The sequence below is a fragment of the Sparus aurata genome, unplaced genomic scaffold (assembly GCF_900880675.1).
Source record: "Sparus aurata unplaced genomic scaffold, fSpaAur1.1, whole genome shotgun sequence".
In the NCBI taxonomy this organism is placed as follows: Eukaryota; Metazoa; Chordata; class Actinopteri; order Spariformes; family Sparidae; genus Sparus; species Sparus aurata.
The window spans coordinates 55,541-127,629 of NW_022045116.1; the positions used below are offsets into that span (position 1 = coordinate 55,541).

The 72,089-nt window shown below is 40.7% G+C and overlaps 4 gene segments (V, D, J or C); all 4 read left to right on the forward strand.

Moving 5' to 3' along the window:
• Window positions 1-12,172: 12,172 nt before the first annotated feature.
• LOC115577785 (T cell receptor alpha variable 38-2/delta variable 8-like) lies at window positions 12,173-12,724 on the forward strand (the record flags this gene model as incomplete). The annotated part of the segment is given in 2 exon segments: window positions 12,173-12,329; window positions 12,420-12,724. Coding segments are annotated over 2 exon segments (426 nt in total), but the record flags the coding sequence as incomplete, so codon positions are not given.
• A 2,094-nt stretch (window positions 12,725-14,818) lies between these two features.
• On the forward strand, window positions 14,819-16,280 carry LOC115577783 (T cell receptor alpha variable 12-3-like). The segment is given in 3 exon segments: window positions 14,819-14,915; window positions 15,120-15,400; window positions 16,272-16,280. Coding segments are annotated over 3 exon segments (387 nt in total).
• A 142-nt stretch (window positions 16,281-16,422) lies between these two features.
• Window positions 16,423-16,870, forward strand: LOC115577789 (T cell receptor alpha variable 38-2/delta variable 8-like; the record flags this gene model as incomplete). The annotated part of the segment is given in 2 exon segments: window positions 16,423-16,468; window positions 16,557-16,870. Coding segments are annotated over 2 exon segments (360 nt in total), but the record flags the coding sequence as incomplete, so codon positions are not given.
• Window positions 16,871-33,261: 16,391 nt separating this feature from the next.
• Window positions 33,262-33,732, forward strand: LOC115577792 (T cell receptor alpha variable 3-like; the record flags this gene model as incomplete). The annotated part of the segment is given in 2 exon segments: window positions 33,262-33,316; window positions 33,434-33,732. Coding segments are annotated over 2 exon segments (354 nt in total), but the record flags the coding sequence as incomplete, so codon positions are not given.
• Between the last annotated feature and the right edge of the window lie 38,357 nt (window positions 33,733-72,089).

Sequence of the window (72,089 nt, forward strand, 5' to 3'; positions counted from 1 at the left end):
AAAGAGTGCATCAATTGAAACAATGAGGTAGGGCCATCAAAAATGAGAAATTAAATACAGTAGGACAATGCTGCAAAAGGTGTACATGGACCCCTGACCCCCTCATACCAGTTTGGCCTTAAGCTTTGTCTCCTGTCCCCCATCAAATTGGTTGGAATATGTTCAACTTGGGCTGTGCTGCTACATCATTCTTGGACTTGCTGATATCTGTGATAAGATGCACAGTAAACACAGGGCACAACTGTAAACAACATGTATTTACTGTTGTATGCATTCATTTTAAAATGTTGGCCAAGTATTTGTTCTTTTTTAAATCACATATTAATGACGCAAAAAAGAATTTATGGCAGCAAGCACCATTTTCATGGACATACTATGAATTGTAATAATAATAATAATAATAATAATAATAATAATAATAATAATAGAATAGAATAGCCTTTATTGTCATTGTACTGTGGGGGTACAACGAAATTTGGGGTGCTCTCATAGAGCCACCATGCATCACAAAAAGAGGACAAAAAACAGTGCATAATAATAATAATAATAATAATAATAATAATAATAATAACTTCATTTGTATAGCACTTTTAAAAACAGGGTTCACAAAGTGCTTTGACAGAATAAAGCAAGAATAAAATTTACAATTACAAAGGACAAAAATAGATAGTTAAAAACGCAGAGGTAATGATACAAGATTGTCTACTTTACCAAAGAAAAAGAACTGAAATAAATAAAATAAGCAGAACAGAACTCAAGACAGATGGAATACAAATAACCATAAAAGGACCACATCACATAAAGGCAAGTCTATAAAAATGGGTTTTAAGAAGTGACTTAAAAGAATTTACTGATCCTGCGAGCCTCATCTCCTCAGGCAGGGCGTTCCAAAGTCGAGGGGCTCTGATGGCGAAGGCACGGTCCCCTTGAGTTTTTGGTCTCAACTTTGGAGCGGTTAGGAGGGCCCGCCTAAGGATCTAAGGCTGCGAGCTGGCTCATAGGGAATTAAAATATCTGTAATATAGCTTGGAGCCAGATCTGAGCACACTTTGAAAGTGATCAGTAAAATCTAAAAATCAATTCTAAAACAGACAGGGAGCCAGTGGAGGGAAGCTAAAATTGGAGTGATGTGTTGACGTCTGTTAAAACCTGTTAGAAGCCGAGCTGCTGAATTCTGAACCAGTTGGAGGCGAGAAAGTGATTTTCTGATTTATGCTGGAGAGAAGGGAGTTGCAGTAATCTAATCTGGAAAAGATGAATGCGTGAAGGACTTTTTCCTGATTGGGGGGTGTGAGCATGTATTTTATTCTACTGACAGAGCATAGTTGAAAGAAGCAGGACTGGACCAGTTTATTGACATGAGGGATGAAAGTCAGCTCTGAATCAAAAAGTACACCTAGGTTTCGTGCAGTGATGACACTGCTTTGCAAATGGCATGCATAAGAACACCTTTTCTGCTTCACAAACCTGACGGTGCAGTACTTGATCCACATGGATCCACTTGGTGTTCCTCTCTCTCTGTCCCTGTAGGTCTTCTTCCTCCTCACCCTCTGGAATGTCCCTCTCTGTGTCAGCGCCCTCACTTTCATCACCTGCCTTCTCTCCAACCTCCACCAATTCCTCTGGTTCTCCCTCTTCCTGCTCTTCAGCTCTCTCACTACCTTGATATGTTTCTCTCACTTTTTTATTTACTGGGGCAAAAAAGGCTGCAATGTCCCTTCCTCATTTCATGATAACTACTAGAAGTAGAAACACAACTTAGAGGAATACATCAAATTTCACAAATAACCATCCCTACCTGCGTAACACGGGCAGATACTGTTGATTACTTTACTCAATAAACATAATATTTATCGAAATGCAACAGCCAAGACTGATAAAGTTATGTGGTTAGCGTCACACCACTGTGTAGAACTAACTAGGATACTGACATTCAGATATTTGCTGCTGCTTCAGTGAGTTTGCCTCGATATTTAAACACAGCGAGACCAGACATTTACAAACTTGATTTTCTTACCGGAGTGAGGAACAACAGTAACACGGTTACATACAACAAGACACTTGACGAGATGAAATCGTTTCGCTTACCTCCGCCTCTTGCACCAAGAGATCAGCAGGTGCCTCTCTTCAAAACTTGTTGCTGCTGTCTCATTCTCGTCTCGCACCTGGCAACACAGTGTTTGGGTGCGTCACTCTAATTACTCCATGCAGAACGCTGAGTCCCATTAGTTCCGCTGGCACGTAAAATCGGAATAACTTGATCTATTTATTTAGTTTTAATTTTATTATTCAGTCAGCTCAGGAGGGCTACAGTGGGGGCCGGGACATTTTTACAGGGGCCCTGGCCCTTGTAGGCCCCTGTAGTCTTCAAAAGTAAACTCGATGAAAGAAAGAGAGGATATATAATCCGGCAAATTAACACAACACAGGCACAAAGAGCCTTTTGATTAAACCATCAAAATGTTGATGAAAGAATTTAGTTTCTTTGTGAAGCTGTGTGTAAAAAAGGGCATCAGCGTCTGTTCTGTTTGAGAAAACTGATATCGATTAATCCATCATGACCCTCTTTTACCGTGCTTTTATTGAGTCGGTTTTATTATTCACACTAGCAGCCTGGTTTGGGAACCTCTCTTTGAAAAACAAAAACTCACATAACCAGATAGTAAAGTGGTCCAGCAGGCTGATTGGTGAGCCACAGCTCAACGTGGAGGCCCTGTACACAAAACAACTACAACGCATATGTGATTCAATTTTAAAGGACAGTTCCCACCCATTGCACAATGACTTTCAGTTTCTCCCCTCTGGGCGCAGGTTTTTTAAATCTTACACATTATGTCTGTTTTTATAACCTAAATAATTGTGTTTCTTTTTGTTTCATCTTGTGTATATATATATATTTATTAATTTCTTTTCCTTCTTATATATTTACTATCGCCACTGAATGACGGAGGACCTGTAAGAACTCTCTAAAAACTTTAAGATTCTTCTTTTCTTTTTTCTTTTCTTTTTTCTAGCTTTCACTGTCCTGAGTTTGGATAATGTGTGTGTCTCTCTGTTTTCCCATATGTGTGGGACATGACTCTGCCGCTGCAAACAAAATCTACCTCTGGGTACTAATAAAGGAACTTGAACTTGAACTTGAACTATTCCTGTTTTCTGTCTGCAACAATCATCATGTAGAACATTTGAGCTGAACAGATGAAATGTAAATGAGATGTAAATGTAGAGAGTTCCTCAACAGATGATAAAGATGAAGGACCAATGATGTGAAGGCCCAGATCCATCAGAGTATCAATGTTCTTCCTCTCTCTCCTCCCCTCTCACTGCAGACATGAAACACTGGCTGAGAAACATCCTGATTCTGACTCTCTGGCTAGGTAACTCTTTAAACCTACTGACTGTTCTCCTTTAATCAATCATCTTTATTGATTCATCTCTTCCTCTGCATGTTCTCTTCTTCCTCAGAGTGTAAAGGAGCAGACAGAGTGATCCAGCCAACGGGAGATGTCATTGCTGCTGAAGGAGACACAGTTACACTCGGCTGCACATTTGAGACAATCAGACCAAGTCCAGCTTTGTTCTGGTACAAACAGGAAGTAAACAACTTCCCAAAGTACATTCTGAAATGTTTCTCAAAAACAGTAGAACATGCTGACGACTTTGAGAAAGACAGATTTAATGCTGCAATCATCAACAAGTCTGTTCCTCTGAAGATCCAGAAGCTTCAGCTGTCTGACTCTGCTGTGTACTACTGTGCTCTGCAGCCCACAGTGACAGGAAACACCAAAACTCTGTACAAAAACCTTTGGAGCAAAGACAACACAATACTCCACAACATCCACTAGAAGGAGTCACACACCATGAACCCATTACAGTCTGAGTCAGTGTCACTGGACTGATGACAAATACAACAAAACATCAACCAATAAAGATTCCACACAGAGCTGCTGTGACAACAGACAGAAATGGATTGGTTGAGTTGAAGTGAAAAAAATAATGTGAAGAGCTGATTGGCCACGCCCATTTAGCCTCAACTCAACCAATGACATCATTCCTTCCTCATTGTGCTGCAGTGGAAGAACACTGCTCATCTGCTGTCTGTCTGGCTTTAATAAATCCAAAGACATGTTGCTTTACTTCTTTTTACTCTTCTGTCACTTTACAGGTGAGTTTTGGAACACAACAGGAATTTAAGTGTTGTTGAACCTGCTGCATTAACCACATATACACAACCTGGATTTCATCACTTTTCTCATGTCTTTGCTCTGACAGAGTCAATGCTCCTCATGTTTTCATCAGATTGACAAAAAGGATGTTCATTGAATGATATTGTTTGTATGTGACTGTGAAGGAGCACAGAGTAACACTGTACACTTGATATTTTCCACTGTCTTCTCCTCTCAGCCTCATGAACAATGTTAGTCTAATGGCTTCATTTTCTACACTTTTTCCAGGACTAATAGCTGGAGACAGCATCTCTCCTGAAAAAGATGAAGTCAGTAGAAGAGAAGGACAATCTGTCAACCTCAAATGTCAATATCAGACAAGTGATGACAGAGTTGCCCTTTACTGGTACAGACATCATTCTGACCTTCAGGCTCCTCAGTTTATACTCTGGAAAGGAGCCAAAGGGAGAACAGCTGACTATATTCCTGATAAGCGATATCAGTCTAAAACAACACCAACATCAACCTCACTGACCATCAGAGAGCTAACCCTGGCAGACACAGCTCTCTACTACTGTGCTCTAGAAACACAGTGATACAAAGTGTAGAAGAGGCTGTACAAAAACCTGAACACAGATATCTGACTACTCTTCAAAGAGGAGGGAAGTGGTATTCAAACCACAGCTTCATATCAGATGGATTCTGCGAATTCCTGTTTTATCACAGTCACTGTGGTTACAGCTGCTAACACAGTGACTCCAAACCAACGATGAATTGTTTTACCTCTCTGGATGATGAGGACACACCTGCTGTCATTGACTTATACTGCTAGTCATTTATCACATTAAATAACATTAATTATACATTTTCATTGCTTTCAGTAGAGTTCATGTCATGTGACTCACTGATGCAAAATCAAATCCAAATTATATTATCACTATGACAAATCAAATTTTTTTGTCATGTGACCTGGAAACAAATGATAAAACATGCTGAGTTTTCTAAAGACAATATGAATATCATAAATAATCAATTTCAATAGAAAATATGACATGAACATTTGTATCCATAATCTTCACTAATAAGGTCAAGCCAGCAGGAAGGTACTGAAAATAACATGATCTTTGTTCCAGTCAGACAGTAATTTATTGACGGACCCTGAGTGAAACCTCTGTGTTTCAGAGGTCAGCTAACGTCCTCTGACTGCCAACACCGGGACAAACTGACGCCGCTGGATCCAGAGACAATGTCTGTCCAACATCCAACCTAAAACTAACTTCACTGTGGGTGGAATATATAAGATCCAGTCTATGAACTAAAGTATTTGTAACACATACATGGCATCCAGCCTTTTTTCAATAAATTGGTCATGCTTTGCTATCTCATCTAGAATGGCCAAAAAGTTCCCCTTATTCTGAGTCTGAGGACTCTCGATGGCCCCTCTGTACTATAATTTGGGTTGCAGTCAAAAGAAGCACATTTGCTATTGTTTTCACATAATGTTGATCTTCTTCCACTTTTTTTCGTCAGTTCATGTTCAAAGAGTTGAACATACTTGTGTTCATCTCAGTAGCTTTTTTACACTGATTCCATGCATACATTGCATTGACATGCATCTCTGATTTTGAGTGGAGTTTAAACCCAGCCTCCTTTGACAAACGCCTTTTTCCAATTGGAGAAGCCTGACTCTGATGCAAAGGCAGAGTCTGGTGCATTAGGCAGGGGAAAATGTCTACATGCAAAGCAGTAGGAGGAGTCTTTAAGGAGTGAGTATTGAATCCAAGAATTGAATGCTCTCTTCCTTGCTCCATGCTGAGTTCTAGGGAATTATATCAGACACGGCTAAATTGGACCCTCCTCTTAGCATCTTGAAATATCTGGAATACAAATCAAATGTTCATGGAAACACAGTTAAGAGATCCAGAAGATTATGAGATGATAACTGCAGCTAACTAGTAACTTTCAGGTAAGTAGACCTACTTCTGTTTACTGTGTCTACAGATATGAAGAATACATTCATACGAACTTCATGTGACTTGTATAACCTTAGCAATGACTCGACTTGACTTGCTTGATTTTCATCAATAGTAACTTTGGGCTTGCTTGAGACCTGAAAGTTAAGACTTGTGACTTGCTTATGACTTGCATGTATGTGACTTACTCCCACCTCTGGTTAATGTGGAGCGGCTGTTGGAAGCTGACACTGGTCATCTGTTGACACCATGAGATGTAACTTAATGTTAACGTTAGCTTTATACCCGTGGCTTCTAGCAAAGCGATCTCCTATCTGAACACAAAAGTGATTTTAAACACTTGCTCATTAGGACACCACTGTAAAACTTACTTAAGAATGAGGATTTCACTGTCCATGAAAGCTATTTATCCTTCTTTCTCTTCTTCTTTTCCGTCTTGTTGTGTTGGTCTCCTGTCCTGTTCTCCTGGCTCAAGGCAATCCAGCAACGATAAGCGGTCCTCTAGTTCAAACTAACTCTTCTTCTGTGGCGATTCTTCTTCTTCTCCTAATAAATGTGGATTTCCACTCTTTGTGGTACATAGCGCCAACTTCTGTACAGGAGGGACTTAGCAGTCAATAAGCATCACTGATTTGAAAATGCAACTGGCTCCTTTCAACAAGATGTGCGGTGCCGTGACATGTCAATCATCTTGGGGGGCACCTGGGGGGTCCAATCAGATTTCAGAGGGGTCCAGTGCTACCCCGGCCTCGCCTCTAGCTCCGCCTCTGCTGCCCGTTGATGCTTTTTTACATTTTGCACCCAGTGAGACAAACTGTCACACTCACACACTGTCCTGTAGAGGATCTGTGGGTCTATCACACGTGTTGCTGTGAAACTGGGCTGAATAGTAGTAATGAATAATGTTGTCTCTACTTCAGGACTATAAATCAGTCGATTGTTTTTGTTTATAGACCCTGATAACATGATCCACCCTTACAATCCTCACAGCTACAGGTCTGTAACTCCTATTAGAAAGAAATCACCAAGAAATAAAACCATCAGCTCAAAGCTGTTACAAACTGCTGCCTTCAGTCTGTTAACCAGGAGGAAGAAGAAGAGGTGAAAATACAGATCTAAGAGGAGACGGAGAGACTCAGGGAGGAGCTGAGCTGTTACTGAACTATAGAAGAGAGAGGAACTTCCATATTCAGTTCAATACACAAACCAGAAACATTACCTTTATTCAACAGGCTGTCACTGGACTATTATGGGCTGTCTCTGATGTTTCTCTCCATTATAACAGGTATGTTACATCATGCTTTAATTCTGTCAAGTTAAATTCTAATGTTTTCTGCAGGCAGTTCATTTCTTTTGTTTTTTTAAGCACAACATAAAACATAGTTCCTCTCCTTTAGGTGTCAGCTGTGAAGAACTCAGTCCAGTCAAGAATGAAGAGTCCAGTTCTGAAGACAGCACTGTTACTCTGTCCTACACATACTCCAAACAAGCAACTGTTAGTGATCGTTTCTTCTGGTATCGACAATATCCAGGAAAACCACCAGAGTTCCTCATTTCTCACTATGGAACAGGATCATCCATATCTGAACCAGTCTCTAGACTGTCCTTCAATGTGAGTGAGGATAAAACCAAAATGCATCTGCAGATCTCCTCTGCTGCAGTGACAGACTCTGCTGTCTACTACTGTGCTCTGCAGCCCACGGTGACAGGAAACACCAAAACTCTGTACAAAAACCTTTGGAGCAAAGACAACACAATACTCCACAACATCCACTAGAGGGAGTCACACACTGTTGAACTGCAGCAGGATGTGATGATACAGTCTGGGATCATGATGCAGTGCTCCTCCTATATGCTTTCTGTGGCGATACGCTGCTTCTGCTGGATTTTCAGTGCCACCACGTCAAAAAAAACAAACAAAAGACATGATTTTTGTAGGTTTAATATCACAGGCGAATGGCAAATTTAAGTTGCACACAGTGAAAGCACTACACCCTAAGTTATCTTGCAATCGATAACTATTGTCATTACTGTAATTTGTATAATTTCTACTAGTCATCCTTTAAGTTGAGTGACTGAAAACCTCGTCAACCTATTCAAAAGCTGCAACAGGCGACTCATCGAAGCCATACGCGATGCAGACAACAACATTTATATAGTTGGGCAGCCTAACTTAGGCTATAATAAAAACAAGTACCAAATAAATATCCTTTAGATCCTTTATGAACCGTCTCTGATTTTACTGTTTACCCCATGTCGGGAGCGAATTATTGCACTTGTTGGATTAATGTTACATTCATTAGACCCCAGTTGCTAGTTTGCATTAAAAGTTGCTAGCAGCTAGCTATGTAAACTTGACAGAGCCATCTGAAGCCCCTCAGACCTGCTGTCCACACTCTGAGGCTAAACACTACTCTATGTAGGTTGGATATTTGACAGATATTCACTCGGGTCTCAGACGCGACTTTACTGAGGTTCTCCCAGTGTTAGCAGCAGGAGGAATGTTAGCTCACCTCCCAGAGCCTCGCGCTGAACCACTGAGACTGATTTAGGGACCATCATTAAATTACTTAACATAAATATACTGATACAAAATAACTGTAGTTTTTTCACTACCTTCCATGTCATGTGACTCCAAACCAGCAGCAGGTTGTACTAGTGAACTAAACAAATGAGACACATCGTTTTTTATTGTATCTTACTGCTTTCTCTAATTAATATGAATATTAATATGCAGAATTATGATTTTTTTCTCAATAGCTTCCATTTCATGTGACCCAGCAGCAGATTGTATAACTAAACTGGAGAAATAACTTCACAGGGATGTGATTTTACAATCTGGGATCACTTCACTCTTAGACAGGATTGAGATGTAAAGCTTTAGAATCTAAACAGACACCATTAAATCTCATTTCACCAGGGTTAACATGGCAGCACTGACAATATTAATGATGTTAAATTCACATCTCAACGATTCTGAAAATAATCTATGAGATCTCTAAAGCATTATAGGTTCATATGTTTTGTTGGTTGTCCAGATTTCTCTCGATGTCAATATTTCGTCAGAAATCCCTGGTTTGATGTTGAATATTTGTTTTCACAGAAAAATATCTTTAATGTGATGTTTTATCAAAAATCTTTTGTGTAAGATTCTCACACATATATGAGATATTATTAAGCAGTGGTTAGAGGGGGCACCACCTCCATTGATTGATTAATGTGGTGATGGACGGGCTGATGATGACACACTTCCTGGAAAGCGTCAATCATGGTGAGCAGACTCTGTGATCCCCCTCTGCCGCCAGGACACAGTCAGATGATGACCTCTGTACAGTCGGTTCAGTGAAGCAGCTGGTCTCACTTCTTCAGGATGATGAGTCCAGGCTCAGACAAGGTCTATCTGAGTCCACAGAGGAGACACACAGCATGTGTTCACTGGTCTTGTTGTGTTCAGTGACAGGCTGCAGATTTGGAATGCATGGAGCCAAAAAGTCTTCAAAAGTTAACTTGATAAAAAAAAAGAGAGGATATATAATCCGGTAAATTAACACAACACAGGCACAAAGAGCCTTTTGATTAAACCGTCAAAATGTCTATAAAAGAATGTAGTGTCTTCGTATACTCCCGTGTTCAGTCCGCTACAGTCATCATGAAGAACATTTGAGCTTAACAGATGAAATGTAAATGAGATGTAAATGTAGAGAGTTCCTCAACAGATGATGAAGATGAAGGACCAATGATGTGAAGGCCCAGATCCATCAGAGTATCAATGTTCTTCCTCTCTCTCCTCCCCTCTCACTGCAGACATGAAACACTGGCTGAGAAACATCCTGATTCTGACTCTCTGGCTAGGTAACTCTTTAAACCTACTGATTGTTCTCCTTTAATCAATCATCTTTATTGATACATCTCTTCCTCTGCATGTTCTCTTCTTCCTCAGAGTGTAAAGGAGCAGACAGAGTGATCCAGCCAACAGGAGATGCCATTGCTGCTGAAGGAGACACAGTTACACTGGACTGCTATTTTGAGACCAGTGACACAAATTATTATCTCTTCTGGTACAAACAGGATGGAAACAACAGCCCCAAATTCATACTGAGCCGCTCTAAGTATAGTACAGGGAACAGAGAGAAGGAACAAGAGGAGAAATTTTCATCAAAAGTGAATTCTACCTCAAACTCAGTTCCTCTGAAGATCCAGAAGCTTCAGCTGTCTGACTCTGCTGTGTACTACTGTGCTGTGAAGCCCACAGTGACAGGAAACACCAAAATTCTGTACAAAAACCTTTGGAGCAAAGACAACACAATACTCCACAACATCCACTAGAGGGAGTCACACACCATGAACCCATTACAGTCTGAGCCAGTGTCACTGGACTGATGACAAATACAACAAAACATTAACCAATAAAGATTCCACACAGAGCTGCTGTGACAACAGACAGAAATGGATTGGTTGAGTTGAAGTGAATAAATAATGTGAAGAGCTGATTGGCCCCGCCCATTTAGCCTCAACTCAACCAATGACATCATTCCTTCCTCATTGTGCTGCAGTGGAAGAACACTGCTCATCTGCTGTCTGTCTGGCTTAAATAAATCCAAAGACATGTTGCTTTACTTCTTTTTACTCTTCTGTCACTTTACAGGTGAGTTTTGGAACACAACAGGAATTTAAGTGTTGTTGAACCTGCTGCATTAACCACATATACTCAACCTGGATTTCATCACTTTTCTCATGTCTTTGCTCTGACAGAGTCAATGCTCCGAATTGTTTTCATCAGATTGACAAAATGGATGTTCATTGAATGATATTGTTTGTACGTGACTGTGAAGGAGCACAGAGTAACACTGTACACTTGATATTTTCCACTGTCTTCTCCTCTCAGCCTCATGAACAATGTTAGTCTAATGGCTTCATTTTCTACACTTTTTCCAGGACTAATAGCTGGAGACAGCATCTCTCCTGTAAAAGATGAAGTCAGTGGAACAGAAGGACAATCTGTCAACCTCACATGTCGATATCAGACAACTGATGACAGGGTTGCCCTTTTCTGGTACAGACATCATTCTGACCTTCAAGCTCCTCAGTTTATACTCAGGAAAGGAGAGGGATCATATAGTCATCTGGACTATATTCCTGATAATCGATATCAGTCTCAAACATCAGATAGATCAACCTCACTGACCATCAGAGAGCTAACCCTGGCAGACACAGCTCTCTACTACTGTGCTCTAGAAACACAGTGATACAAAGTGTAGAAGAGGCTGTACAAAAACCTGAACACAGATATCTGACTACTCTCTACAAAGAGGAGGGAAGTGGTATTCAAACCACAGCTTCATATCAGATGGATTCTGCTAATTCCTGTTTTATCACAGTCACTGTGGTTACAGCTGCTCATGAAACACTGTGGGAGGATTCACATGAGCAGCAAATCCACATCAATGACAAACCAACTGGATGAAGCTTCAAACTCAACACACCATGAAAACAAAGACAATGACACTGAATCACTCAATAAATCCTCTTTGTGGCCTGTGGTTCATCAGGACACAATCAGCTGCTTCCATTGTTCAAAGTGTTGAGATACAGTCCGAACAAACTAATTAAACTCTGAATTGTTTGTTAATTAACATTTTAATCGAATCAACAGTAAATATTCACCTTTTGATATTTGACCTCTCATGGCTGCAGAGCACCAAAATATATGAACCTATCAATTTATGTTGAAGGAAAAACCTTCTGAAAAGGACATAAAAAGTCAAATGTTGTTCAAATATTCATACTCAGTCTGCTTGTAATCTGTCTGATGATAAATATTAAAGGGCCGTAGCAGCTTCACAACAGTTATCTTTTATTTATCAGGGAACAAAGTGAATCTGCAGTCTGCAGTTGTTGAACAGAACATATGTCCTCTGATGAGGACACAGAAGACCAGTTGTACTCTGACAGCAGAGTGGCAGTAACATGTGTAGAGTGTAAAGTTGTCAGTAGGGAGTAACACAGGGCTGTGAATGAGCCCTGTCACTGTGATCAGGCTCCTCCTTCTAATCCACCAACTGAGTGTTGATGAAGACTGAACACAGAGATCACAGCCTTCTTTACACTTGCTGTAGCTCACACTTACTCAACACTGCACATATGATGCAGCCTCTGTTCATCTCAGTGCTGCTGACTGTTATGTGTCTCGGTATGAACACAACTCTGTTTCTGTGATATGGATCCAACACTGACATGATTCTTTAACAGCACACTGATACTGTTTGTTGCTGTTTTACAGAATGCAGAGCACAACAAGACAACGTGCTGCAGCCAGAAGGAGATGTGACTGCTGCTGAAGGAGAGGCAGTAACACTTGACTGTCAATATAACAGCAGTTCAACAGATTATTATCTCTTCTGGTACAAACAGGATGGAGACAACAGCCCCAAATTCATTCTGAGCCGCTTTAAGATTGGTACGGGGAACACAGAGGACGGATATAAGGAGAGATTTTCTTCCACACTGAATCCCACCTTAAGATCAGTTCCTCTGAAGATCCAGAAGCTTCAGGTGTCCGACTCTGCTGTGTACTACTGTGCTCTGCAGCCCACAGTGACAGGAAACACCAAAACTCTGTACAAAAACCTTTGGAGCAAAGACAACACAATACTCCACAACATCCACTAGAGGGAGTCACACACTGTTAAACTGCAGCAGGATGTGATGATGGAGTCTGGAGTGTTTTTAATGATGATGAAATGATTTAAATATCAAACTACTCACAGTGAACATTCACCGGAATTTTGGCGATGTAACCATGGCAACACTCTTGCCATCATTTCCACTCTTACTGGGCCCATCAGATTTAAAAAGAAAACCTAAAATAGAAAGAAAATATTTTGAAACCAAATCTTGTCTGTGCTGTGTGTGTGTGCATGTGGGCGTGGCTTCTTCTCCACAGGCAGCGCCATGTGAATTCACTCTACAAATCAAGTCTCCCATAAAGCCACTGGTTTGTCTCCTGCTCATCGCCAGATTGTTTCGTCAGTAAACGTGGTTGTTTGAATCCTGGCTCCTTTGTTTTTTTGCCTTGTGCTCTGTGCTTAGCTTGTGAAGCTAATCCTCTTGTGTTTTTGCTACCTCACTTTAGATTACTGTGCTTGCTGTGCAGTCTCGAGCTTTGCTTCCTCCCTGCCTGCCTGCTACCAGCTCCCCTGTGCTCTCACTCTGCACCGCCATTGTCCTACAAGAGACCTCACGTCACGACACCTTCATCCACGCACTCACCGGTGACTTCGCCTACCATGTCAGGACCCTGGGACTTTGCACTACCCCTCCACCTCGCACCTATTCTTGCACCTTTTTTGAACATTAAAGACTCTTTGTTGCACTGTTAACCAGAGTCGAGTCGTGCATTTGGGTGTAACAAATCTATTCAAGCGTAAAACCTGTAAAGGAGTCAGAATGCAGTCAACATAGATGCTAACTGTGTGTTAACAACAAATAGAATATCTCAGAGCTGTGACTGGTTAATGATCAGTCAGAAATGACTACAAGCGATTCTTCACGTTTTTCTATCATCTAATTAAAACGAACGGAAATCAAATTCTGCTGGACAGTTACTGCATCGACGAGGTCTTTACGTGAGACACTGTCAGACAACAAATCCTCTGAGAACTGAGCTAAAAGCTGAGAATCGTCCTCCAGCATCGTCTTACTGATAAATGTTAAAATGTCCATTAAAATCAAGATGTCAACGTTCTCACATAGAATCTGAGAAATTAATGGCATTCAGCCTGGAATTGAAATATTATGTAAAACATATATCAATGAATGACATGCAATTATTTAGCAAACAAATGTCATGACCACCAAATAACGACTAACCAATAAAGGAAAGAGAGAGATCTTTGAACTTTTTTCAGTTCCTCTCCTGCTTTAGGACTGCTAATAAAGTAGTTTTAGATCAATTCCACCTTTTGTCATGTTACCGACAGCGATGCACAATACAGCTTTATCTGCCCACCCACTCTGACACACTGCTGTGAAACAAGAAGCAAAGCATGGACGTTCATTTTCCACCTTCAGTATGTCCAGAGCTTTACACCAAATATTTTGTCTCAGGGTCATCCAAAGTATTTTAAATATCAGATTCAACTGCAGGGAACACTGTATCCTGAAACAACAAGAACTCTGGACCAGAGACTGAATGAACATCATCTGTCTGAGAACACCAGACTGAAATCTGTCACAGCGCTGAGTGAGAGGACTCAAAGTCATCGACCACAAGTCATCCAACACTTTAACAGTTATAAGACATTAAGACAAGACGGCTTCTGATCATTGCTGAAATAACATATTAATATTAGTATTTCTTCACTGTGTTTAAAGGATCTATGAAACAGCCTCCATGTTTCCAGAGTAAAGACTAAATGTTGAGGTGATCAAAGCTTCCTTCTCCTGTCACCTGCCTCGGTCTCACAGAGCTGTGAAGGACTGAAACTGGACATTCAGTCAACATTTCTCTGAACAGCTGGATTCACAAATCAACTCACTGGCTTCACTGAACTTTAGGAGGCAGATATTCTCTAAAAAGGTTTTTCTTTGGCTCCACCCACTGACCTTCAACTGAACCAATGAGATGATTTCTGTCTCTGGAGCAGAAGTGTTTAAGGAACTAAAAGCACAATCAGCTTGATGTTGAGGAGAAGAGCTGACATCTGCTGTCTGTTTGACTTGAACAACTCTAAAGACATGTCGCTCTACCTCTTTATACTTTTCTCTCACTTTATAGGTAAGTGTTGGAACAGAGATCAAAGTCTCATTAACCTGCTGTCTGAACCACATATTTGGTCTCCTTTAATAACTGCAGCTGTATCTGTGGACGGTAACAATATCCACGATAGAAAAGAACATTTGGTTTATTAAAGAAGGTCTGCTGAGTCTCTTGATGTCAGAATGTTACAGACGACTAACATGAATAACACTCATTTTGCAGCGCTGGGTTCCATGAACAGCATAAAGCCAGAAAGAAGTGAAGAACGTGTTGAAGAGGGAAGGAACATCAGCCTGACCTGTAAATATGAGGGTGCTATCAACAATATCCAGTGGTACAGACAATACCAGAGATCCAGACCAGAGTTCCTGCTCTACATCACAGAGGAAGGATTCATTCATCCAACTGACTCTGAGTTCTCAGCTGACATCAACAAAGCAGACAAACGTGTGGATCTGAACATCATCTCTGCTGCAGTGACAGACTCTGCTGTGTACTACTGTGCTCTGCAGCCCACAGTGACAGGAAACACCAAAACTCTGCACAAAAACCTTTGGAGCAAAGACAACACAATACTCCACAACATCCACTAGAGGGAGTCACACACTGTTAAACTGGTTTAAATCCTGGTTTGATGTGTGTGAAAAAACATCAGAATTAATCAAACGATGAATGAACAATATCACAATCGATTCAAAAACACAAAAGGGGAATACGTTTCTCAGATCAGTAGAAGCAAAAATCACCCAAGAGTGAACATTTTAGATGTCAATATTATAACACCAAATCCTGGTTGGATGTTTGTTAAAAGAACACATTTGGAATCACAGAAAATATGAAATGTGATGTTTCACCTGAGTTTAGGAGGAAAACTAAAATATATCATCTGTGGAAAATTCTCACCATATGTGAGACATTATTAATCAGTTGTTAGAAGGGGAATCACCCCCATTGATTACTTTATGTAGTGATGGATGGGCTGATGATGAGGTGAACTTGTGAAGCAGCTGGTCTCACTTCTTCAAATAAGAAGGATTACAAAATGAATCATGATTCATCAAGCAAGCCTTTGCTTTTAGGAATATTTGCAGTCGTTGTTAGCATGTAGAAGACGGAGGGCTTCACCACGAGAGCCTTAAAAGTGAGCAAAAGCCAAGACTCATGACAATGAGGATGAGCCGAAAAGTGACAAGAGACTATAAGACGGCATGTGTTAAAAGTTATGACCAGAACTCATCAGACAGCAGAGTGGAATCCTGTAAATTAACGCAACACAGGCACAAAGAGACTTTTGATTAAACCATCAAAATGTCGATGAAAGAATTTAGTTTCTTTGTATATTCCTGTGTTCTGTCTGCTACTATCATCATGAAGAACATTTGAGCTGAACAGTTGAAATGTAAATGAGATGTAAATGTAGAGAGTTCCTCAACAGATGATAACGATGAAGGACCAATGATGTGAAGGCCCAGATCCATCAGAGTATCAATGTTCTTCCTCTCTCTCCTCCCCTCTCACTGCAGACATGAAACACTGGCTGAGAAACATCCTGATTCTGACTCTCTGGCTAGGTAACTCTTTAAACCTACTGATTGTTCTCCTTTAATCAATCATCTTTATTGATTCATCTCTTCCTCTGCATGTTCTCTTCTTCCTCAGAGTGTAAAGGAGCAGACAGAGTGATCCAGCCAACAGGAGATGTCATTGCTGCTGAAGGAGACACAGTTACACTTGGCTGCACATTTGAGACCAGTGGAACAGGTTATTATCTCTTCTGGTACAAACAGGATGGAAACAACAGCCCTAAATTCATACTGAGCTGCCCCCAGTTTGGTACGGGGAACACAGAGAAGGAATATGAGGAGAGATTTTCATCCAAAGTGAATTCTACCTCAAAATCAGTTCCTCTGAAGATCCAGAAGCTTCAGCTGTCTGACTCTGCTGTGTACTACTGTGCTCTGCAGCCCACAGTGACAGGAAACACCAAAACTCTGTACAAAAACCTTTGGAGCAAAGACAACACAATACTCCACAACATCCACTAGAGGGAGTCACACACTGTTAAACTTCAACAGGATGTGATGATACAGTCTGTAGTGTTTTCACTCATGAGACACAGTTGTGATGAAGAACTTCACAAATGAAGATACTTTGATTCATAAGCCTGCTCCTACTGACTGCAGAGGAGCTTCATGACAGAACTGTTTGATTACAGCTGGTTTATTTTATGTAAGGTTCTACTATTTCAGACCTTCATGCAATCAGCTGAACAAAGAACTGAGAAACTTTGAGGTCCTCCTCTTGTTCTGTCAACCAGCTGAAATGAAATCTTTATCAGCTGATTGTTGATGTTCAGTATACCACTCATCATCTGGGTATAACATCTGACACTAGGCTGTGATTTAATTACAGGGTTCCTGCAGGTTTGAACAAGTCAAATTTAAGACTTTTTAAGACCAGTTTGAACTAAATTTAAGACCTACACGAAGTACAAAAAAGTAAGGAAAAATGTGGTCCCAGAATTGCTTTAAACAAATAGCCACATTTATTGCCATTCACAGAGCAGCTCAAACAATGAAGAATGGAGTGAATGAGTGTGTGTCAGGGTTATTATAGTTTTAACATTTTCATTAGTTTTTATTTTAATTCAGTTTTTCAGTTTGTTTTTTCATTTTAGTTTAGTTTCAATTAGTTTAACAAGTGATCTAAGTAGTTTAAGTATAGTTTTTATCAAGGAATTTAATTTGAGTTAACTATAATAACCCTGGTGTGTGCGCACACACACACACACACACTGACACACACACAGTGTTCAAAATCGAAAGCACCTCCGCTTTCAACGTCGGAGTTGGGCCTAAGATGGTTTGAATGTCGCTTGACTGTTAGGTGGCAGAGGCAGTGCAGAGTTCGGGTCGAGCAGAACTGGATGAAATTGGACCGGGAACTGGTGACAAAGGCATACAGAAGTGTGTTATTACGTGACTTCGCTGGAGACTTTTAGAAGCTAACTGGTGTTTTTTCAGCGCTTTCACACCGAGTGTGCCTCCGGCAGATTCCGCTGTCGAAGTTGTTCCGGAACTGGCGAAGTGTGCGGCGATAAATTCCGACCGCGCTGTGGGCGAAATACTACTTACGTTCCTGGATACTTCAGACAGAAGAACACATGGAGATGACTGTGAATCTCACCAACACATTTCCTCCAAAAAAAAAAAAAAGGCGATGACGGAAGCGGTTAATGATCGTACATATTTAAGACCCTACTAAATGTAATTTAAGACCTATATGCAAAATATGAACATATTTAAGACTTTTTAAGGCCTAAAATTGAGATTGTCAAATTTAAGACTTTTTAAGACTCCGCGGGAACCCTGAATTATAATCTGACTGAAGTTGTACAGTGATTGAAGAATACACCCTGGTATCACACCAAGCTGTCTAACAAACATACCAGTCCACTGTGTCACTCTCATGTTGGACCTCACCTACCACCAGTGTTGGGTGTAACGCATTACAAGGTAAAAAGGAAACGGTTACAAAGTAACGCATTACAGTAATGGAACTACTTTTTGGGAGTAAAAAGTAGTGTAATGCGTTACTATTGAAAATACGGTAATGAAATGTAGTTCCTTTTTTAGTTGGGCACAACGTTACTTTTCCCAGGGACAGATTTGACAGCGACATTGCTTCAGCTGCGCGCTTGCACAATAGTCGCAGGCTCTCATTCCACACTGAGTATCATGCTGGGTGGTAGAGTTAGAACCCAAAAGCAGACACTGAAGCTTGGAGTAGTTGAGGGAGTGATTTATTGATTACTTGAGGAAACAGATAGTGTGGGAGTTAAGAGCGCATGGTGGCTGGTAGCATGGTGCGACGGTAAGCCGGTGAGCATGGAGAGAGTTGCTGGCTGTAGAGGTGCGGAGGGCTGGATGGCTGAGCAGGAGCACCAAGCACCATAATAACCCACAAATATCATAGAACATGACACTGAGGCTGGTGCTAGCAATAGCATGCAGAGAGCAGTCAGTGATCATGGCAAGCACGGTGGAGCAACCACAACCAACTGTAACGTTGTTTTCTAGTCAAGTGTTCTGTTTGTTTCATTTTTCATAATAAAGAACGCAAAATAAATACCCGTGTTGTCCTCCATAGTAGAACTTTAAGTAGGCCTATACATATTTAGGAAATGAGATGGGGTTCTGCGTAAAAGTAACGAGTAACGTAAAAATTCACTTCCCATTGAGGGTAACTAAGCAAAGTAAGGGATTACTTTTTTAAGAAGTAATGAGTAACGAGCAAACACTACTTTTTAAAAGTAACTTCCCCAACACTGCCTACCACTGAATACAACACAGTCTCATTCCCTGGTCGAGTTACCACTGACAAACATGTTATGTCTACCAAAATTAAGGCACCAAAAAGACTTGCTTAGACAAAGGAGGAAAACCTGGTTTCATCATAACTCAGCAACCAGACTACTGGCTTCAAACAGGACTGGAACCCTGGTTAAACCTTGTCTGAAAGTCTGAAAGTCCTCTGAATGAACCACCCAACCAACCCTGATCTTCTCCTCACGTGTTCGCTCTGGTTCTTTACTGGTCACTCGTACTCATGGTGATTTCACCATTACTGCCCCTTGTTGCATTTTTATATTTGCACCAGGCAAACTTTCAGACTCACACACTGTCCTGTAGAAGATCTGTGGGTCTGTCACACGTGTTGCTGTGAAACTGGGCTGAATAATGTCGTCTCTACTTCAGGACTATTAAATCAGTCGATTGTTTTTGTTTACAGACCCTGAAAACATGATCCACCCTTAAAATCCTCACAGCTACAGGTCTGTGTCTCGTATTAGAAAGAAATCACCAACACACAAAACAATCAGTGACGTATCTGGACGGCAACACATTCTGATCTTTTAGTTAGACTTAACGATGACTAATTGTTTTTCCTTATGTGAGTGAAGGAATGTAGACGTTGTGTAGCTTGCAGGTCCAGGGGCCCCGGAGTTGTTTTTCAGCTGTGGTTGTGTTAAAGGTTAGCAGTTGGCAAGGCCACTATAAAGTACTAAAACTGAGTTTGACCCTGACGTCAAATGGTAAAAGATGCCTAACGTTTATGTTCCCGTAGAAGGACAGAGAGACCATTGGGGTCATTTTGGGGAGAAGACCTAAGGTTGACCACAGCCAAGTTAGATGAGTTATGGGAGATGAGGAGGGGGAGAGGTCCACTGATCTTTTAGTCTATTGATATATGGATCCTTAATTCACCAAAGTGACCAATTAGATGAAGTAGGTGTGCACTGGAGAAGGGACTCTAAAAAGTCCTGCAAGGGGGAAAATGGTGGGTGGTTACTTATAGATTTCCTAAGGTCCTGTCCACACCAGACCAGATTATTTTGCAACCAAGGTTTTTTGAATAAAATTGCGTGTCCACACCGAGATTAACTCCGTACACACGCAACCGTGAAATCCGCCATCAAGTGATGCAAAATACGTGTAATACATATGCCACAGAAATAGGTGGGGATTTAAGGTAAAACCGGAAGGCTGTTTTAAACAACCAAAATAGTTTAAAACCGGAAAGGGGAAGCGTGGCAAATACCAAAACACAAACAACAATGGCGACTCGCAAGGGTGCATCGTTTGGGTGCTAGCAAGAGGAGCAGTCTCCTTCGTTGCTCATCCAGGCGCCGCTGTTGTTGCATCAGGTTGAGTAGCTGGACATGACATCCGAACACAGCTGACAGCAAGTCAATAAACAACAACTTTGCCACGTCCATATTAGCCGAGGTATCAAGCAAAGCTAGTTAACCTCTAACCACCTTCTAACTGTCATTACTCTGTGTTTACATTGCTGTGTGTGCAATATTTAAAGAGGCACGCGCACAGCTCTGATGTAAGCAATGGAAATATTCAAGGTTGTCGTATCCACATGCAACCGTGGAAAACCCGAATCGGCTGAAAACCTCACCCTGGACTCCGGTTTCAAATGACCCCGGTTTCAGTGTTTCAAAAGCACGGTTGCATGTGGACAGAACAGTGAAACCGGGAACATAACTTCATGGTTGCAAAATTAACCGGGCTGGTGTGGACAGCTCCTAAGATAGAAGGTCCAAGAGGATTTCTGATAGAGCAGAGGGCAAAAGCATTTGGCAGAACTTTGCCAGGATCTGAGAAGACCAGGGAGCAGCCGCTGCTGGTTCAGATGCAGGCTTGAGATCTATTTCAATAAAGATTTCTCTATCATTCCACCCAGCCTTGCCTCCGCAGAATTCTTTTATCATCGAACTGCATGCTGACACCTTTGATGAAGAGAGCCCAGAAAATACACCAGCTAAAAGTTATTAGAAACTGTTGCCTTCAGTCTGTTAACCAGGAGGAAGAAGAAGAGGTGAAAGTACAGATCTAAGAGGAGACGGAGAGATTCAGGGAGGAGCTGAGCTGTTACTGAACTATAGAAGAGAGAGGAACTTCCATATTCAGCAGAGTTCAATACACAAACCAGAAACATTACCTTTATTCAACATGTTGTCACTGGACTATTATGAGCTGTCTCTGATGTTTCTCACTATTATAACAGGTATGTTACATTATGCTTTTATTCTGTCAAGTTAAATTCCAATGTTTTCTGAAGGCACTTCATTTTTTTTGTTTTTTTAACCATAACATGAAACAGATTTCTCTTCCTTTAGGTGTCAGCTGTGAAGAACTCAGTCCAGTCAAGAATGAAGAGTCCAGTTCAGAAGACAGCACTGTTACTCTGTCCTACACATACTCCAAACAAGCTGATGGCACGGATTATATCTTCTGGTATCGACAATATCCAGGAAAACCACCAGAGTTCCTCATCTCTCACTTGGGAACAGGGGAACTTTTAAAAAATCAAGACTCTAGACTGTCTGCTGAAGTGAGTGATAAAACCAAAATGCATCTGCAGATCTCCTCTGCTGCAGTGACAGACTCTGCTGTGTACTACTGTGCTGTGATGCCCACAGTGACAGGAAACACCAAAACTCTGTACAAAAACCTTTGGAGCAAAGACAACACAATACTCCACAACATCCACTAGAGGGAGTCACACACCATGAACCCATTACAGTCTGAGCCAGTGTCACTGGACTGATGACAAATACAACAAGACATCAACTAATAAAGATTCCACACAGAGCTGCTGTGACAACAGACAGAAATGGATTGGTTGAGTTGAAGTGAAAAAATAACGTGAAGAGCTGATTGGCCCCGCCCATTTAGCCTCAACTCAACCAATGACATCATTCCTTCCTCACTGTGCTGCAGTGGAAGAACACTGCTCATCTGCTGTCTGTCTGGCTTTAATAAATCCAAAGACATGTTGCTTTACTTCTTTTTACTCTTCTGTCACTTTACAGGTGAGTTTTGGAACACAACAGGAATTTAAGTGTTGTTGAACCTGCTGCATTAACCACATAAACACAACCTGGATTTCATCACTTTTCTCATGTCTTTGCTCTGACAGAGTCAATGCTCCTCATGTTTTCATCAGATTGACAAAATGGATGTTCATTGAATGATATTGTTTGTATGTGACTGTGAAGGAGCACAGAGTAACACTGTACACTTGATATTTTCCACTGTCTTCACCTCTCAGCCTCATGAACAATGTTAGTCTAATGGCTTCATTTTCTACACTTTTTCCAGGACTAATAGCTGGAGACAGCATCTCTCCTGCAAGAGATGAAGTCAGTGGAACAGAAGGACAATCTGTCACACTCAAATGTCAATATGAGACGAGTGCATCAGGTCTTCATCTTTACTGGTACAGACATGATTCTGACCTTCAGGCTCCTCAGTTTATACTCAGGAAAGGAGCAAAAGGGTACACAGCTGAATATATTCCTGATAATCGATATCAGTCTCAAACAACACCAACATCAACTGCACTGACCATCAGAGAGCTAACCCTGGCAGACACAGCTCTCTACTACTGTGCTCTAGAAACACAGTGATACAAAGTGTAGAAGAGGCTGTACAAAAACCTGAACACAGATATCTGACTACTCTTCAAAGAGGAGGGAAGTGGTATTCAAACCACAGCTTCACATCAGATGGATTCTGCTAATTCCTGTTTTATCACAGTCACTGTGGTTACAGCTGCTAACACAGTGACTCCAAACCAACGATGAATTGTTTTACCTCTCTGGATGATGAGGACACACCTGCTATCATGGACTTATATTGCTAGTCATATATCACATTTAATAATACTCGTTATAAATTTTGATTCATTTCAGTAAAGTTCATGTCATGTGACTCACTGATGCAAAATCAAAATCATATCATTACTATGATAAATCTGCATTTTTGTCACATGACCCTGCAGCAAATCAGAACACATGCTGTTTTCTAAAGACAATATCAATATTACAAATTCAAAATATATGATAAAAATATGGCATGTACATGTTTGTCCATAACCTTCAATTGGGTCAAGTCGACAGGAAGGTATTTAAAATAACATGAATTTTGTTTCACACATTATAATTAGTTACCATCTCACATAATCATGAATTATTATTGACAGCCAAATTTATCCTCGAACCCTCTGTTGATGTTGCATGAAGCACTATACATGGTACCCCGTGAGAGGCAGTGTATAATATATATCTCGGAATGTTACCAATGACAAGATTAAGTTGTACAGTGATTAAATAATGTTGTCTCTACGTTGAGAACATAGAATAAGTCCCTCTTTTCTTTGCAAACCCTGAAAAGATGATCCATCCTCGAAACCATCACAGCTAACTTTCTGTAATTCATTCCAGTAATAAAGGAATCAAACACAGAAAAACTACAACAATGAAAACTTCCCAGCTCCAGCTGTTACAAACTGCTGCCTTCAGTCTGTTAACCAGGAGGAAGAAGAAGAGGTGAAAATACAGATCTAAGAGGAGACGGAGAGATTCAGGGAGGAGCTGAGCTGTTACTGAACTATAGAAGAGAGAGGAACTTCCATATTCAGTAGAGTTCAATACACAAACCAGAAACATTACCTTTATTCAACATGCTGTCACTGGACTATTATGGGCTGTCTCTGATGTTTCTCTCTGTTATAACAGGTATGTTAAATCATGCTTTTATTCTGTCAAGTTAAATTCTCATGTTTTCTGAAGGCACTTCATTTCTTTTGGGGTTTTTTCAATCTACAACATAAAACATATTTCTCTTCCTTTAGGTGTCAGCTGTGAAGAACTCAGTCCAGACAAGAATGAAGAGTCCAGTTTAGAAGACAGCACTGTTACTCTGTCCTACACATACTCCAAACAAGCAACTGCCCAAGAAACTTTCTTCTGGTATCGACAATATCCAGGAAAACCACCAGAGATCCTCATCTTTCACTTGGGCACACAAAATGAGAAAAACAATAGACTGACTGCTGAAGTGAGTGATGATAAAACCAGAATGTATCTGCAGATCTCCTCTGCTGCAGTGACAGACTCTGCTGTGTACTACTGTGCTGTGCAGCCCACAGTGACAGGAAACACCAAAACTCTGTACAAAAACCTTTGGAGCAAAGACAACACAATACTCCACAACATCCACTAGAGGGAGTCACACACTGTTAAACTGCAACAGGATGATACCATGACATCTACCATCTTTGGACTCACAAAGTCACAAACACAAAAGAGTGGAACTGATGAGTTCTATGTGTGAGATCATTGCACAACATGACAGTTTGATCCAGAAGACAAATAGGAGGATAAACTGATCACTGATTACATTAACTGACACATGATGTGTCTGTCTGTATGCTGACTGTGTTCATCAGTAACACATAATTGTTGATCTAATACTTAATAACTTTACTTTCAACATGAACATTTATCAGTGGACTGAAGAACTTCTGTTAAACTATGTGACATTGTGTGATATTGGAGTAGGAGCAGAAACTAGAGCTGAACTAAAGTCAGTATTCAGAGACTCAGTCTGTTTAAACTGAAGAAGAGCTGCTTGATATTCAGCTCTCCCTGCTGACACTCAAAGAAATCATGTTTGTAGAGACTGAACAGAAAAGAGTCTGGAGAGAGAAATTCATGTTTCACAGCTTTCTTTTTAAAGAAGCCTCCATTTTTAAAAGAAGTTGGATCATCTCAGAAGAGATAATCACGTTCTGAATTGAGTTCAGTGCTTACTGACTCAGAGAGCACTAATTCAACATCAAATACATTTGATAGAGAAATTCACTCCACCGTCTTTTCTTTGATGGTCTGTACGATAAACATTGTAACCATTAATGCAAATCTCACAATTCTGTACAAATTCTGTAAGTTCCATTTCAGAAAACACAATATCAGGCTTAGTTGAATTTATCCAGATCTTAAACATCCGAGAGAATAAACACTGGTATGAATAACCTCAAGACCAGATCTAGATTTAAGATCTGCAGGTGTGAGGCATTGCAGGAGTGACAGGACCTGGATTTCTCCCAACATGTTGTGAGAGCAAAAGCAATAATAAAACAACCCGTTTTTGCTTGATGTTACAGCAGACTGGTGGTGAATACACTTCAGGTAAATGATGTCGTAGGAATATCAAAATGTCCCCTCAGCACAATGAGACAATAGCAGTGAAAAGACAATAAAATCCCAAACAATGACAATGGTGAGCTTCATAGTAAAAGAGGGGATCTCTGTTATTCTGCTCAGGAAGGGAGGGTAAGCAGGCATCAAGCAATATCACACAAAGAAAGAGATCCAAAGTTTATCCACTCTGGAAAAAAAAGTCCAGCAGACTCCAAGCAAGCTGACAGAAATCCACCAACATCCAGCAGCACAGGAGATCCAACAGACCAGTTCATCAGCTAGAAACAGGCCCAATAAAACCAGATAATCCAGCATTCAATTCAGTGGCTCACATGCTTCACATGGCTGCTGACTCTCCACAAATCCACCCAGAAAAGTCAGTGGCAAAAGTTAAAATCCACAGGGAAAATCCAAATTCCACTTAAAACATATGAAGACCTCTTGGACACCAGAGGGCCTGCAGGGCTACAACACCATAAAAAACAAAATCCAATAGCCGGAGTGAGTATGTGGTTACAGATCAACATAGAAATAGCAGAATAGTTACAATTCTGGCAGTGTACCACCTATAACATCTGTAGACTGATGCTCTGCCTCTCTTAGGTGCTGTAAACCAGCAGGTGGATTTCAGGTAGACCGAGTCCTCAAACAGGCCAGATTTAGAGTTCAGTGGTAATAAAAATAAAAAACATAAAACTCAGACATCAGACACTGACACACAAACAATGCACTGACCTGGCGGCCATCTTGGATTGGATTGATTGACAGCAGCAGCAACAGAAAACAAAGGGCTTCACCTCAGTTTACATCAAACATGTTGTCAGGATGAGTCGTGCATCATGTGCAGGAGAGTAGACCTCTGAATAATTCTCCTCTTACAGTGTGTTAATCTGTGCACACAGTTTATCAATCACATGACCCATAAGACTGAGGAGGCTCTTTGAATTCAGGAATATTTCACAAACAGTGAGACTTTGTGTTCAGTGTGCAGTTGTTAATGGTCAGACAGTTGTTTCTCTCCAGATTGATCTGAGTGAATTTTCTGCAGATTCCTCCTTCAGTGTGACCTTCTTGGATGATGATGACTCAGCATCACTGTCATTTCTACAGCTTCCATCAGCCTGAATGTAAACAGACCACAGCAAGAGGAGGAGCTACACAACTGAATATGAAAGGCTTCATTTTAGAAGTGAAGAGCTGCTGTGTTCTCTCTGTTCTTCATTCACTACAACTGAAGATAATGCAGCTCTTTTTCATCTGGATGATGATCTTCATGTTTCATGCTGGTAAATCAACTTTAATCAAGTTTTTCTTTGACTAAACTCACTTTGAATACATATAAATGTCACAGTGAAATATATGTTTGTTCTTTCAGGATCCTCTGAGGATTTAGTGAAACCATTTAAAGATGTGATGCTGGCTGTGGAAGGAGACACTGTGACTCTCTCCTGCAACTATTCAGGCTCTGTTAACAGCCTCTACTGGTATCAACAGAAGTCCAGTTCATCTCCACAGTTTCTCATCGCAGAAGGTTTCGATAAAACAGAGAAGTTGTCTTTCACACATGATAGAGACAGAAAGGAGTTTCATCTGCAGATCTCCTCTGCTGCAGTGACAGACTCTGCTGTGTTCCACTGTGCTGTGAGGCCCGCAGTGACAGGAAACACCAAAACTCTGTACAAAAACCTTTGGAGCAAAGACAACACAATACTCCACAACATCCACTAGAGGGAGTCACACACCATGAACCCATTACAGTCTGAGCCAGTGTCACTGGACTGATGACAAATACAACAAAACATCAACCAATAAAGATTCCACACAGAGCTGCTGTGACAACAGACAGAAATGGATTGGTAGAGTTGAAGTGAATAAATAATGTGAAGAGCTGATTGGCCCCGCCCATTTAGCCTCAACTCAACCAATTACATCATTTCTTCCTCATTGTGCTGCAGTGGAAGAACACTGCTCATCTGCTGTCTGGCTTTAATAAATCCAAAGACATGTTGCTTTACTTCTTTTTACTCTTCTGTCACTTTACAGGTGAGTTTTGGAACACAACAGGAATTTAAGTGTTGTTGAACCTGCTGCATTAACCACATATACACAACCTGGATTTCATCACTTTTCTCATGTCTTTGCTCTGACAGAGTCAATGCTCCTCATGTTTTCATCACATTGACAAAATGGATGTTCATTGAATGATATTGTTTGTATGTGACTGTGAAGGAGCACAGAGTAACACTGTACACTTGATATTTTCCACTGTCTTCTCCTCTCAGCCTCATGAACAATGTTAGTCTAATGGCTTCATTTTCTACACTTTTTCCAGGACTAATAGCTGGAGACAGCATCTCTCCTGCAAGAGATGAAGTCAGTGGAACAGAAGGACAATCTGTCAACCTCACATGTCAATATGAGACAAGTGTGAGTGATCCTTGGCTTTACTGGTACAGACATCATTCTGACCTTCAGGCTCCTCAATTTATACTCTGGAAAGGAGCAAAGTCGAACACAGCTCAATATATTCCTAACAGTCGATATGAATCTGAAACAACACCAACATCAACTACACTGACCATCAGAGAGCTAACCCTGGCAGACACAGCTCTCTACTACTGTGCTCTAGAAACACAGTGATACAAAGTGTAGAAGAGGCTGTACAAAAACCTGAACACAGATATCTGACTACTCTTCAAAGAGGAGGGAAGTGGTATTCAAACCACAGCTTCATATCAGATGGATTCTGCTAATTCCTGTTTTATCACAGTCACTGTGGTTACAGCTGTTAACACAGTGACTCCAAACCAACGATGAATTGTTTTACCTCTCTGGATGATGAGGACACACCTGCTGTCATTGACTTCTACTGCTAGTCATATATCACATTAATTAATACTAATGATACATTTGCATTCCTTTCAGTAGAGTTCATGTCATGTGACCCACTGATGCAAAATCAAATCCAAAGTATTTTATTACTTGCTTCAATGGCTGACCCCGAGCCTGTTCACTGTTTCAAGATGCCTCTCCACTGCATTGACGTAATTAGTGGCATTGTCTGTTCCCTTTTTAATGCCATAAATGTCCAAGATCTCTTGAATGCATTCGCCTACATGCTCTGCAGTGTGGCGTTCACTAAGCTCTTTTGTCTCAAGTACAAAGTTGTGCATTTCCCAGTCACTTGAATTCCAGTGGGCCGTTGCTGTAACATAGAATGCTGTTGCTACGGAGGTCCACCCATCCGTTATAACAGCCACATCTTGGTCTTTGAGTAACTCCTTTATATTGTCTGATGTACTGTCATGTCTATGATTCTACTGGTGATTTTTCCACGGCTCGGAATACGGTACCTCGGTTCCAATTCTTCACAAAACTCTCTGAAGCCCGTGTCATCAACGATACTGATATGCCTCATGTCCTTGCATATGAATGAAGCTAGTTTTGCCGTGCATGCCTCTTGTCGTGCTGCAGACATAGAGCTTGTGGCGGGCGGTCAAAAATATTAATTGAGACGTGGCTGTTTAGTTGGAGTTCCACACATGGCATGCACTTTTGGGTACACAGTTTCAAGATGTGCCCTCATGTTGCTTGTGGTCGAATGATAAGCTAACCGTCGCTTATGCACCTTGCATAACACTTTATCTCGATGTTCTGCATTTTTGCCTTCTACTGGCCAAAATCCGAAGTATTTCCAAACGGGCCTTTTGAGGTTGCAAGGAGTCCAAACCACTCTCTCTGCTGCCGAGTTGGGCTCTGAACTTTCTGCCATTTGGATTTCTCTCTGCCATCTGCGTCACACTGTGCATGTGCGACTCCTGTAACTTGTCCCTGACCTGTCATGCAGTACGCCCACTTGAAAAGAACCAGTGTTTTCTTTCCACAGTCGAATCATAATTTTCACAATCGAATCTCTGTTCTGTTTAATATTCAAATATATAATATATTCGTATTTTGAATATTCGTTGACAGCCCTAATACATGGCACATGAAATAATTGAGCAACAAAATCAGACTGATTGATGAACAATAATGATCAACCATGAGACTTTAGAAGAGACAGTCTGACAGATGGAAACAATCTTTCTGGTTGGAGCTGAAAATCAACTGTGTAGGTGATTTATGTTTGTACAGGACTCTCATGATTTGACTGGTCCTCACATGGGACACAATAATGTGAACAGTATTGTTTGAGACAAGTTTCCAATCAGTCATTAATATGGTTGTCATGTGGAAGTGAAGGGGAGCACATTGTCAGATTAAAGACTGAGCCGAGTCAGGACCTTCACATGTGCTGTCAGGTGTAAATCAGTGTTACCTCATCAGCTGCTTCTTACCAGATGGAAATGATGGAAGTTAGTGAATAACAGCAGCACAGCAGTGACAAACACACTATCTGTCAGAGCTGTGAGAGGAAGGAGGGAGGGATTAAGGGAGGAGAGAAACTGAGACTCAAGTTCAGAAAAGACAAACTCTCACAGTGGAGTTTCATACAAAAACAGATTGTCTTGATCTTTAAGATGCTGTCAGTGAACTTCAGTCTGTCTGTCACTTTGTTTCTGCTCACAATAACAGGTAGGTGACATAATTCACTTTACAAGAGTTTCAGCGATGAGACATTTACATTGGGAAGTTACAGAGTTATTTCTTCCTTTAGGTGTCGGCTGTGAAGAACTCAGTCCGGACAAGAATGAAGAGTCCAGTTTAGAAGACAGCACTGTTACTCTGTCCTACACATACTCCAAACAAGCTGATAGCAATGATCATTTCTTCTGGTATCAACAATATCCAGGAAAACCACCAGAGTTTCTGCTCTACATCTCAGGGCTGAATGTTACAAGACCTGCAGAGTCTCTGAAATCAGACACAAAGTTCTCAACTAAACTGTCTGAAGAAAAACGTGGTGTGATTCTGCAGATCTCCTCTGCTGCAGTGACAGACTCTGTTGTGTACTACTGTGCTGTGAGGCCCACAGTGACAGGAAACACCAAAACTCTGTACAAAAACACAAGCTGAAACACTGACAAGCTGCTGGAAGCCTTTTTTCTTCCACACTGTTGTACTGAACTTTTTACCTCCACTAGAGGGCGACATCATCAAGTAGGCGGTGCTCTACTTCTGCACTGTGTTCAACCATTCCGTCAATAATAACTGCTGCTGTGAAGAGAACAACTCTCACACTGAATGTTGAACATCAGCTAGTTTCTCCTGTTCATTTAAACCTTGTTGTAGAGATGGAACATTGGCTGTGGATTATTCTTGCTGCTCTGTTCTTTGGTGAGACACAAAACACAACAAGTGGACTTTTAAGACTTTTATAACATTTCAGTGAGCTGTTAGTGATTTTAATTCTCATGATACAGAAAACCAGATCAGATAATTTTTGTTGGCATTTCGTACATAACTCATAAATATCAACATGAAAGCAGTCAGTAAAAATCACAATTATTCTACATGTCTGTGTGTGTGACTCTCTGGCTCTGTAACTCTTTAAACCGACTGATTGTTCTCCTTTAATCAATCATCTTTATTTATTCATCTCTTCCTCTGCATGTTCTCTTCTTCCTCAGAGTGTAAAGGAGCAGACAGAGTGATCCAGCCAACAGGAGATGTCATTGCTGCTGAAGGAGACATAGTTACACTTGACTGCACATTTGAGACCAGTGACACATTTCCCTATTTGTTCTGGTACAAACAAGAAGTGAATGACTTCCCAAAGTACATTCTGAAATGTTCCTCACAAACAGTAGAGCATGCTGCTGACTTTGAGAAAGACAGATTTAATGCTACAATCATCAACAACTCAGTTCCTCTGGAGATCCAGAAGCTTCAGCTGTCTGACTCTGCTGTGTACTACTGTGTTCTGCAGCCCACAGTGACAGGAAACACCAAAACTCTGTACAAAAACCTTTGGAGCAAAGACAACACAATACTCCACAACATCAACTAGAGGGAGTCACACACTGTTAAACTTCAGCTGGATGTTACTATGATGTCCACAATGTTTGAATTCACAAATCACAAACACAAAAGAGTGAAACTAATGAGTTCTATGTGTGAGATCATTGCACTACATGAACGTTTGGTTCAGAAAACCAATAGGAGGATACAATGATCACTCATTACTTAACAGGTCCCATGTTATACTGTTTTTCATCAATTTCACACAGCTGTCAGAGGTCCAACAACACTGAATACGAAATTTATTGCCCCAAACCCATCCATGGTCCTGAATTCCAGCTGTCTAAAAGTCACTCGACTGAGAGCAGACGGTTTCTGTGCCTGCACCTTTAAATGTTAATGAGCTCCATCTGTTAATGCCTGCCTTGCCTGCTACAGCTCCTCTCAGAGAGAGGATGCTGCTTATGCTAGCGGTAGCATATGCGCTAATGTTTACGGTGGATGTATTGCCATGGCTCGCCGAGGTACTGTTGTTCCAACCAGATCAGTTTATTCGATGTCGAGTAGTATTTTAATTTGAAGTTCGAGATTGTGACTTAATTTTGATCGATTTCGATTTAATCGAAATCGATCGAAATTAAGTCACAATCTCGAACTTCAAATTAAAATATGCAATCGTCGATGCTGCCACGCCGCCATGTCGCGTCCGGTCGGCTTGCTGAGCGGAAAAAAACACACCCGTGTTGAAGTGCTGCGATTCAACGTCATTGTCTAACTTAACTACCAGCTAAGCCAGTAGCTATTAGCTACAGCCAACCAAACAATAGCATGGTGTTACACCATTCCTGTTCGGCTCCCGGACCGTGGTCTGGAAGCACAGGGAGATGATTTCCTCCAGGGCCGAAGTTTGTGTTTACCTTCGGGATGAACCCCTTCACGTGTTAAGCTGGTTGGGAAATGATACCAGGGAGCTTTGCTGTATCTAACCGTCGCCTTTATTCACAGCCAAACTGCAGCCTATACTGTACACTGTATTGCTGTCGCTACTACTGCTACTGCTTTCGCTTCTCTTTCCTCTCTCATTCATTCACTGACCGCATGTACACACGCTCCCTCACTCTCACTCGCCCACTCACACCTTACGCACCTTACGCACACACCTGATGCACCGCCCTGTTCCTGAAAGGGCCACTCTTACAACAATGGCAGCTGCAGATGCAGGAGACCTATCGACAGAACTTGAGCTTCCTCCTCTTTCACTGAAGTCGCCTGTGTGGAAGTATTTTGGATTTCCAGTGAGTTATGTTGACAACATTTGGCAGGTTATTTTGTTTATGTTTTCAATTGACTGAAGATATGTTATTGTTACATTATGTTGTTAATAAATGTTTTGAACTTGACAATGTGGTGTGGTACATTGCCAGCAAAGGTCAAAAATATATTGCATAAAAGTCTAGTCTAGAAATTGCATAGCAACCTGTGCTTTGAAAAAAATAAATGTAAAAATCGAGAATCGAATCGAATGGAGGATTTGGAGAATCATGACACCCCTAATGTTGAGTGCAGCATCAGTGTCATTTCAGAGTTGAGGGTAGATGGAGAGAAATGTTATTACTCATCTTTAATAATCATCCCTGATAATCATTAATTATTAGTGACTGCCAAATGTAACCCGAAACTCCCTATTAATGTGCCCTCCCTAGTAAATATAGCTCTAGCTGTTACAAACTGCTGCCTTCAGTCTGTTAACCAGGAGGAAGAAGAAGAGGTGAAAATACAGATCTAAGAGGAGACGGAGAGATTCAGGGAGGAGCTGAGCTGTTACTGAACTATAGAAGAGAGAGGAACTTCCATATTCAGCAGAGTTCAATACACAAACCAGAAACATTACATTTATTCAACATGCTGTCACTGGACTATAATGGGCTGTCTCTGATGTTTCTCTCCATTATTACGGGTATGTTACATTATGCTTTTATTGTTACTTAAGTTAAATTCTAATGTTTTCTGAAAGCAGTTCATATCTTTCGAGTGTATTTTTTCCAAAATATAAAACAGATTTCTCTTCCTTTAGGTGTCAGCTGTGAAGAACTCAGTCCAGTCAAGAATGAAGAGTCCAGTTTAGAAGACAGCACTGTTACTCTGTCCTACAAATACTCCAAACAAGCCACTGGTAGTGATGAGTTCTACTGGTATCGACAATATCCCGGAAAACCACCAGAGTTCCTCATCTCTCATTCTGGAACAGCACAATTCTTATCTGATACAGTCTCTAGACTGTCTTTCAATGTGAGTGAGGGTAAAACCAGAATGCATCTGCAGATCTCCTCTGCCGCAGTGACAGACTCTGCTGTGTACTACTGTGCTGTGAGGCCCACAGTGACAGGAAACACCAAAACTCTGTACAAAAACCTTTGGAGCAAAGACAACACAATACTCCACAACATCCACTAGAGGGAGTCACACACTGTTAAACTGCAGCTGATGTGTTTCTCTGTATGTTGACTGTGTTCATCAGTAACAATTCATTGTCGATCAAAAATTTTATGACTTTACTTCAAACATGAACAAAGACATTCATTAGTGGACAGAAGACACTTAAAGAAATCCTGTTTGTAGAGACTGAACAGAAAAGACTCCAGGGAGAGAAATTTATTTTTCACAGCCAGGATTGATTAATTCCAGCATATGTTTCACGTGTTTGACTCATCCACAGCAGATAAACCCTGATTTGTATCCAACATGAGTGAAACATTATTTATACGATTCCTGCAGCATCAGTGTCATTTCAGAGTTGTATGGAAGTAGAATCATGTCATTAATCAAGAGCATAGATTTTCAGTTTGAGAGCATGATTTCATTCCTTTTCAGTGACACAGCTCCTTCGCGTGCTCAGATTTTTTTCTCTTCATGCTCACATTTTGTGTTTGCATTTAAATCTCTTCTGCTTTCTTTCAAAATGTCTGCTTGAACTCAAAAATCACATGCCTGTGCTCACATTTCTCCTTCTTGCACACAAAAATTTCGCTTGTATTCAAATCTTCCCTCACTTCATGAAGAACTTCGCTTCATGTTGCGTTTTGCATCATGGGAAAAAGCAACATGACAAGAAGTTCTTAACTGCTGTACTATCATCACAATCATGATCACCTTCCAGTATTTATACTATATAACATATATCCCGCTGCCTGGGTAGCTGGCTAATATGGCAAAAGTAGAGCAGCTATTGTTCTACTTTATGTTGATGAAGCTATTGTAATGAAAAGCATGGGCGCTCGTGTATTGACTAACTTATATTATATCCCAAAAATCATTATAAAATTAAGTGAACCACCACATTTAACAGCCTGGAGGATGAAAGTAGGTAAACCCGGTAGAAAGAGTGCCCGCCCATATGCAACGCTCCTTGAAGTACAGCGAATGAACCCGCAAAGAAGCAGGGATAATCTGATTGGTCAACAGTAGCCGGCCTTCTATTGGTTGACAGTATGGATACACAAGAAAAATCCGTGAGCAGAGGAGAGACCCGAGAGCAGAACTTGACCTGTGAGCAGGTGTGTGTTCTGAGCGCGTGCACTTAGATCTCAGCGCGCAGAGGGCACATTCAAATGCAAGCAAAATTTTTGTGTGCAAGAAGGAGAAATGTGGATACAGGCATTTGATTTTTGAGTTCAAGCAGACATTTTGAAAGAAAGCAGAAGACATTTAAATGCAAGCACAAAATGTGAGCATGAGGAGAAAAAATCTGAGCACGCGAAGGAGCTGTGTCACTGAAAAGGAATGAAATCATGCTCTCCAACTGAAAATCTATGCTCTTGATTAATAACATGATTTTATTTCCATAGAGTTAAAGGTAGAGTAAGATTCAAGATGTTTAATTGTCATATACATATAGTTTACACCAGGCAATGCAATTCTTAATTTGCGAGTTCACCGACACTCAAAATATTAAAAAACACAAAACTATAAAATATACTTTATTTTAGAAAATGTATAAGTGACAGGCATATTTGCATGTGCAAAGTTCGCATTCAGCAGAGGCACTGAAAGAAATAGAGATATATAGAATATATACATTGGATATTGAATATGTACACGGTGCAAATATAGTTCACAGTATTGAGAAGAGTGCAAACAGTATTGATTATGGTGTAAGTATACAGAGTTGTTATGAGACAGAGTCATTCAGCAACCCGATGGCCTGTGGATAAAAACTGTTTTTAAGTCTGGTTGTTCTGGCTTTCACGCTCCTGTAGCGTCTGCCAGATGGTAGCAGTGTGAACAGTGTGTGCTGGGGGTGTGTAGTGTCCTTGGTGATGTTGTGTGCCCTCTTTGTGACCCCGATTTTGTAAGTGTCCTGAAGTGATGGGAAGGCTGCTCCACAGATGTATTGTGCAGTTTTAATCACATGTTGGAGAGCCTTCCTTTCCTGTACTGTGCAGTTTCCATGCCACACTGTGATGGAGTTGGTCAGGATGCTCTCCACTGTCAGCTGTAGAAATTGCTGAGGAGTTTGGTGGACAGACCAAATTTCCTCAGCTTTCTTAAGTACAGCCGCTGCTGAGACTTCCTGGCAAGTGTTACAGAGAGAAGAGAAAATACAGATCTAAGAGAAGATGGAAATAAATCATATTATTTTTTTTGATAATCATCCCTGATAATCATTGATTATTATTGACAGCTAATTTTAACCCCAAACTCTCAATTGATATTGTACACACACTACACATGGTGCCCCGAGTGAGGCAGCATACAACATATCTCTCTATAAAAGCAAAGAATCTCTCTCTGCTTGCCTATGTGTGTGTGTGTGTGTGTGTGTATCTGTGCCTCAAATATATCTGCGGATCAGGATCAGAGTGACCTGAGACTTTTAACATGACTGCTGCGTGGTTCAAGGGTGTGCGATGTCGGATTTGTTTGGATTGCAATGATACCGTTAACAAATTATTTCATAAATGCTTTACAAATTCCGCAAGCATTGTCCACTGGAGCCACCATAGTCAGGTTTGCACCAGAGCCCATCACTGCACAACGTAGCCATGTACGCACCAGAGCTCAAGCCCCACGACATACATTAAGAAACAAACTGATTTATACCTGCAGCAGATTAACGAGACTAAACGAGTCGGACCGAGTCTGTTCGGATCTGAGGAGATCCAGAGACGGGCGGACAACAAAGTGGAATCGGAATCTGTGGATGTAGTTGTGTAGCTAGCTACTAACCGTTAGCCCACCCACATGGCCCATCTACCGAGTCGATGGACCGGACGCACTGGCACGTCCAAAACCGGACTCAGGGTAAATAATGTCCGCCACGCTTTTTCGCGAACATTGCCGTCACGTTTGTTTTGTGTAGATTTAATGCTACAATCATCAACAAGTCTGTTCCTCTGAAGATCCAGAAGCTTCAGCTGTCTGACTCTGCTGTGTACTACTGTGCTCTGCAGCCAATAGTGACAGGAAACACCAAAACTCTGTACAAAAACCTTTGGAGCAAAAACAACACAATACTCCACAACATCCACTAGAGGGAGTCACACACTGTTAAACTGCAGAAGGATGAGATGATACAGTCTGGGATCATGATGAGATATACAGCTTTAGAATTTAAACTGCTGACAATTTATTCACTCTGAACATTAACTCACATTTCACCAAGGTTACCATGGCAGCACTGAAAACACTGATGACGTTGAAATCAGATCTCAAAGGTTTTGACAAGAATCAATTATAAAGCATCATAGATTAATCTAAAATGTTGTTTGTAGAACACGATAAACAAGAGAGGATATGTAATCCATTGATTAAACCATCAAAATGTCGATGAAAGAATTTAGTTTCTTGGTATATTCCTGTGTTCTGTCTGCTACAATCATCATGAAGAACATTTGAGCTGAACACGTGAAATGTAAATGAGATGTAAATGTAAAGAGTTCCTCAACAGATGATACAGATGAAGGACCAATGATGTGAAGGCCCAGATCCATCAGAGTATCAATGTTCTTCCTCTCTCTCCTCCCCTCTCACTGCAGACATGAAACACTGGCTGAGAAACATCCTGATTCTGACTCTCTGGCTAGGTAACTCTTTAAACCTACTGATTGTTCTCCTTTAATCAATCATCTTTATTGATTCATCTCTTCCTCTGCATGTTCTCTTCTTCCTCAGAGTGTAAAGGAGCAGACAGAGTGATCCAGCCAACAGGAGATGCCATTGCTGCTGAAGAAGACACAGTTACACTTGGCTGCACATTTGAGACCAGTGGAACAGGTCCAACATTATTCTGGTACAAACAGGAAGTAAACAACTTCCCAAAGTACATGCTGAAATGTTTCTCAAAAACAGTAGAAAATGCTGATGACTTTGAGAAAGACAGATTCAATGCTGCAATCATCAACAACTCAGTTCCTCTGAAGATCCAGAAGCTTCAGCTGTCTGACTCTGCTGTGTACTACTGTGCTCTGCAGCCCACAGTGACAGGAAACACCAAAACTCTGTACAAAAACCTTTGGAGCAAAGACAACACGATACTCCACAACATCCACTAGAGGGAGTCACACACCATGAACCCATTACAGTCTGAGCCAGTGTCACTGGACTGATGACAAATACAACAAAACATCAACCATAAAGATTCCACACAGAGCTGCTGTGACAACAGACAGAAATGGATTGGTTGAGTTGAAGTGAAAAAATAATGTGAAGAGCTGATTGGCCCCGCCCATTTAGCCTCAACTCAACCAATGACATCATTCCTTCCTCATTGTGCTGCAGTGGAAGAACACTGCTCATCTGCTGTCTGTCTGGCTTTAATAAATCCAAAGACATGTTGCTTTACTTCTTTTTACTCTTCTGTCACTTTACAGGTGAGTTTTGGAACACAACAGGAATTTAAGTGTTGTTGAACCTGCTGCATTTACCACATATACACAACCTGGATTTCATCCCTTTTCTCATGTCTTTGCTCTGACAGAGTCAATGCTCCTCATGTTTTCATCAGATTGACAAAATGGATGTTCATTGAATGATATTGTTTGTATGTGACTGTGAAGGAGCACAGAGTAACACTGTACACTTGATATTTTCCACTGTCTTCTCCTCTCAGCCTCATGAACAATGTTAGTCAAATGGCTTCATTTTCTACACTTTTTCCAGGACTAATAGCTGGAGACAGCATCTCTCCTGTAAAAGATGAAGTCAGTGGAACAGAAGGACAATCTGTCACACTCAAATGTCAGTATGAGACAACTGATGATGATGTTCTCCTTCACTGGTACAGACATCATTCTGACCTTCAGGCTCCTCAGTTTATACTCTGGAAAGGAGCAAAGGGGGATACAGATGAATATATTCCTAACAATCGATATCAGTCTGAAACAACACCAACATCAGCTACACTGACCATCAGAGAGCTAACCCTGGCAGACACAGCTCTCTACTACTGTGCTCTAGAAACACAGTGATACAAAGTGTAGAAGAGGCTGTACAAAAACCTGAACACAGATATCTGACTACTCTTCAAAGAGGAGGGAAGTGGTATTCAAACCACAGCTTCATATCAGATGGATTCTGCTAATTCCTGTTTTATCACAGTCACTGTGGTTACAGCTGTTAACACAGTGACTCCAAACCAATGATGAATTGTTTCACCTCTCTGGATGATGAGGACACACCTGCTGTCATTGACTTGTACTGCTAGTCATATATCACATCAATTGTTTAATTATAAATTTGCATTATTTTCAGCAGAGTTCATGTCGTGTGCCCCACTGATGCAAAATCAAACCAAATTATATGATTACTATGACAAATTAGCATTTTTTGTCATGTGACCTGGAAATAAATGATAAAACATGCTGAGTCAAAGACAATATTAACATAATAAATAATACATTTTAAAAGAAAATATGACATGAAAATTTTCATCCATGATAATAATAAGATCAAGCCAGCAGGATGGTACTGAAAAGAACATGATCTTTGTTTCAGTCGGACAGTAATTTATTGACGAACCCTGAGTGAAACCTCTGTGTTTCAGAGGTCAGCTAACGTCCTCTGACTGCCAACACCGGGACAAACTGACGCCGCAGAATCCAGAGACAATGTCTGTCCAACATCCAACCTAAAACTAACTTCACTGTGGGTGGAATATATAAGATACAGTCTATAAATTAAAGTCTTTGTAACATACATGGTACATGAAATAATTGACAAACAAAATCAGACTGATTGATGAACAATAATGATCAACCGTGAGACTTTAGAAGAGACAGTCTGACAGATGGAAACAATCTTTCTGGTTGGTGCTGAAAATCAACTGTGTAGGTGATTTATGTTTGTACAGGACTCTCATGATTTGACTGGTCCTCACATGGGACACAATAATGTGAACAGTATTGTTTGAGACAAGTTTCCAATCAGTCATTAATATGGTTGTCATGTGGAAGTGAAGGGGAGCACATTGTCAGATTAAAGACTGAGCCGAGTCAGGACCTTCACATGTGCTGTCAGGTGTAAATCAGTGTTACCTCATCAGCTGCTTCTTACCAGATGGAAATGATGGAAGTTAGTGAATAACAGCAGCACAGCAGTGACAAACACACTATCTGTCAGAGCTGTGAGAGGAAGGAGGGAGGGATTAAGGGAGGAGAGAAACTGAGACTCAAGTTCAGAAAAGACAAACTCTCACAGTGGAGTTTCATACAAAAACAGATTGCATTGATCTTTAAGATGCTGTCAGTGAACTTCAGTCTGTCTGTCACTTTGTTTCTGCTCACAATAACAGGTAGGTGACATAATTCACTTCACAAGAGCCTCAGTGATGAAATATTTACATCAGGAAGTTACAGAGTTATTTCTTCCTTTAGGTGTCAGCTGTGAAGAACTCAGTCCAGTCAAGAATGAAGAGTCCAGTTTAGAAGACAGCACTGTTACTCTGTCCTACACATACTCCAAACAAGCTGATAGCAGTGATCATTTCTTCTGGTATCGACAATATCCAGGAAAACCACCAGATTTTCTGTTCTACATCTCAGGGCTGAATGTTACAAGACCTGCAGAGTCTCTAAAATCAGACACAAAGTTCTCGACTAAACTGTCTGAAGAAAAACGTGGTGTGATTCTGCAGATCTCCTCTGCTGCAGTGACAGACTCTGCTGTGTACTACTGTGCTGTGAGGCCCACAGTGACAGGAAACACCAAAATTCTGTACAAAAACACAAGCTGACACACTGACAAGCTGCTGGAAGCCTTTTTTCTTCCACACTGTTGTACTGAACTTTTTACATCCACTAGAGGGCGACATCATCAAGTAGGCGGTGCACTACTTCTGCACTGTGTTCAACCATTCTGTCAATAATAACTGCTGCTGTGAAGAGAACAACTCTCACACTGAATGTTGAACATCAGCTAGTTTCTCCTGTTCATTTAAACCTTGTTGTAGAGATGGAACATTGGCTGTGGATTATTCTTCCTGCTCTATTCTTTGGTGAGACAAAAAACACAACAAGTTGATTTCTAAGACTTTTTACAACATTTAACTGAACTGTGAGTGATTTTAATTCTCATGACACAGAAAAACAAATTAGAACATTTTTGTTTGCATCTTGTACATAACTCATATATTTGAACGTGACAGCAGTCAGTAAAAATCACAACTATTCTACATGTCTGTGTGTCTGACTCTCTGGCTAGGTAACTCTTTAAACCTACTGATTGTTCTCCTTTAATCAATCATCTTTATTGATTCATCTCTTCCTCTGCATGTTCTCTTCTTCCTCAGAGTGTAAAGGAGCAGACAGAGTGACCCAGCCAACAGGAGATGTCATTGCTGCTGAAGGAGACACAGTTACACTGGACTGCACATTTGAGACAACAAGAGCAAATCCAACTTTGTTTTGGTACAAACAAGAAGTAAACAACTTCCCAAAGTACATGCTGAAATGTTTCTCAAATACAGTAGAAAATGCTGCTGACTTTGAGAAAGACAGATTTAATGCTGCAATCATCAACAAGTCTGTTCCTCTGAAGATCCAGAAGCTTCAGCTGTCTGACTCTGCTGTGTACTACTGTGCTCTGCAGCCCACAGTGACAGGAAACACCAAAACTCTGTACAAAAACCTTTGGAGCAAAGACAACACAATACTCCACAACATCCACTAGAGGGAATCACACACTGTTAAACTGCAGCAGGATGTGATGATACAGTCTGGAGTGTTTTCACTGACGATAAAATCAAAAAGGAAGACAATATCCTCAGTTCATCTAACACCGAGTTCAATAACAAATGCACTGCAGTGTGTCTTGCTCAAAGAACTGTCACCATGTACAGAAGAGAAGTTGGGGATTTAACCAACAACCTTTTGACCTCCATTACCTCCTGAGTCACAGCTGCTCCGACTGAACTTTAGTTAACCTTCTTCTGGTATTGTAATGACATTAAGAACTGATACTGGACATACTGTAAGCCCTCAGACTGGTAAATGAATGTACATTTTATTATGTATCAGTTTAAGCTGAGAGTGTCTCCCTAATGTCCTGTACTGAGCCATCAACCAGTTCTCCACATGTTGAGGCAGGAGAGACTGGAGGAGTTTTCACTTGTTGTTGATGATGTTGGCCTGTGAAGCCCATCGGTGGATGTTGGACTGCACCAATAAACTAGACTTTCTCTCAACATCCAGGTGGTCTTTTCTTTGTTTGAGTGACAATTGACAGTTAATTGCTTCTGTAAATACAATATTTCAGACATGTGATGAGGTGTTGAAACAGCACAGAAGTAGCATGTTCAACCCAAAAAAGTACTGAACACACAAATCAGCAGATAATAACTGGAGGATGCTGCAGGAGTAGATGAAGTTTCAAAAACATCTTTAATGCTTCTGTGTGCTGATTCTGGCTGACCACTTGATGACTCTGTAACAGCTTCAATCTGAGCTACAAAAGGTTTCTGTCCTGGCTGGTGGAGAAACTGGAGTGTCTGAAAAGAGTTTGATTTGAAGATCACTCACTGTAACCTTTAACAAGAAATGTCATATCCAGCAGAGGTTGGCTGACTGAACTGTTAGTGTTTGAGATCATGTCGACCAGATGACTTATCTGGGTACATGAGCCACATGCACTGTAGTCATGAAGAGGATTTTATGAGCACAACATGAGAGAAACATGATTTATGTGATAGTGACTTCAGCCACCAGCGTCATTTCAGAGCTGAAGGTCGAGGAAGTGTAACAGAGAGGAGAGAAAATACAGATTTAAGAGGAGACGGAGAGATTCAGGGAGGAGCTGAGCTGTTACTGAACTATAGAAGAGAGAGGAACTTCCATATTCAGCAGAGTTCAATACACAAACAAGAAACATTACCTTTATTCAACATGCTGTCACTGGACTATTATGGGATGTCGCTGATGCTTCTCACTATTATAACAGGTATATTACATTATGCTTTTATTCTGTCAATTAAATTCCGAACTTTTCTGAAGGCAGTTCATTTCTTTTGTTTTTTTAAGCACAACATAAAACAGATTCCGCTTCCTTTAGGTGTCAGCTGTGAAGAACTCAGTCCGGTCAAGAATGAAGAGTCCAGTTTAGAAGACAGCACTGTTACTCTGTCCTACACATACTCCAAACAAGCTACTGCCCAAGAAATTTTCTTCTGGTATCGACAATATCCAGGAAAACCACCAGATTTCCTCATCTCTCACCTGGGAACACAAAATGACACAAACAACAGACTTTCTGTCATAGTTAGCGATGATAAAACCAAAATGTATCTGCAGATCTCCTCTGCTGCAGTGACAGACTCTGCTGTGTACTACTGTGCTGTGAGGCCCACAGTGACAGGAAACACCAAAACTCTGTACAAAAACCTTTGGAGCAAAGACAACACAATACTCCACAACATCCACTAGAGGGAGTCACACACTGTTAAATTTCAGCAGGATGTTACTATGACATCTACCATCTTTGGACTCACAAAGTCACAATCACAAATCACATCAGTGGAACTGATGAGTTCTATGTGTGAGATCATTGCACTACATGACAGTTTGGTCCAGAAGACAAATAGGAGGATAAAATGATCATTGATTACTTTAACTGACACATGATGTGTTTGTCTGTATGTTGACTGTGTTCATCAGTAACACATCATTGTTGACCAAATATTTAATGACATTATTTCCAACCAGATCAAAGACATTCACCAATGGACAGAAGAACTTCTGTAAAACAAAGAGACATTGTGTGATATTGGAGTATGAGCAGAAACTAGAGTCAGTATTCACACACTTAGTCTGTTTAAACTGAAGAAGAGCTGCTTGATATTCAGCTCTCCCTGCTGACACTTAAAGAACTCATGTTTGTAGAGACTGAACAGAAAAGAGTCTGGAGAGAGAAATTCATGTTTCACAGCTGGGATTTTTTTTTTTTTTAAAGAAGCCTCCATTTAGAAAAGAAATGGCATTAATTTTTTCCAGCATGTGTTTCACATGTTTGACTCATCAACAACACAAAATATGTCCAACATGAGTCAAACATGATGTATATGTGTGCTACTGCAGTATCAGCATCATTTCACAGTTGAAGGTAGAGGAATTTTAACAGAAAGGAGAGAAAATACAAATCTAAGAAGAGACGGAGAGAAATTATGAGTCATTTTCATTATTATCATAATTTGTAATTATCCCTAATAATCACTGATTATTATTGACAGCCAAGTTTAACCCAAAACTCCCTATTAATGTCAGACTATAGTTTCTGGGCTCTCTTCATCAAAGTTGTCGGCGTGTAGTTTGATGATAAAAGAATTCTGCAGAGGCAAGGCTGCATGGAATGATAGAGGAATCTTTATTGAAATAGATCTAAAGCCTGCATCTGAACCAGCGGCTGCCCTCTGGTGTTCTCAGATCCTGGCAAAGTTCTGCCCAGTGCTTTGCCCTCTGCTCTACCAGAAATCCTCTCGAACCTTCAACCTTAGGAAATCTACAAATAACCACCCCAACCGTCTCTCCCTGTGCGGGCCTTTTTAGAGTCCCTTCTCCAGTTCACACCTACTTCTCCTAATTGGTCACTTTGGTAAATTATACAATAGACTATAAGAGGAGTTGACCTGTCTCCCTGCTCATCTCCCATAACTCATATAACTTGGCTGCGGTCTACCTTAGGTCTTCTCCCCAAAATTAGCTGTCTGTCTTTCTACAGGAACATAAACGTTTAGGCATCTTTCCCCATTTGCAAGAGGGTCAAAGTAACCTTTAACACACCCACAGCTGAAAAACAACTAAGAGAACCCTGGACTTGCAAGCTCCACAATATCTACATTCCTTCACTCACACAAGGAGAAACAATTAGTCATTATTAAATCTAAACTAAGTAAAATCAAAGATCAGAATGTGTTGCCATCCAGATATCTCAAGATGAATCACCATATATGGTTCCCCATGTGAAGCAACATACAACATATATCTCTGCATTTTACCAGTAACAAGATTAAGTTGTACAGTGATGAAAAAGTTTTGACTCTACATTAGGAGTATAGAATAAGTACGTCTTCTCTTTACAAACCCTGAAAAGATAATCCATCATTGAAATCATCAGACCTACATTTCAGTAATTAATTCCAGTAATCAGCTGTTACAAACTGCTGCCTTCAGTCTGTTAACCAGGAGAAAGAAGAAGAAGAGGTGAAAATACAGATCTAAGAGGAGACGGAGAGATTCAGGGAGGAGCTGAGCTGTTACTGAACTATAGAAGAGAGAGGAACTTCCATATTCAGCAGAGTTCAATACACAAACCAGAAACATTACCTTTATTCAACATGCTGTCACTGGACTATTATGGGCTGTCGCTGATGTTTCTCACTATTATAACAGGTATGTTACATCATGCTTTTATTATTGTTTTAGTTAAATTCTGATGTTTCCTGAAGGCAGTTCATTTTTTTTTTTCACATAATATAATACGTATTTCTCTTCCTTTAGGTGTCAGCTGTGAAGAACTCAGTCCGGTCAAGAATGAAGAGTCCAGTTTAGAAGACAGCACTGTTACTCTGTCCTACACATACTCCAGAAAAGCAACTGGTACTGATAATTTCTTCTGGTATCGACAATATCCAGAAAAACCACCAGAGTTCCTTATCTTTCACTTGGGAACACAAAATGACACAAACAATAGACTGTCTGTCAAAGTGAGTGAAGATAAAACCAAAATGTATCTGCAGATCTCCTCTGCTGCAGTGACAGACTCTGCTGTGTACTACTGTGCTGTGAGGCCCACAGTGACAGGAAACACCAAAACTCTGTACAAAAACCTTTGGAGCAAAGACAACACAATACTCCACAACATCCACTAGAGGGAGTCACACACCATGAACCCATTACAGTCTGAGCCAGTGTTACTGGACTGATGACAAATACAACAAAACATCAACCAATAAAGATTCCACACAGAGCTGCTGTGACAACAGACAGAAATGGATTGGTTGAGTTGAAGTGAATAAATAATGTGAAGAGCTGATTGGCCCCGCCCATTTAGCCTCAACTCAACCAATGACATCATTCCTTCCTCATTGTGCTGCAGTGGAAGAACACTGCTCGTCTGCTGTCTGTCTGGCTTTAATAAATCCAAAGACATGTTGCTTTACTTCTTTTTACTCTTCTGTCACTTTACAGGTGAGTTTTGGAACACAACAGGAATTTAAGTGTTGTTGAACCTGCTGCATTAACCACATATACACAACCTGGATTTCATCACTTTTCTCATGTCTTTGCTCTGACAGAGTCAATGCTCCTCATGTTTTCATCAGATTGACAAAATGGATGTTCATTGAATGATATTGTTTGTATGTGACTGTGAAGGAGCACAGAGTAACACTGTACACTTGATATTTTCCACTGTCTTCTCCTCTCAGCCTCAGGAACAATGTTAGTCTAATGGCTTCATTTTCTACACTTTTTCCAGGACTAATAGCTGGAGACAGCATCTCTCCTGAAAAAGATGAAGTCAGTGGAACAGAAGGACAATCTGTCAACCTCACATGTCAATATCAGACAACTGCAGCAGGTCTTGAACTTCACTGGTACAGACATCATTCTGACCTTCAGGCTCCTCAGTTTATACTCTGGAAAGGAGCAAAGTCAAACAGAGATTATGAATATATTCCTGATACTCGATATCAGTCTCAAACATCAGATACATCAACTACACTGACCATCAGAGAGCTAACCCTGGCAGACACAGCTCTCTACTACTGTGCTCTAGAAACACAGTGATACAAAGTGTAGAAGAGGCTGTACAAAAACCTGAACACAGATATCTGACTACTCTTCAAAGAGGAGGGAAGTGGTATTCAAACCACAGCTTCATATCAGATGGATTCTGCTAATTCCTGCTTTATCACAGTCACTGTGGTTACAGCTGTTAACACAGTGACTCCAAAACAACGATGAATTGTTTTACCTCTCTGGATGATGAGGACACACCTGCTGTCATTGAGTTATACTGCTAGTCATATATCACATCAACCACTTAATGAACGCCCCCATTTTAAGGTTCTTTTTCCAAAACGACACACTGAAATTAGAAGCATGACAGCAGTCACACACTGTTCACCTTCAGTGGGATGTTACTTTGACGTCTGTTATCTTTGGACTCACAGAGTCACAAACACAAAAGAGTTTAACTGATTAGTTCCATTTGTGAGATCATTGCACTATATGACAGTTTTCAGAAGACAAATAGGAGGATCAAATGATAACTGATTACTTTAACTCACACATGATGTGTTTCTCTGTGTGTTCACTGTCCCCAGTAACACATCATCCATCCATCCATTGTCTGTAACCACTTCATCCCTTTTATTGTGTCACAGGGGTTTTTGCTGGAGCCTATCTGAACTGTCTTTGGGCAAGGGCAGGGTACTCCCTGGACAAGTTGCCAGCTCATCGCAGGGCTCACTGATGGTGGATGCTGCCATGCAAGGTGTCAACTGCACATCAGGAGCAATTTGGGGTTCAGTATCTTGCTCAAGGATACTTTGACATGCAGCTCAGCTCAGCCAGGAGCTGGGAATTGAACCAGTAACCTTCCAATCACTAGACTACCTGTTCTACACGCTGAGCTACAGCCGCCCTGTAACACATCATTATTGATCTAATATTTGTCAAACTAAGAGACATTGTGTGATATTGGAGTATGAGCAGAAACTAGAGCTGAACTAAAGTCAGTATTCAGAGACTCAGTCTGTTTAGACTGAAGAAGAGCTGCTTGATATTCAGCTCTCCCTGCTGACACTTAAAGAAATCATGCTTACAGAGGCTGAACAGAAAAGAGTCAGGAGAGAGAAATTCATGTTTCACAGCTGGGATTTATTATGAAGACGCCTCCATTGTCAAAAGAAATGGGATTAATTAATTCTAGCATGTGTTTCACTTGTTTGACTCATCAACAACACAAAAACACTGGTTTGTCTCCAACATGAGTGAAACATGATTTATATGTCGGCAACTGCAGCATCAGTAACAGTATAAACCAGTAACAAGATTAAGTTGTACAGTGATGAAATAATGTTGTCTCTACTTTAGTAACATAGAATAAGGACGTCTTTTCTTTAAAAACCATGAAAAGATGATCCATCCTTGAAACCATCACATCTACACTTCTGTAATTCATTCCAGTGATCAAGGAATCAAACACAAACTACAACAAAGAAAACTTCCCAGCTCCAGCTGTTACAAACTGCTGCCTTCAGTCTGTTAACCAGGAGGAAGAAGAAGAGGTGAAAATACAGATCTAAGAGGAGACGGAGAGATTCAGGGAGGAGCTGAGCTGTTACTGAACTATAGAAGAGAGAGGAACTTCCATATTCAGCAGAGTTCAAAACACAAACCAGAAACATTACCTTTATTCAACATGCTGTCACTGGACTATTATGGGCTGTCTCTGATGTTTCTCTCCATTATAACAGGTATGTTAAATCATGCTTTTATTCTGTCAAGTAAATTCTAATGCTTTCTGTGGACAGTTAATTTCTTTTTAGTTTGTGTTTCATCGTATAAAACAGATTTCTCTTCCTTTAGGTGTCAGCTGTGAAGAACTCAGTCCAGTCAAGAATGAAGAGTCCAGTTTAGAAGACAGCACTGTTACTCTGTCCTACACATACTCCAAACAAGCTGATGGCAATGATTATTTCTTCTGGTATCGGCAATATCCAGGAAAACCACCAGAGTTCCTCATCTTTCACTTGGGAACACAAAATGACACAAACAATAGAATGTCTGTCAAAGTGAGTGATGATAAAACCAGAATGCATCTGCAGATCTCCTCTGCTGCAGTGACAGACTCTGCTGTGTACTACTGTGCTGTGAGGCCCACAGTGACAGGAAACACCAAAACTCTGTACAAAAACCTTTGGAGCAAAGACAACACAATACTCCACAACATCCACTAGAGGGAGTCACACACCATGAACCCATTACAGTCTGAGCCAGTGTCACTGGACTGATGACAAATACAACAAAACATCAACCAATAAAGATTCCACACAGAGCTGCTGTGACAACAGACAGAAATGGATTGGTAGAGTTGAAGTGAATAAATAATGTGAAGAGCTGATTGGCCCCGCCCATTTAGCCTCAACTCAACCAATGACATCATTCCTTCCTCATTGTGCTGCAGTGGAAGAACACTGCTCATCTGCTGTCTGTCTGGCTTTAATAAATCCAAAGACATGTTGCTTTACTTCTTTTTACTCTTCTGTCACTTTACAGGTGAGTTTTGGAACACAACAGGAATTTAAGTGTTGTTTAACCTGCTGCATTAACCACATATACACATATATTGGCACATATATTGTTTGTATGTGACTGTGAAGGAGCACAGAGTAACACTCTACACTTGATATTTTCCACTGTCTTCTCCTCTCAGCCTCATGAACAATGTTAGTCTAATGGCTTCATTTTCTACACTTTTTCCAGGACTAATAGCTGGAGACAGCATCTCTCCTGTAGAAGCTGAAGTCAGTGGAACAGAAGGACAATCTGTCAAACTCATATGTCAATATCAGACAACTTATTCGAGCCCTGCACTTCACTGGTACAGACATCATTCTGACCTTCAGGCTCCTCAGTTTATACTCTGGAAAGGAGCAAAGTCAAACACAGCTCAGTATATTCCTAACACTCGATTTGAATCTCAGACAACACCAACATCAACTTCACTGACCATCAGAGAGCTAACCCTGGCAGACTCAGCTCTCTACTACTGTGCTCTAGAAACACAGTGATACAAAGTGTAGAAGAGGCTGTACAAAAACCTGAACACAGATATCTGACTACTCTTCAAAGAGGAGGGAAGTGGTATTCAAACCACAGCTTCATATCAGATGGATTCTGCTAATTCCTGTTTTATCACAGTCACTGTGGTTACAGCTGTTAACACAGTGACTCCAAACCAACGATGAATTGTTTTACCTCTCTGGATGATGAGGACACACCTGCTGTCATTGACTTATACTGCTAGTCATATATCACATTAATAATTTAGTCATATATCAAATCGTTATACATTTGCATTCATTTCAGTAGAGTTCTTGTCATGTGACCCACTGATGCAAAATCTAAACCAAATTATATATATATATATTTTTTTTTTGAAAGCTTTATTCCAGACTCACCCACAGGGAGGTCCATGATACAAACAACAGAAATAACAAGAAACAAAACAAACAGACAAGACAGTTTTTAAAAGCCTAATATAGACACGAGCGCCAGTGGCTCCACATTTTTGAGGAATACCTTACAGAGCTGTGTCCTGGTTTGACAATAACGGATATCATCCCATTTTCAGAAGCATCAATTCTGCATATCATCTTGTACATTAAATTACGAAGAACATCTGATTAGCACTAGAGCATCTAGTTGCTCTAAGCAGCAGTCTCATACTGTCATTGTAGGCCACAGTGAGTCGTCTCAGGCTACTCACTCTATATCTGGACCAGAGGTGTGCAGTATAGAGGGGAGTACAGAATGTTTTGAATAGAGCAACTTTAACCGACCACATACTGAATTTACGGCACAGCATGTTCGCTTGAGCGTACAATTTACGACACTGTCTATTAGGGATGCTCCGATCAGCATTTTTGGGGGCCGATCCGATCACAGGAATCATAAATATGCCGATACCGATACCTATCACCTTTCACAGAATGGATGGGAGAATAATAATAATAATAATCCTCAATGTCCTGTATTTACAATCTAGCCTTGTGCACCACTTAAAGTGCTAAAACCATTTGTACTAAAATAAATAATAAATACAATCAAGATCTTTATGTACCACAATCAACTTTTTATTTGTGTAAACATTACATACCCTGTCAAGAGCAATAGATGAAATAAAATAAGAATAAATAAAATTTACTTGCCTTACTCCCCAAGTGAGGCAAAAAAGGTACTCTGTTGTGTGGCACATTCTCAAATGCCAGATGAGGTTAGTCGTATTAAATTGTCGTTGTTGGTTACCACCTCTTGGAATTTCGGCGTCACATGTCTTGCAAACAGCAAGTTTTACATCTTTTTTGGAAGCCGTGAAAAAATTCCAGACCGGAGAACTCATGCTGCCAGTGCCAGCCTCATTCATGTGGGCGGAAAAACAGTCACAGGTAATTCACGTCACGTGCGAAAAAACAAAACAGTCTCATATGATTTCATACTTGCCAACATTGGGTTGTGAAAAATAGGGAGATTTTTTTCATCGGTGTATGGGCCCAAGTAACAAGCTTCCTTTGCCAGGTGTGCGATTTATTTGTCATAATTTCTTGCCTTGTATTTTAAACCACTCATGTCCAAAATTATTAGAACAGTGTTTCCCCTAAATGTTTTTATAGCAGCTGTGCTCTGAGTTGATATTCTAGCAACACTAGGGGGTCTGGGGGCCCCCCCGGAAGAAAATTTAAAAAAATGACCCTTTAAATCTCACCTACTGGTGCTTGAAAATATGTTAACATCATGAGCATTAGAGAACTTTTTTATTTTCAGAAGTCATTGGGCCACATGACATGGAAGCTATTGAGAAAAATAATCATAATTTCTGCATATTAATATTCATATTAAATAGAGGAAGCACTAAAATACAATAACAATAGGTGTCTTATTCGTCCAGTTTACTGATACAATCTGCAGCTGGTTTGGAGTCACTGGGTAACATGACAGAAATATATTGAAAAAAACAGCAATTATTTTGTTTTAATATATTTATGCTAAGTAATTTAATGACGGTCCCTAAATCAGTCTCAGTGATTCAGCGCGAGGCTCTGAGAGGTGAGCTGACCGTCCTCCTGCTGCTGACACTGGGAGAACCTCAGTAAAGTCTCAGCTGGACCCGAGTAAATATCCACAGAATATCCAAACTGAAACTAACTTCACCCTGGTTCAATGAGTCGCCTGTTGCAGCCTTTGAATAGGATGACGAGGATTTCAGTCACTCAACTTCAACGGTGACTTGTAGAAATTATACAAATAGCAGTAATGACAAAAATAATCGATTTCAAGATAACTTAGGGTGTAGTGCTTTCACTGTGTGCAACTTAAATTCCCCATTCGCTCGTGATATTAAACCGACAAAAATCATGTAATTTTCAAAATCAAATGTCATTATGTTTACCAATACCTGACCTGTGCCTTGCCCCAAAACGAGAGCATAATTTTCAGATCGGAAAAGCCGGATTGCGGGATTTATCAGGAACAATCACACACCTGCTCATCCGCACAGGCAGGCCAGGGTTGCCATATACTGTAACAAATATGCCCCAGAATCTTAATTGTGACCTTTACTGTAAAATCGGGAGATTAACGGGAGAAATTACTGACCGAAAGCATCAAGGGAGATAGGGTTAAAAATCGGGAGTCTCCCGCGTGAATCGGGAGAGTTGGCATCTATGTTACGTCACGCGCAGAAAAACAGTCTCGGGTAAAGAAAAATAATATATATATATATATATATATATATATATAGATATGCGATCGGCTTTTCTGATCTGCACTTTAAGAGCCCACCGATCAACCTGTTTAGGGTCCATATCGGCCGATGACGATCGGCGGCCGATTGATCGGAGCATCCCTACTGTCTATACATGTCTTTGTCATCAGAGAGATCATTAGAGATAAAGTGTCCAAGGTATTTAATCTCATTACATTTACTGAGGGCAGAGCCAGATAAATAAAAAGCTGGAAACCTCGACTGGCGATCGTCTCTACTGCGCACAATCAAGATATTGCTCTTTTTAGCATTATATGTAATATCATACTCCATCCCATATTGGGTGCAAAGGCTTAGCAGCTGTTGTAGCCAAGCAGTGCACGGGTTGAAGATGGCTAAATCATCTGCGTACATAAGATGATTAATTAGACAATCACCGACCATACAGCCAGTACGACATGGATTGAGACTCTCTGAGAGATCGTCTATATAAATATTAAACAATAAATGTGACAAAATTCCACCTTGGCAAACACCATTGTTCACATGGAATGGGGCAGATGTAGACTTTCCCCACTTTACCCTCATGGTCTGTTAAGCCTACCAGAATGACAATATTCTAACAAGATATCTTGGAACCCCTCTTTCACACAATTTCTTGAGCATTTTTTCATGATTCACACGATCAAATGCCTTAGAGGCATCTACAAAACACAGGAACATTGTTGTATTCTGTCTATTGTAATTATCTAGGATCTCCCTCAGAGCAAAAATACACATATCAGTGCTATGTTTATGTTTAAACCCAAATTGGTTGTCAGCAGTGAGGATGTACCTCTCCAATCTAGACATCAAAATCATCTCCAATACTTTAAACAGTATGCTGGCTAATGCAATTGGTCTGTAATTTTCAGAGCTGTTAAGCTTGCCAACCTTATCTTTTATGGCCGGCACAAGTTTCATGTGTTCGGCCGTAATATTATCCATACCGCATGCCTTGTTGTCACCAAGCTTCATGATTGCATCATGAACTTCAGAGGGAGTAATAATCACCCCTCATCATACCCTATAGTGCCAACATCAAGAAGGTTACTTCGGGGGGAGCCGAAAACGGGGGGGAGAAAATAAATAAATACATTTAAGAATACATTTTTTTATCAGTGCCATTACTACTATTATTTCGAAATATTATATAAGCCCACAGCAATATAACGTCATGGCAAGGACTATTGAATAAGGCAGAGGCCTTTTTTTTGGGTTCTGTCTCGGTGCACTGCACCTGTCCTCTGTGTGGGGGGCGGGTCGAGAGGCGAGCTGCCTGAATCTGACTGGATCGAGACCCCAAGGCCAAGAGAGAGATTTACTGATACTGTAGCAGAACTACAAGGTCCAAAAGAATGAAACAATCCGGCGCCCAGTGAAGGAAAAGACGCAGAGAAGAGGAAGAAAAACGTGAAGAAGATAGAGGTACAGTAACGTCAATGTGATGAAGTGAATGAAATTAATAGTTTAATGATCGTTGTTGGAGCAGAGTGTTAGCTTGCTAGTTTACTTCGGACTGCAGCATCGTTTAATAATCAATAAATAGCTGAGTCGACGTGTGTTAATGTTACTCCACCTTCAATTCATCAGGGACGTTTGGAAAGTTTACATAAGGCCTGTTCAGGTGTTATTTTACAGGTGTCTTTCCTGCTTGTATGTCAGTAAAAAACCCCTTTGTAACAGGGTAGATGTAAACCTTTGGTTTATTGTGTCACAGTTTATGTTTGTTAAAGTTTACATCAGTGTTAAAGTGCAGTTAAAGTGTATTACTGTTAATACCCCACACCTGAGCTTTCCCATATCATTCAGGTGAAATATATACACTGCACTTGTACTCTGGTTAGACTATATTCCTTTTCAATGACAATCAAGTTGAATGAATCGCATCACATTTTCATTATTAGTCTATATTAGTCTTATGTATGGCACACACCAATCTGTTTTTTTTATTTTTTTATTATTAAAATGTAACATGCAGTGGTCACATATTCTTCTCTTCTCTCTTCAGATGCATTTTTAACATATTTCACCACCAGCCCAGTGACACAGCATCAGGTGCTCCTGTCCTCTACCTCAGCACTGCAGAGAGACACAGCATCAGGTGCTCCTGTCCTCTACCTCAGCACAGCAGAGAGACACAGCATCAGGTGCTCCTGTCCTCTACCTCAGCACAGCAGAGAGACACAGCATCAGGTGCTCCTGTCCTCTACCTCAGCACAGCAGAGAGACACAGCATCAGGTGCTCCTGTCCTCTACCTCAGCACAGCAGAGTGACACAGCATCAGGTGCTCCTGTCCTCTACCTCAGCACAGCCCAGTGACACAGCATCAGGTGCTCCTGTCCTCTACCTCAGCACAGCAGAGAGACACAGCATCAGGTGCTCCTGTCCTCTACCTCAGCACAGCAGAGTGACACAGCATCAGGTGCTCCTGTCCTCTACCTCAGCACAGCAGAGAGACACAGCATCAGGTGCTCCTGTCCTCTACCTCAGCACAGCAGAGAGACACAGCATCAGGTGCTCCTGTCCTCTACCTCAGCACAGCAGAGTGACACAGCATCAGGACTAAAGGCTGACTGGCCATCTCTTCTGACTGACTAAGTGAGATGAGAGTTAGTTCAGAGAGGGCCATTTCAAATAAAAAAAAAACAGTTACACATTTCCCAAAAACAAAGATGGGAGAGTGTCAACATGACTTTTGTAACAGATGCTGAAAAAAATCGAAAAAAGCTGGCTGATGTACTTGCTGAGGCTGAGAGATAATATGTTTGCACAATGCCTTATTTATATTGTATTTTCATCACTTGTTTCTTTCCTCAGTTTTTATTTGGTGTGATATTTTTGACTTAAAAGAAATAAAATCTTATATATACATGCAGTTTCTGTGTGAGTGTATGAAAATTGATTGTGAAATTGACTGCGATACAAGGCGGCGCCGCCTAAAATTTTGCCTAGGGCACCAAATTATATGTGCGTCAACTAGGGGTGGGCGGATCGATCCAAATATCAATAGTATCGATACCAAGGTGAGTATTGGTATCGGATCGATACTAGCATGATGAGATCGATATTTTTGTTTCTCTTCTGTAAGATCAGCAAATCACTTATATTTCTTCACAGAGTTTGTGTGATCGCAGCGTCTCTCTCAGTCCTTATGTGCAGCGCTCCCCTCCACCTCTCTCGCTCAGGTTCACTGTGCCCCTTAATTGTTTTACTGTAACTCAAACATATATGCTTATATTAACATATATAGCCTACCTCAAACCTGCAGTATGAATATGGCAGAATATAATAACTAATTTGTGTATCTGTTGAAGGAACATTAGTATTCCTATTTAGGCTGCATGCAGATAGGTTATAAATTTAATAATGTTAAACATTATTTTCTTATTTGGCTAAAATCCTGTGTTTTATTATTATCACGATCAACTAATTAAAAGGCAAAAGTACAAAATCATTCAGTGATCAGGAATTTTCAAGTAAAAAGTATCGGTATCAGTATTGGTATCGGCAATTCTGGCCCTGTAATGACTTGGTATCGGATCGGTACCAAAATTTGCAGTATCGCCCACCCCTAGCGTCAACTGTGCATAAACAGAGGTCTAGCCAGGAAGTGGAGTGCCAGGCTTCACTTATATGAGTAAAGCTATTCTCCGGCATGAGGACCTTACTAGACAATATCAGCCCACTATCAGAGCAGAATTGCAGTAGGTGATTACCAAATAACGAGTTGGTATCAGCCACGTCAGCGTTCATATCACCTAAAACATATATACAGGTCGACGGATTGTCCTGGATAAACGACATGATACATCCTAATCTGTTTAAGTACTCAGCCTCATTTTGAATGCACTCAAAAGATGTATAGACATTCAAAATTATGAACCTTTTATCATTACAGCTGAACTCTAGACCAATAGCCCAGTCCACATCCAGTCTTACAACATTTACCAACTGGTCATATTCTTTGTTCCATAGTGTCACAAACCCCAACTGGAATCCTCCTCCGTGTAATTTTGATGCAGAGATCAGTGGTTGATTCCCCAGCACCATGGAAGTCTTTATGTAAGGAGTTGAGACCTCCGAGATCTTGTTTAGACAGAAATGTCTCTTGTACACACAATATGTCACAGCTCTCAAGTAGCTTGTCCACTAGAATACGGTGTGACTTGTCTGCTTCACTATGGCCAACACGCAGCCCGCACGCATTGTGTGACACAACACAGAGTTTCATTAAGAAGATAAAGGTTCATAGCCTCCTGCCTACACAGTCTGGCTCTTGGCCAGGGCATTGGCATTACCATCGGGGCATTTCAGTTCACATGCTAGTGTCTCTTTATCTGTGGTTTTGTGGCCACGAGCCTCATAATACCGATGTATATATGTTCCAGCAGGCCAGAGTTGCGGGTTGTACATAATGTCAATATTAGCACATTCAGAGGTGATGTGAAATGAGCCGAACCTGCTATGGGCCGACTCAATCTTGCGACAAGTCACGGTTTCATTGCCCAATTTTTCAATCAAATAGTTATGTAGCGTGTCAGCTTCCAGACTACGAGCGAACCTCTTAGCAAACAGACTCACCAGCTTGGTTGTAATCACTTGAATCTTGCCCTCTGTGCCAGTGCCAGTTATTCCCACTTTCTTCGACTCTCTCTTGGGATGAGCTTGCTTGAAGCGGGGCTGCAGAGCTGCGTTCTGGGGTGCCGTCTTTTTCTGCTCTTTCTTCACAACGCTGGTCCACTGCGGGGTCCGTGGCAAAACACTCATTGTTGGGGTATCCAGTAGGCCCGTCTTCTCTTGGCGAGCTGGGCCAGACAGCCACAGAACCACCTGCACTTGCTGCCACCATCTTGATATCCATGACAGATCAGCATTTTCTTATCACAAGACCTGGAAACAAATGATAAAACATGCTGAGTTTTCTAAAGACACTATTAATATTATGAATAAAACATTTTAATAAAAAATATGGCATTTACATTTTTATCCATAATCTTCACTAATCAGGTCAAGCCACCAGGAAGGTATTTAACATAACATGATCTTTGTTTCAGTCAGACAGTAATTTATTGATGGACCCTGAGTGAAACCTCTGTGTTTCAGAGGTCAGCTAACGTCCTCTGACTGCCAACACCGGGACAAACTGACGCCGCTGGATCCAGAGACAATGTCTGTCCAACATCCAACCTGAAACTAGCTTCACTGTGGGTGGAATATATAAGATCCAGTCTATGAACTGAAGTATTTGTAACACATACATAGCACATGAAATAATTGACCAACAAAATCAGACTGATTGATGAACAATAATGATCAACCATGAGACTTTAGAAGAGACAGTCTGACAGATGGAAACAATCTTTCTGGTTGGAGCTGAAAATCAACTTTGTGTGTGATTTATGTTTGTACAGAACTCTCATGATTTGACTGGTCCTCACATGGGACACAATAATGTGAACAGTATTGTTTGAGACAAGTTTCCAATCAGTCATTAATATGGTTGTCATGTGGAAGTGAAGGGGAGCACATTGTCAGATTAAAGATTGAGGCGAGTCAGGACCTTCACATGTGCTGTCAGGTGTAAATCAGTGTTACCTCATCAGCTGCTTCTTACCAGATGGAAATGATGGAAGTTAGTGAATAACAGCAGCACAGCAGTGACAAACACACTATCTGTCAGAGCTGTGAGAGGAAGGAGGGAGGGATTAAGGGAGGAGAGAAACTGAGACTCAAGTTCAGAAAAGACAAACTCTCACAGTGGAGTTTCATACAAAAACAGATTGTCTTGATCTTTAAGATGCTGTCAGTGAACTTCAGTCTGTCTGTCACTTTGTTTCTGCTCACAATAACAGGTAGGTGACATAATTCACTTTACAAGAGCTTCAGTGATGAAATATTTACATCAGGAAGTTACAGAGTTACTTCTTCCTTTAGGTGTCAGCTGTGAAGAACTCAGTCCAGACAAGAATGAAGAGTCCAGTTTAGAAGACAGCACTGTTACTCTGTCCTACACATACTCCAAACAAGCTGATGGCAATGATTATTTCTTCTGGTATCGACAATATCCAGGAAAACCACCAGAGTTTCTGTTCTACATCTCAGGGCTGAATGATACAAGACCTGCAGAGTCTCTTAAATCAGATACAAAGTTCTCGACTAAACTGTCTGAAGAAAAACGTGGTGTGGATCTGCAGATCTCCTCTGCTGCAGTGACAGACTCTGCTGTGTACTACTGTGCTGTGAAGCCCACAGTGACAGGAAACACCAAAACTCTGTACAAAAACCTTTGGAGCAAAGACAACACAACACTCCACAACATCCACTAGAGGGAGTCACACACCATGAACCCATTACAGTCTGAGCCAGTGTCACTGGACTGATGACAAATACAACAAAACATCAACCAATAAAGATTCCACACAGAGCTGCTGTGACAACAGACAGAAATGGATTGGTTGAGTTGAAGTGAATAAATAATGTGAAGAGCTGATTGGCCCCGCCCATTTAGCCTCAACTCAACCAATGACATCATTCCTTCCTCATTGTGCTGCAGTGGAAGAACACTGCTCATCTGCTGTCTGTCTGGCTTTAATAAATCCAAAGACATGTTGCTTTACTTCTTTTTACTCTTCTGTCACTTTACAGGTGAGTTTTGGAACACAACAGGAATTTAAGTGTTGTTGAACCTGCTGCATTAACCACATATACACAACCTGGATTTCATCACTTTTCTCATGTCTTTGCTCTGACAGAGTCAATGCTCCTCATGTTTTCATCAGATTGACAAAATGGATGTTCATTGAATGATATTGTTTGTATGTGACAGTGAAGGAGCACAGAGTAACACTGTACACTTGATATTTTCCACTGTCTTCTCTCAGCCTCATGAACAATGTTAGTCTAATGGCTTCATTTTCTACACTTTTTCCAGGACTAATAGCTGCAGACAGCATCTCTCCTGTAGAAGCTGAAGTCAGTGGAACAGAAGGACGATCTGTCACACTCATATGTCAATATCAGACAACTGCATCAGATCCTGCACTTTACTGGTACAGACATCATTCTGATCTTCAGGCTCCTCAGTTTATACTCTGGAAAGGAGCAAAGTCGAACACAGCTCAGTATATTCCTAACACTCGATATGAATCTGAAACAACACCAACATCAACCTCACTGACCATCAGAGAGCTAACCCTGGCAGGCACAGCTCTCTACTACTGTGCTCTAGAAACACAGTGATACAAAGTGTAGAAGAGGCTGTACAAAAACCTGAACACAGATATCTGACTACTCTTCAAAGAGGAGGGAAGTGGTATTCAAACCACAGCTTCATATCAGACGGATTCTGCTAATTCCTGTTTTATCACAGTCACTGTGGCTACAGCTGTTAACACAGTGACTCCAAACCAACGATGAATCTGGATGATGAGGACACACCTGCTGTCATTGACTTATACTGCTAGTCATATATCACATTAGTGAATACTAATGATACATTTGCATTCCTTTCAGCAGAGTTCATGTCATGTGACCCACTGATGCAAAATCAAATCCAAATTATGTTATTACTTGCTTCAATGGCTCTGACCCCGAGCCTGTTCACTGTTTCAAGATGTCTCTCCACTGCATTGATGTAATTAGTGGCATTGTCTGTTCCCTTTTTAATGCCATAAATGTCCGAGATCTCTTGAATGCATTCGCCTACATGCTCTGCAGTGTGGCTTTCTGTAAGCTCTTTTGTCTTAAGCACAAATTTGTGCATTTCCCAGTCACTTGAATTCCAGTGGGCCGTTGCCGTATCATAGGATGCTGTTGCTACGGAGGTCCACCCATCCGGTATAAGAGCCACATCTTGGTCTTTGAGTAACTCCTTTATATTGTCTGATGTACTAAGTCTATGATTCTACTGGTGATTTTTCCATGGCTCGGAATATGGTACTTGGTTCCGTGCCATCAACGATACTGATATGCCTCATGTCCTTGCATATGAATGAAGCTAGTTTTGCCGTGCATGCCTCTTGTCGTGCTGCAGACATAGAGCTTGCGGTGGGCGGTCAAAAATATTAATCGAGACGTGGCTGTTTAGTTGGAGTTACATAAATGGCATGCACGATTGGGTACACAGTTTCAAGATGTGCCCTCATGTTGCTTGTGGTCGAATGATAAGCTAACCGTCGCTTACTCACCTTGCATACCACTTTATCTCGATGTTCTGCATTTTTGCCTTCTACTGGCCAAAATCCAGAGTATTTCCAAACGGGGCTTTTGAGGTTGCAAGGAGTCCAAACCACTCTCTCTGCTGCCGAGTTGGACTCTGAACTTTCTGCCATTTGGATTTCTCTCTGCCATCTGCGTCACACTGTGCATGTGCGACTCCTGTGACCTGTCCCTGACCTGTCATGCAGTACGCCCACTTGAAATGAGCCAGTGTTTTTAATTTTCACAATCGAATCTCTGTTCTTTTTAAAATTCAAATATATCATATATTCAAATTTAGAATATTCGTTGACAGCCCTAATACACGGCACATCAAATAATTGAGCAACAAAATCAGACTGATTGATGAACAATAATGATCAACCATGAGACTTTAGAAGAGACAGTTTGACAGATGGAAACAATCTTTCTGGTTGGAGCTGAAAATCAACTTTGTAGGTGATTTATGTTTGTACAGGACTCTCATGATTTGACTGGTCCTCACATGGGACACAATAATGTGAACAGTATTGTTTGAGACAAGTTTCCAATCAGTCATTAATATGGTTGTCATGTGGAAGTGAAGGGGAGCACATTGTCAGATTAAAGACTGAGCCGAGTCAGGACCTTCACATGTGCTGTCAGGTGTAAATCAGTGTTACCTCATCAGCTGCTTCTTACCAGATGGAAATGATGGAAGTTAGTGAATAACAGCAGCACAGCAGTGACAAACACACTATCTGTCAGAGCTGTGAGAGGAAGGAGGGAGGGATTAAGGGAGGAGAGAAACTGAGACTCAAGTTCAGAAAAGACAAACTTTCAGAGAGAAGTTTCATACAAAAACAGATTGTCTTGATCTTTAAGATGCTGTCAGTGAACTTCAGTCTGTCTGTCACTTTGTTTCTGCTCACAATAACAGGTAGGTGATATAATTCACTTTACAAGAGCCTCATTGATGAAATATGTACATCAGGAAGTTACAGAGTTATTTCTTCCTTTAGGTGTCAGCTGTGAAGAACTCAGTCCAGTCAAGAATGAAGAGTCCAGTTTAGAAGACAGCACTGTTACTCTGTCCTACACATACTCCAAACAAGCTGATAGCAGTGATTATTTCTTCTGGTATCGACAATATCCAAGAAAACCACCAGAATTCCTCATCTTTCACTTGGGAACACAAAATGAAAAAAACAACAGACTGTCTGTCAAAGTGAGTGAAGATAAAACCAAACTGCATCTGCAGATCTCCTCTGCTGCAGTGACAGACTCTGCTGTGTACTACTGTGCTCTGCAGCCCACAGTGACAGGAAACACCAAAACTCTGTACAAAAACCTTTGGAGCAAAGACAACACAATACTCCACAACATCCACTAGAGGGAGTCACACACTGTTAAACTGGTGTATATCCTGATTTGTGGTGTGAGAAAAAAAACAAATGAAACAACGAAGAACAATAATTCAAAAACACAAAAGGGGAATACGTTTCTCAGATCAGTAGAAGCAAAAATCATCGAAGAGTGAACGTTTGAGATGTCAGTATTATATCACCAAATCTTGGTTGGATGTTTGTTAAAAAACACACATTTGGAATCACAGAAAATATGAAATGTGATGTTTCACCTGAGTTTAGGATGAAAACTAAAATATATCATCTGTGTAACATTCTCACCACATATGAGACATTATTAATCAGTCGTTAGAAGGGGAATCACCCCCATTGATTAAGTCCCGTGGTGATGGACGGGCTGATGTTGAGGTGAACTTGTAGGTTCAGTGAAGCAGCTGGTCTCACTTCTTCAGGATGATGAGTCCAGGCTCAGACAAGGTCTATCTGAGTCCACAGAGGAGACACACAGCATGTGTTCTCTGGACCTGTTATGTTCAGACAGGCTGCAGAGTTGGAATGCATGGAACCAAAAAGTCTTCAGAAGTCAATGTTAACTTGATAAAAATAAGGAGGATTCGAAAATGAATGATGATTCATCAAGCAAGCCTTTACTTCTGGCTTTTAGGAATATTTGCAGTCATTGTTAGCAGCAAGTAGAAGACGGAGGGCTTCACCACGAGAGCCTTAAAAGTGTGATGAGCAAAAGCCAAAAGTGTCTTTGTATATTCCTGTGTTCAGTCCACTACAATCATCATGACGAACATTTGAACTGAAAAGATGAAATATAAATGAGATGTAAATGTAGAGAGTTCCTCAACAGATGATACAGATGAAGGACCAATGATGTGAAGGCCCAGATCCATCAGAGTATCAATGTTCTTCCTCTCTCTCCTCCCCTCTCACTGCAGACATGAAACACTGGCTGAGAAACATCCTGATTCTGACTCTCTGGCTAGGTAACTCTCTAAACCTACTGATTGTTCTCCTTTAATCAATCATCTTTATTGATTCATCTCTTCCTCTGCATGTTCTCTTCTTCCTCAGAGTGTAAAGGAGCAGACAGAGTGATCCAGCCAACAGGAGATGTTATTGCTGCTGAAGGAGACACAGTTACACTTGGCTGCACATTTGAGACCAGCAATGCAGGTCCAACTTTGTTCTGGTACAAACAGGATGGAAACAACAGCCCCAAATTCATACTGAGCCGTATTCAAGGGAATGACGGGAACACACCAGATGAGTTTAAGGAAAGAATTTCATCCACACTGGATTCTACCTCAAAATCAGTTCCTCTGAAGATCCAGAAGCTTCAGCTGTCTGACTCTGCTGTGTACTACTGTGCTCTGCAGCCCACAGTGACAGGAAACACCAAAACTCTGTACAAAAACCTTTGGAGCAAAGACAACACAATACTCCACAACATCCACTAGAGGGAGTCACACACCATGAACCCATTACAGTCTGAGCCAGTGTCACTGGACTGATGACAAATACAACAAAACATCAACCAATAAAGATTCCACACAGAGCTGCTGTGACAACAGACAGAAATGGATTGGTTGAGTTGAAGTGAATAAATAATGTGAAGAGCTGATTGGCCCCGCCCATTTAGCCTCAACTCAACCAATGACATCATTCCTTCCTCATTGTGCTGCAGTGGAAGAACACTGCTCATCTGCTGTCTGTCTGGCTTTAATAAATCCAAAGACATGTTGCTTTACTTCTTTTTACTCTTCTGTCACTTTACAGGTGAGTTTTGGAACACAACAGGAATTTAAGTGTTGTTGAACCTGCTGCATTAACCACATATACACAACCTGGATTTCATCACTTTTCTCATGTCTTTGCTCTGACAGAGTCAATGCTCCTCATGTTTTCATCAGATTGACAAAATGGATGTTCATTGAATGATATTGTTTGTATGTGACAGTGAAGGAGCACAGAGTAACACTGTACACTTGATATTTTCCACTGTCTTCTCCTCTCAGCCTCATGAACAATGTTAGTCTAATGGCTTCATTTTCTACACTTTTTCCAGGACTAATAGCTGGAGACAGCATCTCTCCTGAAAAAGATGTAGTCAGTGGAACAGAAGGACAATCTGTCACACTCACATGTCAATATCAGACAAGATACGACGATATTTACCTTTACTGGTACAGACATCATTCTGACCTTCAGGCTCCTCGGTTTATACTCTGGAAAGGAGAGGGATCATGGAGGGGTCAGAAGTATATTCCTGATACTCGATATCAGTCTCAAACATCAGATACATCAACTACACTGACCATCAGAGAGCTAACCCTGGCAGACACAGCTCTCTACTACTGTGCTCTAGAAACACAGTGATACAAAGTGTAGAAGAGGCTGTACAAAAACCTGAACACAGATATCTGACTACTCTTCAAAGAGGAGGGAAGTGGTATTCAAACCACAGCTTCATATCAGATGGATTCTGCTAATTCCTGCTTTATCACAGTCACTGTGGTTACAGCTGTTAACACAGTGACTCCAAAACAACGATGAATTGTTTTACCTCTCTGGATGATGAGGACACACCTGCTGTCATTGAGTTATACTGCTAGTCATATATCACATCAACCACTTAATGAACGCCCCCATTTTAAGGTTCTTTTTCCAAAACGACACACTGAAATTAGAAGCATGACAGCTCCCAGATAGTTTGAGACTCAGGGATGTGCTTGGTACCATTGGAAAGGTAACACCCTCAAGTTTTTTCTAAAAGTGTAAATGTGATTCTATGACATACTGACACAGAGTTATAGAGGTTGGAACACAGGTTTTGGTTTCCATCCAATTCAAATGTCAATAAACTGACTAAGATATAAGGGCTCAGGTATGTCTATGGACACAGCAGACACAATTAGGCCATAGCCACAGGTCTCAGCTTGCTACACTCAAAATTTGAAGTCAGAAGACTAAAAAACTGATTTGTCACAGTTTCTTTTTCTAAAGGCATGTCTGTGCATTTTGCTTGGGTCTTTTTTTTTCCAAGAGCGCCTACTGAGATTCAAAGGCTTATAACTTGAGAACCCCTTTACCTAGAAACATAATCTTGGTCTCAAATGAAAGCCAAGACCCTGGGGTTTCTTGCGTGTTCTTGCTCTTCTGGTAGAGGGCTCTTTCTAATGTTGTCATGGTGATTTTAGAGGGCTATTACATGGTCTGGAAATAACTTTTTTCCTTTGTGTTTGGGCTTAAATAATCATGACAGTCTCAGCTTTCCAACATTGAGTGTATATACTGTTAAGATCTGATGCTTAAAAGTATCAGCAAAAAAACTTTCGTTTTCATGAAGGGTGTTCGTTAGTGAAGGGTGTTCCTATGTTGGAACGGTGTTCCTTAAGGGGTTAAATAACATCATACATTTTCATTGCTTTCAGTAGAGTTCATGTCATGTGACCCATCGATGCAAAAGCAAATCCAAATTATATTACTATGACGAATCAACATTTTGTCATTTGACCTGGAAATAAATGATAAAACATGCTGAGTTTTCTAAAGACATTAAAAATAATCAATTTTAATAGAAAATATGACATGAACATTTTTATCCATAATCTTCACTAATAAGGTCAAGCCAGCAGGACGGTACTGAAAATAACATGAACCGTTTCAGTCAGACAGTAATTTATTGATGGACCCTGAGTGAAACCTCTGTGTTTCAGAGGTCAGCTAACGTCCTCTGACTGCCAACACCGGGACAAACTGATGCCGCTGGATCCAGAGACAATGTCTGTCCAACATCCAACCTAAAACTAACTTCACTGGAATATATTAGATCCAGTCTATATATTAAAGTATTTGTATCACATACAGTGGGGCAAAAAAATATTTAGTCAGCCACAAATTGTGCAAGTTCTCCCACTTAAGATGAGAGAGGCCTGTAATTTTCATCATAGGTATACCTCAACTATGAGAGACAGAATGAGAAAGAAAAAAAAAAAAAAAAAATCCTGAAAATCACATTGTCTGATTTTAAAGAATTTATTTGCAAATTATGGTAGAAAATAAGTATTTGGTCAATAACAAAAGTTCATCTCAATACTTTGTTATATACCCTTTGTTGGCAATGATGTCAAACGTTTTCTGTAAGTCTTCACAAGGTTTTCACACACTGTTGCTGGTATTTTGGCCCATTTCTCCATGCAGATCTCCTCTAGAGCAGTGATGTTTTGGGGCTGTCGCTGGGCAACACGGACTTTCAACTACCTCCAAAGATTTTCTATGGGGTTGAGATCTGGAGACCGGCTAGGCCACTCCAGGACCTTGAAATGCTTCTTACGAAGCCACTCCTTCGTTGCCCGGGCGGTGTGTTTGGGATCATTGTCATGCTGAAAGACCCAGCCACATTTCATCTTCAATGCCCTTGCTGATGGAAGGAGGTTTTCACTCAAAATCTCACGATACATGGCCCCATTCATTCTTTCCTTTACACGGATCAGTCGTCCTGGTCCCTTGGCAGAAAAAAAAACCCAAAGCATGATGTTTCCACCCTCATGCTTCACAGTAGGTATGGTGTTCTTTGGATGCAACTCAGCATTCTTTCTCCTCCAAACACGACAAGTTGAGTTTTTACCAAAAAGTTCTATTTTGGTTTCATCTGACCATATGACATTCTCCCAATCCTCTTCTGGATCATCCAAATGCTCTCTAGCAAACTTCAGACGGGCCTGGACATGTACTGGCTTAAGCAGGGGGACACGTCTGGCACTGCAGGATTTGAGTCCCTGGCGGCATTGTGTGTTACTGATGGTAGCCTTTGTTACTTTGGTCCCAGCTCTCTACAGATCATTCACTAGGTCCCCCCGTGTGGTTCTGGGATTTTTGCTCACCGTTCTTGTGATCATTTTGACCCCACGGGGTGAGATCTTGTGTGGAGCTCCAGATCGAGGGAGATTATCAGTGGTCTTGTATGTCTTCCATTTTCTAATAATTGCTCCGACAGTTGATTTCTTCACACCAAGCTGCTTACCTATTGCAGATTCAGTCTTCCCAGCCTGGTGCAGGTCTACATTGTTGTTTCTGGTGTCCTTTGACAGCTCTCTGGTCTTGGCCATAGTGGAGTTTGGAGTGTGACTGTTTGAGGTTGTGGACAGGTGTCTTTTATACTGATAACGAGTTCAAACAGGTGCCATTAATACAGGTAACGAGTGGAGGACAGAGAAGCCTCTTAAAGAAGTTACAGGTCTGTGAGAGCCAGAAATCTTGCTTGTTTGTAGGTGACCAAATACTTACTTTACCGAGGAATTTACCAATTAATTCATTAAAAATCCTACTATGTGATTTCCTGGATTCTTTCCCCCCATTCTGTCTCTCATTGTTGAGGTATACCTATGATGAAAATTACAGGCCTCTCTCATCTTTTTAAGTGGGAGAACTTGCACAATTGGTGGCTGACTAAATACTTTTTTGCCCCACTGTACATGGCACATGAAATAATTGACCAACAAAATCAGACTGATTGATGAACAATAATGATCAACCATGAGACTTTAGAAGAGACAGTCTGGCAGATGGAAACAATCTTTCTGGTTGGAGCTGAAAATCAACTTTGTAGGTGATTTATGTTTGTACAGGACTCTCATGATTTGACTGGTCCTCACATGGGACACAATAATGTGAACAGTATTGTTTGAGACAAGTTTCCAATCAGTCATTAATATGGTTGTCATGTGGAAGTGAAAGGGAGCACATTGTCAGATTAAAGATTGAGCCGAGTCAGGACCTTCACATGTGCTGTCAGGTGTAGATCAGTGTCACCTCATCAGCTGCTTCTTACCAGATGGAAATGATGGAAGTTAGTGAATAACAGCAGCACAGCAGTGACAAACACACTATCTGTCAGAGCTGTGAGAGGAAGGAGGGAGGGATTAAGGGAGGAGAGAAACTGAGACTCAAGTTCAGAAAAAACTAAATCTGCATTCATAGTATAACTGTAGCCATGACTACTGATTAACCAGAGACTGGACCTTCAGACACAGGTGTCTTTATATGACATTCACTGCACTCAGGTGATCTCCATTTCACTAACTGTGAGACTACTAGCACCAATTGGCTAGACTTCTGTCCAATTAGGTCAGACAATTTAACAGGGTTAATACTAGGTTAATGCAATCACTTATTTGACATTAAGTTTTTGTCAAAAAAGCTAAATTATGTTCACCTAAAAGGGAAAAACATCCAAGGGGGTGAATACTTTTTGTAGGCACTGTATTAAATTGAGCACGCCCCTAATGTGTGTGGTAACCTTAGCTGATGAGTTCAACACATTTTATACTCACTTTGATCGTCTCAACAAAAACGGACATGTAATCAGCTTCCAGAGGATCGAACACTGTCAGGGTTCACAGAGTCCTGCTCGACTGAGTAAAACTGGACCCTCACCAGTTTACATTCAGCACCAACACATCCACAGAGGAGCTCACATACTAGTAAAATAAAGTGTTGAACACATTCATGCATCAATAATTTTAATCCAGTAATCTGTGTCTGAAATGAACATTCTGCCTAACGAGTACTCTCCATGTGAGTACTTTAAGTATACTAATTGTTTTGTATTATTAGGTTAAATTGGAATGTATAACTTCAACCTGTAGCAGAGTATTTATAATCTGACTCTTCACCAAGTAAAAGTACTGATATCACGTAGTACTTCATCCACATCTGTTAATTTACAGTGAATGTTTTTGATTTGCTCAAACAACCAGTTGAGTTTGAGGAGGCCTGTAAGTCAGTTAGAGGACAGAAATAGCTGCCGATCAGTTATCATTAGGGATGCACGATAATATCGGCAAGCTATTGTTATGGGCTGATATTGACTTTAAAATAAATTCTTCGATTCAATAAACCGATAAGTAAATAGAATGCACGTTCCTTGATTATATCAGATGCCTGACAGCACAAGGATTGTGTGTCCAGTGCGACGTGACATGTCATTGTCATTTCTCCAGCTTCCATCAGCCTGAATGTAAACAGATCACAGCAAGAGGAGGAGTTACACAACTGAATATGAAAGGCTTCTTTTTAGAAGTGAAGAGCTGCTGTGTTCTCTCTGTTCTTCATTCACTACAACTGAAGATAATGCAGCTCTTTTTAATCTGGATGATGATCTTCATGTTTCATGCTGGTAAGTCAACATTAAGAAGACATGTGAGACAAGATTCACAACTACTTCCAGTTTTGTAATATCATACATTTCTTTGATTAAACTGACTGTAAATAAATACAAATATCACAGTGAAATATATGTTTGTTCTTTCAGGATCCTCTGAGGATTTAGTGAAACCATTTAAATATGTGATGCTGGCTGTGGAAGGAGACACTGTGACTCTCTCCTGCAACTATTCAGGCTCTGTTAACAGCCTCTACTGGTATCAACAGAAGTCCAGATCATCTCCAAAGCTTCTAATGACAGAATATTCAGAGAAAACAGAGAAGTTGTCTGTTTCACATGATAGAGACAGAAAGGAGTTTCATCTGCAGATCTCCTCTGCTGCAATGACAGACTCTGCTGTGTACTACTGTGCTGTGAAGCCCACAGCAGTCAATAAAAATCACAACTATTCTACATGTCTGTGTGTCTGACTCTCTGGCTAGGTAACTCTTTAAACCTACTGATTGTTCTCCTTTAATCAATCTTTATTGATTCATCTCTTCCTCTGAATGTTCTCTTCTTCCTCAGAGTGTAAAGGAGCAGACAGAGTGATCCAGCCAACAGGAGATGTCATTGCTGCTGAAGGAGACACAGGTACACTTGACTGCACATTTGAGACCAGCGACACATTTCCCTATTTGTTCTGGTACAAACAAGAAGTAAACGACTTCCCAAAGTACATTCTGAAATGTTCCTCACTAACAGTAGAGCATGCTGCTGACTTTGAGAAAGACAGATTTAGTGCTACAATCATCAACAAGTCTGTTCCTCTGAAGATCCAGAAGCTTCAGCTGTCTGACTCTGCTGTGTACTACTGTGCTCTGCAGCCCACAGTGACAGGAAACACCAAAACTCTGTACAAAAACCTTTGGAGCAAAGACAACACAATACTCCACAACATCCACTAGAGGGAGTCACACACTGTTAAACTGCAGCAGGATGTTACTATGATGTCTACCATCTTCGGACTCACAATCTCACAAAAACAAAAGAGGGAACTGATGAGTTCTATTTGTGAGATCATTGCACTACATGACAGTTTGGTCCAGAAGACAAATAAGAGGATAAAATGATCACTGATTACTTTAACTGACACATGATGTGTTTCTCTGTATGTTGACTGTGTTCATCAGTAACACATCATTGTTGATCTGATATTTAATAACTTTATTTCCAACATGAACAAAGACATTCATTAGTGGACAGAAGACACTTAAATAAATCATGTTTGTAGAGACTGAACAGAAAAGAGTCTGGAAAGAGAAATTCATTTTGCACAGCTGGGATTTGTTATAAAGAAACCTCCATTTTCAAAAGAAGTGGGATGATTAATTCCAGCATGTGTTTCACATTTTTGATTCATCAACAACACAAAAACACTGGCTTGTCTCCAACACGAGTGAAACATGATTTATATGATAGTGACTGCTGCATCAGTGTCATTTCAGAGTTCAAGGCAGAGGAAGTGTTACACACTACATATGGTGCCCCGGGTGAGGCAGCATACAACATATATCTGAAAATTATCAACATCAAGATTAAGTTGTACAGTGATGAAATGATGTTGTCTCTACTTTAGGAGTGTAGAATGAGTCCCTCTTTTCAATGCAAACCCTAAAAAGATGATCCACCCTTGAAACCATCACAGCTACATTTCTGTAATTCATTCCAGTAATCAAGGAATCAAACACAAAAAACTACAACAAAGAAAACTTCCCAGCTCCAGCTGTTGCAAAATGCAGCCTTCAGTCTGTTAACCAGGAGGAAGAAGAGGAGGTGAAAATACAGATCTAAGAGGAGACGGAGAGATTCAGGGAGGAGCTGAGCTGTTACTGAACTATAGAAGAGAGAGGAACTTCCATATTCAGCAGAGTTCAATACACAAACCAGAAACATTACCTTTATTCAACATGCTGTCACTGGACTATTATGGGCTGTCTCTGATGTTTCTCACTATTGTAACAGGTATGTTACATCATGCTTTCATTCTGTCATGTACAAATCTGATGTTTTCTGAAAGCAGTTCATGTGTTTTGATCTGTAACATAATATAAAACAGAATTTTTTCTCTTCCTTTAGGTGTCAGCTGTGAAGAACTCAGTCCGGACAAGAACGAAGAGTCCAGTTTAGAAGACAGCACTGTTACTCTGTCCTACACATACTCCAAACAAGCAACTGTCCAAGAAACTTTCTTCTGGTATCGACAATATCCAGGAAAACCACCAGAGTTCCTCATTTCTCACTCTGGAACAGGATCATCCATATCTGAACCAGTCTCTCGACTGTCCTTCAAAGTGAGTGATGACAAAACCAAAATGCGTCTGCAGATCTCCTCTGCTGCAGTGACAGACTCTGCTGTGTACTACTGTGCTGTGAGGCCCACAGTGACAGGAAACACCAAAACTCTGTACAAAAACCTTTGGAGCAAAGACAACACAATACTCCACAACATCCACTAGAGGGAGTCACACACTGTTAAACTGTAGCAGGATGTTATGATACAGTCTGGAGTGTTTTCAATAATGATGTAATAATTTAAAAATCAAACTACTCACAGTAAACATTCACCGGAATTTTGGTGATGTAACCATGGCAACACTCTTGCCATCATTTCCACTCTAACTTGGCTCATCAGATTAAAAAAAAAAAACTAAAATAGAAAGAAAATATTTTAAAACCAACTCTATTTAAGTGAAAAATCTGTAAAGGAGTCAGAATGCAGTGAACATAGATGCTAACTGTGTGTTAACAACAAATAGATCTGCTATGCAGCAAAGACTAGCTGCTCATTGTGTTTAGTTGATTAATAATCAGTTAGAAATGACTACAGGATTTTCTTTTCTATCATCAAATTTAAATTGATGGAAATCAAGTTCTGCTGGACGGTTAATGTGTCGACGACGTCTTTACATGAGACTCTGTCAGACAACAAATCCTCTGAGAACTGAGCTAA